The 59974-nt window shown below is 47.9% G+C and overlaps 3 protein-coding genes and 1 long non-coding RNA gene across 10 annotated transcripts in view; 1 reads left to right on the top strand and 3 right to left on the bottom strand.

Moving 5' to 3' along the window:
• Positions 1 to 7235: 7235 nt before the first annotated feature.
• On the bottom strand, positions 7236 to 13690 carry SLC35B1 (solute carrier family 35 member B1). The gene is given in 11 exon segments (XM_030465911.1): positions 7236 to 10339; positions 10709 to 10862; positions 11009 to 11115; positions 11710 to 11836; positions 12107 to 12247; positions 12249 to 12265; positions 12451 to 12476; positions 12873 to 13011; positions 13167 to 13218; positions 13221 to 13271; positions 13469 to 13690. Coding segments are annotated over 11 exon segments (1068 nt in total). The 5' UTR covers positions 13670 to 13690; the 3' UTR covers positions 7236 to 10286.
• Positions 13691 to 14917: 1227 nt separating this feature from the next.
• FAM117A (family with sequence similarity 117 member A) lies at positions 14918 to 30885 on the bottom strand. The gene is given in 11 exon segments (XM_030465739.1): positions 14918 to 16111; positions 16113 to 16151; positions 16153 to 16406; positions 17354 to 17479; positions 17786 to 17969; positions 18445 to 18573; positions 18904 to 18967; positions 18970 to 19016; positions 19492 to 19598; positions 22829 to 23025; positions 28627 to 30885. Coding segments are annotated over 11 exon segments (1278 nt in total). The 5' UTR covers positions 28727 to 30885; the 3' UTR covers positions 14918 to 16080.
• Positions 30886 to 41305: 10420 nt separating this feature from the next.
• On the bottom strand, positions 41306 to 48103 carry LOC115599733. Its single transcript, XR_003988601.1, has 4 exons — positions 47855 to 48103; positions 47220 to 47328; positions 44880 to 45013; positions 41306 to 41493 (listed from the first exon to the last, which is right to left on the bottom strand). It is a non-coding gene; the product is annotated as an uncharacterized LOC115599733 (long non-coding RNA).
• A 79-nt stretch (positions 48104 to 48182) lies between these two features.
• The window catches only part of KAT7 (lysine acetyltransferase 7), a 13314-nt gene continuing 1522 nt past the window's right edge, over positions 48183 to 59974 (top strand). Inside the window, exons 1-15 of one of the 7 annotated variants that reach the window (XM_030465887.1) lie at positions 48183 to 48423; positions 49930 to 50077; positions 51269 to 51445; positions 52326 to 52565; positions 53088 to 53170; positions 53433 to 53522; positions 54216 to 54314; positions 54478 to 54588; positions 55417 to 55608; positions 55755 to 55844; positions 56721 to 56861; positions 58023 to 58116; positions 58302 to 58448; positions 58865 to 58971; positions 59652 to 59974. The exon at positions 59652 to 59974 is cut by the window's right edge and continues 1522 nt beyond it. In XM_030465887.1, coding sequence (XP_030321747.1) covers positions 48409 to 48423; positions 49930 to 50077; positions 51269 to 51445; positions 52326 to 52565; positions 53088 to 53170; positions 53433 to 53522; positions 54216 to 54314; positions 54478 to 54588; positions 55417 to 55608; positions 55755 to 55844; positions 56721 to 56861; positions 58023 to 58116; positions 58302 to 58448; positions 58865 to 58971; positions 59652 to 59753 — 1836 coding nt within the window. In that variant the 5' untranslated portion in view covers positions 48183 to 48408 and the 3' untranslated portion in view covers positions 59754 to 59974. Of the gene's footprint in view, positions 48424 to 48875; positions 49379 to 49929; positions 50078 to 51268; positions 51446 to 52325; positions 52566 to 53087; positions 53171 to 53432; positions 53523 to 54215; positions 54315 to 54477; positions 54589 to 55416; positions 55609 to 55754; positions 55845 to 56720; positions 56862 to 58022; positions 58117 to 58301; positions 58449 to 58864; positions 58972 to 59651 lie in introns of those variants that run through there. The other 6 variants (XM_030465889.1, XM_030465888.1, XM_030465885.1 and 3 more) reach the window with 6 other exon arrangements.

The following is a 59974-nucleotide window of genomic DNA, read 5'->3' as shown; positions in this document are numbered from 1 at the left end:
GGTTTTGAGCAACATGATGCAGTAGATGTCCCTGCACATGCTGAGGGGTTGGAACTGGATTATCTTTGAGGTCCTTTCCAAACCAAGCCATTATATTTGTAAATCAGCCAAGGAGGAAGCATTAGGGAAGGAGAGGAGGGTGTTCATCTGTGCTGTGGCCTGGGTTTGCCTGTCCTCCCCATTTCTTTAAGTATTGGCCTTACTGGGCAACCAGTCTGCTAAGGGACTCGAGCACAGGCCCTATGAGGAGAGGCTGAGAGAGCTGGGGCTGTTCAGCCTGGAGAAGAGGAGGCTCAGGGGAGACCTCATTGCTGTCTACAACTCCCTGAAAGGAGGCTGTAGCGAGGTGGGAACTGGACTCTTTTCACAGACGACCTTCAACAAGACAAGAGGACACAGTCTTAAGTTGTGCCAGGGGAGGTTTAGGTTAGATATTAGAAAGAATTTCTTCACGGAGAGGGTGATCAGGCTATGGAATGGACTGCCCGGTGAGGTGGTAGATTCTCCGTCCCTGGAGACATTTAAAAAAAGACTGGATGTGGCACTCAGTGCCATGGTCTAGCAACTGCTCCGGTGGGTCAAGGGTTGGACTAGATGATCTCTGAGGTCCCTTCCAACCCAGCTAATTCTATGATTCTATGATACTGTGGTGTAGGAAAAATACAATCAGTATTGTATCCCTCATCTCATCGTAGGAGGGGTTGTGGAGCACAACACTGCATAGGTCACCAGTGATTATGAATAACAGTTCCTCACACTGTGTATGATAACAGTTTCTTGCCAGCTTTAAGAATGGGTGGTGAGTTTCTTCCCCAAGTATAACAAATTATAACCTTTTGAGAAAAAGATTATTAAACAAACATGCTTTTTTTTTTCTGCCATTCAGGTGTCTAGATCAAAAGCTCAAGGGAGACCTTACAGAACTTTTTCTATTAGGGGGTTATCAAACAAATGGAGCCAGGCACTTCAGAGTGCTATGTGTTGGGAGGATGAGAAACAAAAGTAAAAATGAGAGGTTTAGACTAGATACAAGCAGGTTTTTTCATCATGACCACAGATGAGTGGTTGGACAGACTGTCCAGAGAGGGTACACAGCCATTAAAGCTTGCAATTAAATTTAAGCAAGCCATGAGCAACCTTGTTAGATCTCATAGGTGACCCTGCAGGTTGGACCAGATGATGGCCTGAAGTCCCTTCCAACCCAGAACATCCTGTGGTCCTGAGATCTCCTCCATGTGTCTTCTAATTTCTAATAGTCTGCAACCAAGTGAGGCAAAATATTCATTGTTATTAGTCCTTAATTACTTAAATGTTTGTAGAGCTTATGCAGAGTTGCCTTTCTTTCTTGATAGTTTCAGTCTTAAGTTCAAAAATGAATTAATAAATTACATGCAAAGCACCCCAATAACCAAATTAGCCAGGGTACATAATAAATACCACAGCTACACTTATTTAAATGAGAGATGCAAAGTCTTTTTACCTCATATCTCAGTCTCTCAGATGAAAAATGCTGCTTCTAGTATTAGGCTGCCACATTTGTCCACCACTGACTCAGAGAACATTGCCTGGCTTATTGCTAACATTTTCTCCAGTGTCCTGGGTTTTCCTGGCATGTAGCTCGTCCAAGTCATGACCAATTCTTGGACTCTGCTTCATTCCTTCATTTCACAAACTGCTGCCCGTGGTGACAAAACAGCAGGTAATGCTGCATTGTAATGAAGAAATGGCTAAAACTGCCTCGTGGGAAGCACAGAATTGGTATTAGCATTTCTATTCTGGCTACACATTTCTCCTGGAAATGTATTTTCACACCCTAGACATTATCCTGGATTTTATTTTCCCAATATAAAGTGGATTTTTACTGAGGTATTCATTTTCTGATGGCTGAAGTGCAAAAGGAAATTACAGCAGCAATGTTAGAGACAACAAGAGATTCCCCCCTCCTCTTCTGCATTAGAGCTCTAAGGCAGCAGAGCCTTGATACAAGGGTTTCTAGACAGAACAAACAGAAATGTCTCCTTTAATTCAGCACTGGCCATGTGTCATTTAGCAGCAGGAAGGATCAACCTCTTTTGCAGTTTATGACGTTCTCCTGATCAAAATTCTCTTGTCCTCAGGAGGAGAAAAATTAAATTTGGTTTCTGTGAAAATGAAGATCGAATTTCACCTCTCCTTCATCTGATAAGTTATTTAGAGTCAATCCTGTCCTCCTCAGTGGTAAACAGAAGTGAAATGCTGTCACTTACTCTTCATAGACCCGACCTTCTGCCTTTAGTACAATTCTGTAAAAAACAACTGGAAAATTCTGAGGTTCAGGTTCTGCCTACAGACACACACACTGATGTGTCTGAGTCTTGACAGAAGTGTGCATGTGAGAATACCAGATTCTCAACTGTGTTCACTTTGGGTATTAGTCTCAGTGTCATCTGAATTATACAAGACAGTTTGGAGGTTTTTTTTTTTTTCTGCAGAACCAAAAAATGCTAATTTATACACAGGTTTGGAGCTGCTGCTTTTGTGTACAAGTTTGATTTTTATGTGAAGCTGATTAAACTGATGTCTGTGAAAGACTTGTGTGCAAGAATTTTAAATAGCTCCCGCTTTTTAATATTCACTTTCTCTTTGGCTTTAATTATTTTGTTCCTACGTTTTCCCTTTCAATTTTCTAAAAACCTAGAAATGTAATTAGAGAGAGGCTGAACTCAAGAAAGCTGCCAGCATTTCTACATCATGATTAAATATATCAGCCATCCCTTTAGTCAGAGACTGAAAAACAGGATTTTCATAATTATCTCCCTGTTATCCAGGAAAGAATCTGCAACACGTAGGGCTACAGAGTTATTGAAAATGCAGCACTAATTAAAATCTCATATAACCTCGTGCTGATTGGGAGAGTATGAAAACACAGTTACTAAATTATTTCCTGTATTTGCTATCTTTGTTACAAAACCAAACAAAACCATTCTAAACAAAACCCATCTCAAATCACTGGGGAGACTTAATGAGGCTTTTAGATATGCAGCAGTCACATAAACATTGCAAGTTGCCTGATTCACCTCTCCTTAGACCAGCAAGGCACCTACAGAACTAATTTCCCCCATGTAACACAAGTAGAAATGCTGTGGTATGTTCACAAACAGTAATGCAAACATTTCTTGGTTTGAGTTTATGGTTACTCTTTGTTTTAAAGGCATAAAAATAATTCTGGTATTATTGGCTTTTATGGTTTCATTGCAAAACAAGTAATCTTGGGGTCATCACCAATTAAAAACCTAGTATCCTTGCAGGCTGACTTCTGCTGAGGTATCTCCATCCTCTTGGAAATGTACAAAAAAAATATGCCCAGTACAAAGCTTAACATTACTATTAATCTTGTCAAAGGACTCTAAGCTTTGGCACTGACAGAGCACACCAGAGGACAGTAAGTGCTGATATGGTTTGTGATGAAAGGAAAAGCTGCTCAGACAGTGGCTTCTTTGAACCATGTAACTCTGAGGATCCTCCAGGGACAGGAACCTGGTGAGCTTTTTATTTTGCAACCCTTTTCCTCAGAATTTAATTTGCACCCAAACAGCAAGTCTGAGCCAGAGAAAGTCCAGTATCCCCACTTTTCCTTCACAATAAATTAAGACATCTCCAGTGTTGCATAGAGTAGGAGGGTAAGTTGAGTATTACTCAATTTTAAAACTTCTAAAAATGTAGGGAAATTAGGCAGCTTATCATATTAAAAACAAGACAAAATTGGGAAAATGTTGGTTTCTGGTTTCAAAGCAGAATCCAGAAAAGTGTAGGAATTAGGTGGGTTTTAGACAACCAGATTCAAAACTAAGACTGAAAACAATTCTTTTCAACAGATGAAAAAAATCACAGTAACCTGAATTGTTCAGGCCCTGCCCTTTCTGATCTGGAAGTTGCCAGTTCCTGGTTCTACACCTGCTCAGAACTGCCTGAGCACTTCAGCAATTAACTCCTACTTTAATTGCATATGGATCCAGTAGCACCTATGTCCCTTAGAGCACAGAAGGATAAGTTTGCTCTAGCACAGTCACCACATCATTAAATTCTGTACAAAAAGCAGTAATAATCAGCATGTCTATGAGAAAGGACCTTCTGGTAGAGGTGGGATCATCTCAATTTCCCCAGACAAACTATTCTCAGGTCTGAGTTTACTGCTATGCATATTTCTTGCCCAAAGTTGCTTTCCTCTCTTCAAAATACTATAAGACAACTTAGTCATTGTTGCCATGATTAAAGATGAGTTTTCTTTGTGAGAAAACAAACATTGTTTTAAAAACTCTTGACCTCCTTTGGAAAAATTCTGACTTGGGAGATTTTAATTGCAGGGAATCTGTTCAGAGTGCTATTTTTACATGTATTGGAAAAGTATCAAAGCTCATTTTTTAAGAGAGGAAATTATACTTTAAAATGCACTATTGTGAGAAAGTGACTCCCTAATGTCTTTGAGTTGGTGCTTTGTTTCTCGTTAGAGGCATCTCCTGCCTTCCCTGATGAGCCTGCTCTTGTTTTCAGTGCTGGTTTGCTCTAAGATGCTTTTGATCCTGTATTCATTAAAACCTGATCCTGCTGCTTCCCACCAGCCCTAATGGTCTGTGAAATTATTTTCCTTTCTCCAAGATGCTGTTAACTCTGCTAGCACCTGCAGAGTAAAGAAGCTCAGAACATTGTCAAAAGTCCTCTGATTTATTCAAACCTGCTTTTCTCCACAAACAAGAATTAATCTTCAATGTTATCACAACAATCTTCCCTCATGGAATAGGAGGAACAGACTGCAACAGTCTGGAGGTTTTTATCACTGTTGTTTTCCCCTTCTACAAGTGCAGAGAGAAAAATGGAAAAACAAGACTTGAAAACTGAGGGTAAGATTCACTCTGTATAACAGAGTGTGAAAGAATGAATGAGCATGAAGGGCTCAAGCAGCTGAAAGGGAATTAAATCCAGTAAGAAAAAAAGGATGGAACAATGAAGCCAAGTGATGAGGTAAAGGAAAAATGTAAACATTCATTTGTAGTCTGACCCATGCAGGGAATAACATCAGTGAAGGAAAAGTCAGGATTTTAAGGTATTCACAAACTAAGAATTTTTCAATTACTCAGGATTCCTAATCAGATGACAGTTTAGTTTTGTTCTGGTTGTTATTGTAAGAAAGGAAGGCTCTCTAAATGAGTGGTTTTGACAGGATGATAAAGGTATTGGCTGTCGATACAGACTTCACTGTACACATTCTAGCAAGTATTGGCAAGTTATGGCTACTCTAAAACTAAAGTGCTGAGAATAAACTAAATCAGAGCATGCTGCACATTTGTCTGGAACACAGACTCAGCTCCTCAAAGCTGATAGGAAGCAGCCTTTGCCTGGAAAGCAGTTTTCATAGTTCTGAGAAGTAATTTTCTGAAGTGTAGTTCAGACTAGCAGGCAAGCATGCTGCCAGGGCACACAAACTCAACTGTCTTGCTTTTACCACCACCACAGAAAGTACAGATCCCAGTGATCCCTACTGTTAAAGTCCCCTCAAGAGGGATGATTTTTATTGATTTGTAATGTTTTAATTTTAGGTGGGAAATAGTCCTTGGGAGGACAGTTTTCTGCTGTCAGTGGGAACAGGGTATTACAGGTGGGGCCAGCATGCTCTCTACTCATGTTCCACTGCAAGATTCCTCAGTGTTGTCTTCCCACTGACTGTTTTAAAGGGGAAATTAAAACACCTGATTAGAAATGTGAGGTGATGGCTCCCCCCCCCTGCAGAGATGCAAATCACTACTATGAGGACCAGTATGGAAAACTTCCCCAAAATTCTGTAGACCTATTAAAATGCTTTGTTCCTAGTTTTCAACTTTTCAAAACAGGGTAATGTCAGATCACCCCCAGCTCTTAACTGAGTTTTGCACAGCAGAAATTCTCATTGTTCTGAAGAATGACTCTTAGGGTTGGTGGTTTTGAGTGGTATCTTCAAGATGGGTAATTCATTGATTTCAAAGCAGTAACAATGACTTCCTTATCCCTTCAACTGTTGGCATTTGAGCACAAGTCTTTGCTATCCTGTGACCAGAAAGTTACCAGTGATACAGTTATAGCCACCTCTACAAAATATATGTACATATGCACCATATCTACCTTATTCTATGTGCTCTCTAAACATCTGGGTTTTTTAAAACATCTGTTGATGGTGTTGCAGAAGGAGCTTGTAAAAACAAGGAAGATGAAAAGGAAAAGCAACACAGCTGCCCAGTTTCCCCTCCTGTGGATGCCATGTCTCAGCTAGCTATGAAATAAAACTTCACCTTTCTTAGCTGATACCTCAACAAGTTCCTCCTGGAGGGCCAAGAGGCACAAACACTGCAGCAACATAATCTGCTGTTTATTCTCAGTACGTGCATGACTTTTCTCATTTCCCTGGAACCACCAAGAATTGACAGGGTTCCTAGGAGACTTCTGGCAGAAATGTTTTCAAAACAGAGATGGCAGTGGCTGCTGCTGCTGCACAGGAAGCCAGCTGGTTGTGTTACATGAGGACAAAATGACATGAGAGTTCTGTGCTGTTGGTAACAAAGGCCATTCTGCAGAAAAGATGGAAATCATCCTAAAGTTTCTAACAACAGCTTCAACGCAGTCTCTGCTGATGGACAAAAAAAGGAATAAGCCAAACAGAAACAGAGGAAAGACCTTGATTTCCACATTGTGTATTTACTCTTCATGTTTAGACTCCAGAAGTACAGTTATATCACTAATTAAAAAGAAACTGGGTTTTGGTTTTCTTGGGTTTTTTGTGAAAATGATTGAAATACGAGTTCCCCCTGCTGGTAACTTGATGAGTCATTAACAGACTCTGGGCTGGGACTCTGGAACCAACAAAATTAGAAGAGAAGATGGAATCTATTCATCACTTCTCAGCCTGACCTTCACATTTTTCACTTGCAGGGCTTTGTCTAAGGCACTTAACACCTACTCAAGTGATTTCCCTTCCTCTTCTACCCAGACACCACTCACATCTGCTCAGGAAGGAGCAAACCACAAGCACTGCCTTCAGGAACTCACAAGTCAGCCCAAACTTGAAACATTACAGAGTGGCTGTTTAAAGCACCTGCCATCTTGGCTGCAAAGGCTGTTTTACACTTCACAAAAACTTCTCATTTTGGAAAGTATGGCATTATCACACCTCTGTTTGATTGCTTCAGCTGGGAAAAGAAAGACAGATCAAGCACACAGGACTAAAAAGAACAAGGTAGTCTCTTTTTATTTAAATTGATTTGCACCCTAATAAACTGGAGAACGTCTAGAAGAAGCAGAGTTAAACCAAGTCACAGCAGAACTGGTGAAGCTCAGGCTGCTGGCAGAAAACCTGAGCACTGTGCTTTAATTCTTCAAACCCTCCAAACTGCTTATAGGTGCACATGCTACCACAGAACACTTTCTTCTTTGAATAAGCAAATTAGAACTTGCCAGCAGTAAAGATTTCTTTGCACAGCCATAGCCTAGATGTTATGCAGGGTCTAGAGAAACCAGAGTTAAGTTCTGTAAGCACTTTGTATGTTACTGATCTTTTAACTGAAGATGGAAAGCCTTTCCTAACACTCCACCAGAAATTCAAGCATTGCCTCTGAAGACACTTAGACTGTGTCTAAGCTGAAAAAAGTGTGAACAAAGCTAAAAAAAAAACAAACAACCCACCTATTAAAATCTAATTATCCCTCTGCAGAAGTGCCTCAAAAAGGAGTTACCATTTCTAATAGGAAAAAAACAACACAGAGGATGAAAACTTCATTGGATCCTAACCCAGTTCCCTTGGAGTTTACCTGTCTATGTACAGAGACAGCTGAACTCAAGCAGGAACACACACCAGAAGCCAGCAAGCAGACTTCTCAAAGCGTGGCAGGCAGTCTGTCACTGGGGAGAGGCATTACAGCAATAATCCTGGCAGCTCAGAGCTGAGGACCTGCTTTGTGGTAGCGTTGTGAAAACTGTCCAAGAAAAAGCACTGCTGATTTGAAAATAGCTTCTTGAATTGCTTTTGTAACCTCCTCTGGGATCCCACAGTACGTGAGGTCTGAAGAGAGGACAGCAAGCTGTCTAAGGAAATCCACAGGATTCAGACTCAGTGTAGGTACAAGAGCTGCCTTTGTTTTAGGGAAATTCTTACTAAGAATCAGAGGTGCAGCAAGAACCAAGCTGGAGCAATACCAGGAATAGGTTTTAGAGCTAAAGTGGGTCAAGGGAGCCTGCAGCAATCAGGAGAGAGAAAAAATCTCCTTTATTTTTCTACTTGGCAGACTAATCTTTGAATCTGTGCTTTGTATACAGACAAGTTGAAGATATTGGTAAAGACAGATCTTGGCTTAGAAAACAGACCCTAGGAGGTTCCCAGCTTTGTTCTTTCTGCTGGTGGCCTGTGGTGTGTGGAAAGGGATGAACCTGGGGGTTTAAGCAGAAGTTCCCTTGAAACTATGGTGGCTTCTTTGCAATGGTTAAGGCAAAAATATAACAATGACATCTTTGTTTCATTTTTAAGACACCTTCTCCTAAAGCTAGACCTAGACTTGGGGGCAGAAGGGAGAGAAGAGCATGGGAAGAGTACTTCATGTACACATGAGGCAATTTGGCTTTGAGGTGCTGTAAACAAAAAGGAGATTGCTGCTCACAGACTGACAATTTCTCATCATACCCTTCCTGAAGAGCTTTAGCCAGTAGAGAATCCTGGTTCATAAGCAATTCTGCTTCTGTGAAATTAAAATAAGAGTGATAGAGGAGCTTAAGTCCTATAAGCACAGAGAAAAGATGGTTTTATGATTAAGACATACAAAGGATAATTCTTATCTCTGCCACAGTGTTCAGGAACAAGTCATGCAGTTTCTCTGCTCCCTTTTAGAAAATGGAACTAACGTTCATTACCTTCCATACTGGGAAGCACTTTAGGGAAGCCAGAACCTCAGGACAGGAGCAGCTGCCAGCACACACTGCTCATCAAGCTGGATCCATGGAGTTCAGTCACAAAAGCTTTCTCTGCATAGTTCTCTACTACTAAGAAGAGGTTTGCTACTCATCACTTGACCTTGGAGACAACGTGCAGTAGTAAAGAGGTGAAGGTGACACAGAAAACCCCCTTGATAGCCTCAGGCTTAATTTTCCAGGAAATTTGTTGTCTGAGCAGAACTCTAGAATAGCAAGACAGATGAAAGAAGAAGAAATTAAAACCAAATATGAGGCCAAAAAAGTTATAAGGAACTCTGGAAGGGTGAGGGAAGCAGGGGATAGAGAGGGAGAGGCTTACAACAGCCGCTCAGGAAAGAGATGGAGATCCCATCTGGAGGGGCAAAAGGCCAAAGCCACAGAACAGATGGAGACCAAGCGACAGCTGGTAGAAACATGCTTTCATGTGTAAAGTTTGCTCTTTGGAGAATTTCCCTCTCCAACTCTGAAGGCATCATTATGATAATAACTCCTCCCCACAAGACACTGGGGAGCTCGCCTGTGCTCAGGAGCGGGTGTTCCAAAGCTCCCCATGATGGTGGTTAATTAAAAAGGGCCCTTTCAACATTTAGAAGCTGTTGTCACACAACCTTGGCATGGTTTTAGCAGCAGAGGGTCCTGTCCCTGCAGCAGCGAGGGAGGGGTGTGAAAAGAATTAATTTGGGCCCCACTGGTTAAACAGGTTTCCTGTAAACTTTCACATATGCCAAAAGTTGCTCCTGGTTTTGAAGGGCTTGGATGAAGGACAACATGCAACTTGGTGCCTACACTGATTATCTTAATGGAAGAGGGTCCAATTGCTGCTCCATCAATTCATTTATGGAAAAATGATACAATCAATCAAAAGAGGGTGTTGTCTTCAACACAGGCCTTTAATCCAGGGATCTTTCCAGGCCATGGCAAAGGAACTACATAATTCTAAGACCAGCCCCCTCCTTGGAGAGGTGTGCTGCTTCTTCCCAAGGACAGTGAAATTAAAAGTTCTGGAAAAATGGCCATTGTCTCTTTTTCTTTAATAAAGATATGAAGGGTTTGGGTTTTTTCCTGTTAAGGCAAGAATTTCTTCCTGCTGCTAGGCTCTAGTAATGCAGCTTTGATTACAGAAAAAAAAAAAAAAAAAGGCTTAATTACAGTTAAAACTAAAGAATTATGCTTTTAAGACAACTGAGAATAAAAAAACTAAAACAAAGAAAAAAACCCACTGCCCTTCTGGTTCCCTGTCCTGACTCCAGTTTGATAACAGATTTGGAGGCACAAGACAATAAATTAAAAGTTCATTACAACTGCAGAGATCAACCACTTCCTCAATGCGATGTCTTCTTCACTACCTTTCCAAATTTGGCATCGAGTCCCAGTCCTGCAAAAAGAGACAAAACAACCCCTGTGCACAGAAACCTTGCTTCAGACTTTGCAAACAAATGTAACACAAGGAACCCTGCAAAAAAATCAGCTTAACAGCATCAACTTATGGTCACTTGAGGCAGTGACTCACCCGGTGTGGCAGAAAAAAAAAATAACAAAAGAGACAGAAAGAGATAAAATACCAAGAGATAGAAGTCATGTTCCTCTTCACCTGCCCTGGGGAGGCTGTGAACTTGCTCTGTCATCAAGAGTCTTCTCATCCAAATAGATCTTTTTTGACCAGCATCTTTTGTCAGCTCTTCCCTGGCTATGCATCATGTCTAATTAAATTCCAAGGGAAAAGGCCTTGGCTTCCCAAACTTACCCAAAAACACCAGGATGGTTCCCACCCACTGCATGGTACTGATGGGATTGGCAAACAGAATGACAGAGGCTAAAATGGTGAAGAACTTGCGGGTGGTGGTGATGATGGAACAGGTCAGAGGCCCGAAGTATACCACAGTCATGAAGATAAAACTCTGTGGGAAGACAAAGAAAGACACCTTCTGTCACTCTGACTGGAAAAAAGTACAACACAGATCACACTTGCAGATAAAGAGTTGAATCCTTCTGACTGGACAAAGCAACCCCCTGGAAGGCTGTGGAGTGAGGGAATTGTGTTTACCTGACCCAGGGCACTCGTCAGGCCAAACAGGAGGATGTTGTAAATGATGCTGGGGTAACGTTCTGTAAAACTCAAGAACTCCCAGAGCTCTCCAGTGAACAGGATCCCTGGCAGAAAGATCAAGAGGAAAAGCCTGAGTTACAAGCCCTGAGCAGCCTGAGTAGCCACTGCTACACTCAGAAGCCAACAGAAGCGACTGCAAGCAAAGAGAAAACTCCTTGAGAACAGGTGAAAAAGTGATCACCTTCCTGGTTAATTAATGGCAGAAGCAACCAGGAAAAACAGATTAACAGTCCCTAGGAGTTAACCAGAAGTGCTGCTCCCTGACTGGAGGGGAAAGCTACACTGATAACTTATTTCTGAAGTAAAGTCCTCAAGTAGAACCCGGGTGGTTTGGGGCTGAAGCAGAGCTGAGCTGCAAGGACTGCTGAGGAGTGAGCAAGCCCCAGGCAGCTCCACTCTGCGTGGAGCACTGTCCTCTGCTGGGCATGGGAAGAGCTACACCACCCAACAAGCTTCTAGAGATAACCAACCAACCAAAAAAAACCAAAAACAACATGGAACAAAAAACCCAAAACGAAGTTATCTGCAACACAAGTATTCTAAGCCCTTTATGGAGCAGGGCATGAGGTCTCTCCCACAGGATGTCCCAGGCCTCTCTCTTGGCATGGTGGCTGTGGGTTTTGCAGGTTGTTCCTTACCAGCCCCCAGGAACAAGGTGGACCAGAGGTTAACATTCAACATCATGTGGTTGGAACCTGTCTGGTAGTGAGCTCTCATGTGGTCCTGAGAGACACCAGTCAGCCCATCCAAGGTCAGAGACAGCAGCTGAGAAGAGACAGAGATTAATCCTTCATTTCCTCTTCTTCTCTTGAGGAAAGATCTTGAGCATTCTCCCCATTCCTTGACACCCCACTCTCCTCTCAAACAGCCATTCCCTTACCTCAAAACAGACTCAAAACCCCACAGCTTCAGGCTGTGCCCTCAAAACCCCAGGCTGCTCCTGCAGCAGCCTTCCCCCAGCAGCTCAGGGTACACCTGAGGTCAAAGGAGGTGGGCTCCTTCCTTCCTTCTCCCCCTGGCTCTTGCAGCACTCACCAGGAGGAGCTCTCCATAGCCAAAGACATGCTCATCACTGGCCAACCCCTTCTTGGGTTTGTAGAGGAACAGGGCCACGCCTGCAACTATCAAGAGGACGCAGAGATACTTGGCTGGAGGATACTTCTTCCGCAGCAAAGTCAACCCCTAAAAGCATGACTGGAAAGAAAACAACATCAGAAACCACTCCCAGAATCCTCACAGGGGGGATTTTAACTTCACCAACATAGGGATAAAAACACCACTTGGCAGAGGGGACAGAAGAGGGGGACACTGTTCTGACAGCTGAGTTCTGGTTGAGGAACCAACAGAAATCCCCAGAAGAAGAAACGTGAAGCACATACCTGGGATGGGCTTACAGGATTGCCAAGGACCTGGAAAAGAAAGATGTGTTTAATTATCCAGGTAATCCCTGCCTGCAACAGCAGAGACCCTGGGCTATACAAGGGTGAACATCTGGGGTCTGACTCCCCTGATGCACCAGAGACTGCAAAAACAAGGAAGACAGAACCCCCTCACCAACTGCTAAACAATCAGCAAAGGTTTCAACATCACCTCAACCCCTCCAACATCAGCACCAGCTCCCAATTAACCCATTCCCATCCTTTCCCTTCTAGGGGAGCTCTTGTAACTCCTCCCCACACCCTCACACTGACTGAGCCACTGCCACAACCTCAAAAAGGTAGAAAAATCAGCCTCAAGATCCCCCTTTCCCTCTGTCCCATTGGCACCAGCAGCAGCTGCCTCGTCAGGGCTGGGTTCAGGGAGTACCTGGGTGGGGTAACTGACGAACTGCAGTGCAGAGTTGCTGGAAAACCATGGCCCCAAGGTAGGAGGGAGGGCAGGAGCATAGAGCCAGCCCCGAGTGCGGTTCAGCTTTGGACCGAGTCGAAGAAAATGGATCACTGGGAGGTGAAGAAAAGGAAAAGAAAAGTTTCAGGAGGGACAACAAACACCCAGGGCCCGAGCGCGTCAGACCGGCCACCAGCAGGGACAACTCCCGCGGCCTCTCCCTCCTCCCAGGGGCAGCAAACGGAGCCCCCGGAGCCCCCCGACTCACGGAGTTTGGCGAAGGCGGCGTTGATCACGCACTGGATGAACACCAGGGTCAGGGGGCGTACTTGAACTTCTCCTGCTTGGCGCCCTCTCCGTACCGGCCCGAGTGCTGGAAAAGGGCGCGGCGTGAGGATAGCGGAGCCCGAACCGCAGCAACACCCCCGGCGGCACCGAGACCCCGCACCCGGGAAAGAGGAACCTTCTGCGGGCCGACCCCACGGAGCTTTCCCTCGAGCATTTCTCCCTCCCCGGGCCCCGCTCCCGCCTCCAGAGACCCCGCCGGGCTCCGCCGCCCCGGTGCTCCACATGCTCTTTCCTGCAGGGATGTCCGCTGTAAGAAGTAGCAAGGCGAAAGACGCCCAGGAAGCAGACGGGCAGGCGGAGGCGCTCGGGCAGCGCGGCGGCGTTGCCGGTGGTTCCCATGGCGGGGCTGTGGCCGCTCAGCGCCGGGGACACGTCCAGCACCGCATCCCGCAGCGCGGCGGCCGGCGGAGCGGGCGGCCTCATACGCCCGGCCTGAGCCCGCCCGCCGGACAGGACCCTCCCGGCCCTGCCGCCCCGGCCGAGTCGCTGCCCGGTCCGCCGTGAGGAGGAGGCGAGAGGGGAGCGCGGGACACCGGGCGGAGCCGTTCGGGAGGGACGCGCTGGGACTTCCCGCAGCCATCCCGGAGCTTTCTCCTCCGCGGCTCGGCCGAGGGCACGGCAACGGAGCGGCCGGCGGGACAGGCAGTATCGGGAACGGCCCCAAAGCGGGGACTTTCGCTGAGAGCGTCTCTTGTGTGACGTAAAGCGATGTGGAGCGCGGGGATTGGCTGCGCGGCCGGGGGCGGAGCTAAGGGGCGGCCCCGGTGGCGTTTCCGCCGTCGCCTCAGCGACTCGGGCCGGGCCGGCGCGTGCGCAGTGCGGGCCCTGAGGGACGGAACCGAACCGGGCGGGACCGAACCGGGCGGGACTGAATCGGGCGGGACGGGGCCGAACCGTGCGCTCTGCGGGTGGCGAAGGCGGCTCAGGCCTCCCCCTCTGCCCCCCGGTTCCCCTGCAGCCGCTGTTTCCTCCCGCGGCCTCACGTCAGCGGCTCCGGTGCTGCCGAACCGGCCCAGCGGGAGCCGGGGACGCGTTCGGGTTGGAGTCCGAGCGTTCCCCCAAGGCCACCCTGCCCCATGTCCCTCATCCCCACATCTCCAGGCTCTGAAACCCTCCAGGGATGATGGGGACTCCAGCCCTGCCCTGGGCAGCCTGGGCCAGGCCCTGACAACCCTTTCCAGGCAGAAATTGTCCCCAAGCTCCAACCTAAACCTCCCCTGGCACAACCTGAGTTGTGCCAAAAGTTCCTCTTGTCCCATCCCTTGTTCCTTGGGAGCAGAGCCCGACCCCCCTGGCTTCAACCTCCTCTCAGGGGGTTGCAGAGAGCCACAAGGTCTCCCCTCAGCCTCCTCTGCTCCAGGATCAGCACCCTCGGGTTTCAAGCCCTTGATTTGCCTTCTCACCACCACTTAAAATTTATTTCTGGATTTAGTTTCAGCTGCTCCTGGGCAGATTTTGTTCTGAGTCCTTCAAACAACCTTAGAACTTCATCTGATGAGCAACCAGTCCCAGGCACTCTGGACCCACTGAGCCCCAGCACCCTCCTGGTGACCCCCAGAGCAGGATGAGACCCCCAGCAGAGCTCCTGCCTTCCCCTGCTGAGCTCTCCAAAGACTCCAGTTGAGACTCAAGATATTAAATCCCAAAGAAGGGCTTTGGATGCCTGAAATATTTATTTTTGTTTCCTTTTTAACTGGCAATCCCAGCATCTGCAGAAAAAAAAAAAAAAAAAAACAACAAAAACAACCAACAGAACCAGCCAGCCCTCTAAACATAAGACAGGAACTCCAGAGCCAACATTCCTCCTTTAAGCTTTGCAATACATACAGAAAATACAAACTTCAAACAGCTGCAAAAATAGTGTCTTTGGAAGAAAATAGAGTTTCTACATCAGATACAAGAAAATTGGCTTCTTCAGTACAACCCAGAGCCTTCAAAACACAACAAAAACCCCAACACTTTTGTTGCCAAGAGGCTTTACAATCCACCTTCCCCTGGAGCTGGAGGGTTCTGGGCCAGTGCTGCTCTCACAGCTCCATGCACCAAATCCACCCTCAGGGTAGGGGGGGTCCTGACCCCCTAAAAACCTCCATCCCCCTCCCCCCCATCCATCCCACCCCAGCCAGGCTGTTGGGGCTCAAGGCTGGGAAGCAGCAAACCCCCCCCTGGAGCAGGGACTTTTGTGCACTGGTTTTTCACCTCCCTCATCCCAAGGCACCTGCAGGACCTTTCCCCAGGCACGGGGGGAGCAGACAAAGAGTTTGTGACTCCAGCACCCCCCCAGCCTCAGTTTCCCGAGTTTTCCAGACCTGTGGGAGCTGCACTTGGACACCTGCACTCTCCCCATGCTCCTTTCAAAGGGCAACTGAGGCACGGGAGGGCTCTGCTGCTCTCCAGCCCTCTCTGTGCCCTGAGGGAGAGGAGCTGAGTGCTGATTCTCATTCCCTGCTCCATCCCACTGCCTCCAGGCCCCTTCTCTCTCCCTCTTCCAGGGTTAGCAACCAGGGGAAGCTCCAACTCAACTCTCCCAACTCCAGCTTCTTAGAGACAGACTGCTCTTCACAGATGCTCTTCACCAGGCAACAATCACACAGGAACAAAAGACATGATCAACACAGGAAAGTGCTTTCCCCAGGGGGCTGGAGAACCTGCCTGTCCAGCAGGGAGGATCCGGGGCACAATGGACTTCACAGTTTCTATCACCCTGGGAGGAAACCCACTGTGGTTCTCAGTGTTGTCCCTTGGCTGTCACACATCCACTTCAAGGCATTGTCTCAGGCAGGCAGAGAGGAGCCAGAGCTGCTGGTGCTGACTGGCTTCACCCCAAAAAGGCTTCACACCACCAGAGAGCTGTGAAAGACAAGTCTCTTCAGCTTGGCCAACGTTCCAGTGTTCATAATCAGTGAGAAGACTTGGACATCTCACTGAAGCTCTCCACAGCAGCATCTTTCCTACCCCGAGGAAAGAAGGGGAAGCTTTGGCTGGAGGATGTAAACGTGTCGTGAGGGCTGGAAGAAGCTGGAAGCCCTGAAGAGGAAACCCCGTTTGGGAAGAGAGGTTTCCACAGGCTGACAGGGCAGATAGGCAGAACCCGTGGGGTTGAAGTGCATTTGTTCTTATCTGGGCAGGAGGCTGAAAAGGTTGAGCAGGGCTGGGGGAGCTGGAGGAGAAGAGACAAGAGTGGACATGATGATGGAAATCATGGAAATCCCAGATCACCATGGGCAGGGACCTCCCACAGCCAGGGGGCTCCAAGCCCATCAACCTTCAGTTTAGGGATGGGGCAGCCACAGCTTCTCCAGGAAACCTCTCACCGTCTCTCACCCTCAGTTCTTCCTCCATATCCCTCTTGCAGTGCAAACCTCCCCCTATCCCATCTCCAGGCCTGTCCCAAGTCCTCCCAGCTTTCCTGGAGCCCCTTCAGGCACTAGAAGGTGCTCAAGGTCTCCCTTTCTTCTATAGAATTAGAGTGGTTTGGTTTTGGAAGGGACCTTAAAGCCCCCAGTGCCACCCCTGCCATGGGCAGGGAACCTCCAGAGCCAGGGGCTCAAGCCCATCCAACTTGGAGACTGCCAGGGATGGGGCAGCCGCTTCTGGGGCAACCTGGGCCACCCAGGGGCTCAGCACCCACACCAAAAAATGTCTTCCTAATGTTGACTTAATCTCCCTCTGTAGGTGAAAGCCATCACCTCTCATCCTATCAACCCCTTGGGAAAAGTCCTCCCAGCTTTCTTGATTAGGAAAAGGCACTCGTAAGGGCTCTGAGCAACAAAACTCCTGGAGCTGTGCACACATCTGAGCTGGATGGCTCTGGAGGTACAGTGCGCACAGAGAGCCTGCTTTGTCACTTATTTACACAGAAACCTCTTATCTCAAGAGGCTCTGCTGGCCAAGGAAAATCCAGCAAGGAATCACTCTGCATGTCTGAGGGGCAGCAGTTCAGCTTTTAGCTCTTTCAGCCACCTTTTTGTTGGGAGTTTTTCCTAGAGGCTGCTCCCTGCTTTAAGGCCAGGGCAGGGGTGACACTGCAGCAACAGGAGCCTCAGCTGCCCCCACCCCACCTCCTCCCCTAGGACATCTGGAATGGGAGTTGACTTCTGCACCAACTCTCAAATTACGAGGCTTCTTCAAAGGCCAGGACTTCTCACAGCCCTCAGGAGTTCCCGTTTGAAACGTAGCTGTGGTTGGGTCGAGAGAAGAAGCAAAGGCCAGGACTGGGAAGGCTGCACTCTTGGCAGAGAAGAAAAAAAAATAGCTCAAAAAATGTCTTAAAATACCCAAGAGATTCTTCAACTCAGCACCAGGATTGTTCTTTTAGACCCTGGGCTGCAGGCCCAAAGCTGGGGTGTTTTAGCTGTGTAGTTCCAGCTCCCATGGTACGGATTGGAACCACCCAGCTGGAGAAAATCACTTCAGAATCCACACAGTGGATTGGTCAGACCTCTCTACAGCAGCAGAGAGCAGCCATTGCACTGAGGTTGCTGTCACACTGTGTCCCCTCTTGTGTTCCCCTGTCACCCTCTGCTCTCAGTGTTTCACCTTTCTCCTTTGGATCTGGCTGCTCTCTGCTGCCCACAGGGGGTGTGGAGAAAGGTGGAGAGGCACAGAGGGAGAAGGAGAAAGAGAGAGGCTGCTGCAGCTGCTGCTGGCCTCCAGAGTCAGGACACATTTCAGAGCTCTCTGGGCAGGTGCTGGGGCTCTGTGGCATCTGGACATCCAGAATCTAGGGAGAAGCAAAGTTTTAGCAGGGCAAGAACCTTCCTGTCCATCAAAGTTTAACAGCAGTTACACTCAGACAGCAGCTGCTGGGGGTGTCCAGACAGGGGCAGAGCTTCCAACCCCTTCCCAGTCCTGTAATGCTCTTCAGTTTTTAAGCATCTGGATCACTCGTCCCACACCTACACAGCATCCAAGGAGCCTCTGGATGGCAATTTAGATGGTGAAGGCACAATTTTAAGTTTTAAGCTGCCAATGAGGTGTCTCTCTCCTGAGATCACTCCTGCTGATCTCTCCAACACAGCCAGTGTTCAGCAGGGAAGCCAGCAGCCATTTGACCATTTAAACAGTTACATGCCTGGAACAAACTATAACTGCACAAGAGAAATCCCCACGGCAAGAACAGACACGGGCTGTGTCTTTATAGGGAAAGGGTTTCAGAACCCAGCAGAATTCAGGGCCATCCCATGACCACCACTTACCCGCAGAAGCTCTCATCTCCCTGTTCTTCACAAAACCTCCTCCAGTTCTTGGTTGAGCCCCTCCAGGCTCCTGTGCAAGCAAGGCTGAGCCTCAAAATGAGAGCTGGGAGAGGAAGCCTGAAGGGGAGTCTGGAACAATTCAGAATTACAGAAATCAAGAGTTGTGTCTGATTTCCCCTTCCATCCCCTTCCACAGCTCTCCAGGGCTCAGCCAACACCTTCCAGGAGGCTGCTGGCACAAGCTGACAGCAGAGCCACAGCAGCTCAGGAACTGCAGAGCAAAGCACAAGGTGGGGGAAAATTAAAAAATTAAAAAAAATTAATTAAAAAAAAAATAATTCCCCTTCTTAGGCATGGGAGCAGAAGTCTGAGAGCAGCTTGGACACCTGCCCACAGAAGCTTGCTCTCCACCTCCCTAGGACACATGTGACAACAGAACAGGGGAAGATGTGAACATACCTGAGTGATCCCAGGACAGCATGGTCCCCTGGAGTGGGGAGCTCTTTCTCCTTTTCTTTGCCATTCTGCCATTCAGTTTTGTTCTCTGGAGCTGTTGTTTCAGTTTTGGCAATCTGGCAAACAAAGTTTCAGCTACAGAACCAGACAAGCCAACACACCTCAACCAAAAAGGATCATGTCTCTCTCTCTCTTCCTCTCTCCTCTTTCAGCTCACAAGGAGGTACCAAAATAGAGAGGGTTTCAATCACAAAGCAGCAGCTCCACACCTCTCAAGGAAGGACAGATGCACTTGCAAGACTCATCAAAACTCCCCTTCCCCTCCTTAGCTGCAACGTGGCAGCGCCTTCCTCTGGGGTTGGGTTATCTTTCTACCCAGAGATGAGGAACCCAGCCCTGCTGGAACACACCCCCACACCAGTGAGCAACCCTGGTCCAGTGGAGCTGCTTTACCACAGCTTTAGAGGAGGTGGCTCTGCAGAGGGTGAGGGATAGAACAAGGGCTGAGGCCTCATCTTCAGCAGTATCCTCGTCCTCCTGCTCACCCTCACAATGCAGCAGGAGTCTCTATGTGTTAGCAACCAACACGACTTACTCAGGTTTACCTCTCTGCGATGATCTGTGCTGCTCCAGGAAGCAGAACGTTTGTGAGCGCCGGGGCCGTCTCCCGCTTCACCTCCTGCCAGGAAAACTGGAGTTGGAGTGATGAGAAGCACAACTCTGAGTGCTGGCAGGAGAGCCCTGGGGGTGAGTGATCAATTCCTGCCCTCTCTTCTCCTCCTGAATAAATACTCAACAGAGTGCACTAGTAAGGACCATTTGGTTGTGTTGCTAAAATCAAGCCATTTGGGAAAGATTTCTGCCTAGTGGGGAAGGTGGATCTCACACCTCACACACCTACATGGCAAGAGCCCTGCCCAGAAGTCAGTGGCTTCATCACCACGAGGTCTTGGGGGGATAAAGCACACCAAGCTGGAGAAGCAACCAAGCCAGCCCCCTCTTGACCTTGGGTTCCAGAACTCGGTGTCCAAAGTGGCGCTGAGAGGAAAAGCCTCACCCTGCTGGAGAACACCCTGCTGCCTCCTGAGGCCTCAGGCTCTTGTATCAGAGCTCAAAAGCAGGGCTTGGCCCCACTGAGTAGCTGCTGCTGCTCCTCTCCAGCTCAGCTCCCTCCATCCACAGGGCTGGGCAGCTCTGATTCCCTGGATGCAGAAAATCCAACCTCAGCACACACCAGGAGGTGTTTTCCAAGCAACAGCTACACTTTGAATATCAATGGAAATCAGAAAGGGCTGGTAATCTGATCAGCAATGGGTGTGAACTTCCTTCCACTGAACTCAGCCCTCTCAGCAGAGCGTCCCAAATCACATCATTTTCAAGCCCACCATCATTTTTTCCCCCATCATCACATTTCAGTGCCTCTCAAAGCCCTCACCCTGGTGTCACTGCTGCTTGCCATTTCTGGGGGAGGCTTGGATGAGATTTCCTCCTCCATCCTCAGCCACAGGCTGCCAGGAGGTGCAAGGCCTGAGAACAGTTCCTCTCTGAGCAGCTTAAGTGACCTCCCAGAGGCTGCTGCAAGAACAGCAGCTGTTTTAAACAACACTGTTGAGTCACAGGGATGACAGAAGCCTCTCCTTCCAACAGTTTTAAACCTATTTAAACCAAAGAAACAAGGTGAATTACCACCAGAGGTACCAGGTTTCCCTTCTGTAAAGGGATACAGATCATTTCTAGGCAGAAATACAACCCCCTCCTGACTTACAGGCTCAAATTAAACCCCTCCTTACACACCCCACTGTCTGCAGTGTTCCTGCTGCTAAAACCATTTACTGTCTCAGGTTCTGATGTGCCATGGAGAACCACAGCACTGTTTGTTCACCTTAGGAGTTCAGCTTGGTCTGAGAAAAGGAATCCCTCAGCCTGAACCACTGCTCCAAGGTTCCACTCAGCTTCAAGCTGTTGGTCACAGCCACCCCCAAGCCAAAGGAGAGCCCAAAACCATGGCAAATCCACAGCCAGGACCAACCTTCCAGCTGCAGCATATGGCACAGCTGATTTCATTTCCTACCTCAAAACATTCTCAACAACTCCCACATCATTATTTGGCCATTATCCCAAGGCACTGTGTCATTTTATCATCTTCCAGTAGATGACACACATAAGGAAGCTCAGAAGAGGCAAAGGTCTAAGAGACAAGGCTGCAGCCCCATCCACGTTACTGCAAGAAGGAAAATTCTGTGGGAGGCTGAACTCCAGCTGCAAACAACACTCCTGCTTTGCAGGATGTGACAGAAACTTCTTTCAAGTCACTGGAAGTCCCCTGAGCCCTGAGAAGTCATTTACTGCAGCCTTAAACTGTGCACCCATAGCACTGAGCAATGCCCAGTGCTCACAGAAAAAAACAGGGCCTAAAAAGGGAAAACAAAACCTGCAATAGGAAGGGCTGAAAGTGAGGAGTGTGTATGGGTCCCACCTCTGGCAGGCAGAAGGAAATTACAGAACTTTTTGTACAACTGTGGCAAAACCATTCCTCAGAAATAGGAGAGGGGAAAAAAAACCTAACCCCAAACCCCATGTTTTGTACAGCAAGAGAAAAGCCACAATCTCCAATCCTGTGAGTGCTGCCCATGTTCTATCTCTCCATAAGCACTCCCAATATCAAATCTGCAGAGCTCTGTGAAGCAGCTGATCAGCAGCTGAATCAGGAGGAGGTGAACGTGTACTGGCAAGCAGAGAAAGCCCCAAGGTTGGGAACTGCTGCCTGCAAACATGGAAGGAGTGGCAAAGTCCAGGAGGTTCTGAGGAGGAACATCCTGCAATGCACAAGGCAGTCTAGAACCTAGGATTGTATTCCCAGCTTTTCCCCAGATGGGGAATTTGAGACAAGAGGTTTGTGTGTGAAACAGAGGAGCTGAGGGCTCATGTCACAGGCATGTTGCAAGGTAAAATTAACATTTGCAAGACACTTGCAGGTAACTGATGAAAGACTCTGGCACACCCAAACCTATCCACTGCTGGGGAGGCATCAGCTCCAGGCTCAGCAGAGCCTCAATCTCCCATCCCGTGAAGAAGGAGGTGTCCCTCTTCTCCAACCTCTTTCCCAAAAGGGCCATGTGCAAGAAGAACTAATCAGCCCCAAAATACTGGGACTAAGTGTTCCCACCATGGCTGATGAAGACAAAGGAAGACACTGCTTCCTGCCTCAGAAATAAAGTCAGACAAATTCTTTCTCTTCCTTCCCAGCACGCCCTCTGCCCTCAGCAGTGCTCCTGGCACTAGAACCCAAACAAAAGCAGGCAAGAAGCCTTCAGAAAAGGACAATGGAAGTTGGAATCCAATTGAGAACTTCCTGCAAACAGAACTGTTTGAATAGCAAAGATCAAACAACAAGTTAACAGGATTAAACATGATAAATAAACCACTCTAAGCTAACGGATGCTCTTATCCTTCTAAATTCTTTCACCTCTGCAGATAGGCAGGAGCTATTTGCTGCTATACAGTAATATTTACAGGTTGCTAAGAGTTCCTCGAGATCTGGAGCTTTTCCATTCTCCAACAGAGTGAGTGAGCCCTTCTGCAGGAGCACCCTTGACTTCTCCCAGCGTGTGGCACTCAGCCCATGAGTCTTATGTAAGGATTGGCCCAGAACTGCACACCAGAAAAAAATCAAAGTAGCACTGAGCCAGTAGGGGAGAGAAAGCCAGAGGCCATCTGCCTCCAAACAAGGCCAAGGAAAGTTTAACTCTGCACCAAAGTGGAATCCATTGAAGTTGAGAAGCAAAAGAAAAACAAAAAGGGAAAAAAACCCCACAACAAATTCCTAGAAAGCTGCAGCTGGAGGGATGGGATTTTAACACCTTCCTATTTACCCCCAAAGCCTCTCCTGTCCCCGAGATTTTTGAGGGCAGGCTGCAGGCCTGGCTACCTGTGTAGCTTTGTCATTCATGCATGAAGTGGCAGCTCCCTCAGTGTCTCGTGGCCACTGTCCCAGCAGGTAGGAGCCCAGGATGGTGTCCAGGGATGAGGTGCGCCAGACACGGGGCTGCCGGGGGCCCGCTCTTCTCTGCAGCAGCAGCAGCAGCAGCAGCAGAGCAGCAGCAGCAGCAGCACAGGGAACACTGGCTGGGAAGGGAGGGAAAAGAGAAAGATCAGCTTTCCACACCTGAATTAATAAGCTCACATCCATCACAAAGATCACCAAGGAACCGACACACACAGCTTAGAAAAGTCCTGTTTACTTTTTGGTAACCAAAGTCCCATTACTGCTTCCCAACTCAGCTGCCCAGCTCTCAGGGCAGCTCCTCCCTGCCAAGGCCATGCAGCTGCCCTGCCCCATCCTGGAGATTTGCAGCTCCAAGGCTGAGACAGAAAAGAATCAGTGAGAAAAACAGCACTGGAGTGGCAGGGGGGCACTGGAGGGCTGATGACTGCCCCTCCACCTCCTCTCACTCCTCTGCAGGGAGCAGTGCTGATGCTTATCACCATGGATTGCTGCTCTGGAAGCAGAGGTTTATTGCAGTCCTCAAGTGGTTGCTTGAAATCATGAATCTGATGTTCCAGTTGAAGTTGAAGAGCTGCTACACAACCCAGTGAAATACTCAGTGTGCCCACTTTGTTTTGTGGTTGAGCATCAGGAAAACCCCAACCACTGTGCTGTCTGTAAGGCCTGGAGAACCCAGGCTCTGACTCAACAGCAAGAAGGAGCCTGCATGCCTCAGTTTCCCCCCAAGGAAGAGCTGTACTGCTTGCTCCAGTTTCAAGAAGGCCAAGAGAAATGTCTGCAAGAGGTTTGGATCTTCCAGAGCAGGACGTGAGCACTGGGTGCACCAGGAGGTGTGAGGTGTGTGCACCCATTCAGCAGAGCCCAGAAAGGAGATGTGGAAACTGCTCAGTGGCATTCCTGCCCAGCTGGCAGGGCCCCAGCTCCAGTCTAGAGCTCTGGGCTGCCCAGCTCCACGAGATGCTGCACTGCTGGCCAGACATGACTTTCCTAATGGTAACCAGAGACTGATTAAACAGAAGAGCTTTTAAAGAAACCTGGTTTAAGTCTGCGTGGCAGCAGTGATGCAGAGCAGCACAATCCAGACAGGGTCCCCCTTGGCTGGCTACAGCAAAGGGAGACAGAGCACACAGCTTTGCTTATCTTCCCCATCCCCCTCCTACATCTCGAGCTCCACACTCACACAGAATTGCTCTGGTTGGAAAAGAGGTAAGTTCAAGGCAGCAGGAAAGTTGGTTGCATTTCAATTTTGAATTAGACATGCAAATTACCCAACACATCAGAACCAGCCCTGGGGCCTCCTGGCAAGATATACACAGCTTCTGCTCCAGGCACTTTGTGTACAGATACTCTCTCCTTCCTCCCCAAAACAAGACACACAGACAGGTAGTGAGTTAACACACACATCCAGCATTCAGACTCTTCAAACACCACATTGTGTTTGGCAAATATTCTGCAGAGGTGTCCTGCACCACTGCAGGCTGAGGCTGTTCCAGGGACACAGCCGGATAATGCAGCTTTGGTTTTTATCAGGCTCAAAGACCACTGGAGCAGAGGAATTCAAAGTGAGAAAAAGGGAGAACAAAAAGGCAGATGGGAAGGCAAGAGCAGCTTAGTCCTAACCTGAGCCACACCTCACAAGGTCCACACTGGATTAAAGGCTCTTGTGTTGGGTCCAGCATTTCCAAGCACACTCCCAGTGAATGTGGAGGCAGCCACCAGGAACACTATTTAGAAACTCCTTAGGATTTGCAACTTCCTCTTTGGTGCCCTCCTTGCCCCCCCAGGCTGTGGCACTTGCAACTCAATACCTAAGAACTCCAGCTGCTCTTTCCTCTCCCTGGGCAGGCTGCTGGCAGCTGAATGCTCCTGCAGCCCCTCTCCCACACTTCACAGCACGTCCCCGCAAGAAGCCCCCCTTTGATGTCACCATTACAGTCAGGGTGACCAGGGTCACCTTCAATAATTCCAAACCTTCAACAGGGGAAACACAGTCAAAATCAGCCTGAAGGAACCTCAAGAACACAGAATCACAGAATCTTCAGGTTGGAAGGGACCTTAAGGCCCATCCAGTGCCAACCCCTGCCATGGCAGGACACCTCCAACCAGGTGCTCCAAGCCCCATCCAAACTCAACACTGCTAGAGATGGGGCAGCCACAAGCTTCTTCCAGGAAACCTCTTCCAGGGCTCAGCACCCTCACGCTGCAGATTTTCTTCCTAATACCCAACTAAATCTACCAAGATTTGAATGACCAAGAGCAGGACAACGTCACCACCTATGGGGACAACTGCATGCACTGGCTGACAAACACCTACAGTGATTCCTGGATGAACTGTCCCATCCAAATACAGCTCTGCTACTGAGCCACTCAGTTTGGTTTAGAGCAGCAGGAGAAGCCCCAGGGCAGCAGGGAGCTGCTGGAAGGAGGGTGCCCAGCCTGGTGTTCCCAGGCAGAGGAGAGGCAGCAGGCAGGGTGGAGTGTCCTGTTTACAGCTCCCTGCCTATTATCACCCTTCTGCACCGAGCCAGCACAGCTGCCACCTGGCCACCAGCTCTGGAGCTTGTCCAAGCCAACTCTAACAGCTGAGAAGTGTCAGGTTGAGGCACTTTTACTTTTTTTCATGTGAGTGAAAGCTGCTGCAGATAACAGAACCGTCGCTGTATCTCAGGAGCCATTTGGCTGCCTCCTGATTGCTGCACAAGGCTTCTGAGCAGCCAGAAGTCAGAGACTGGTGGCATTGAAATGTCTTTAAAAGCAGAAAATCTGCAGTGCTGAAGTTCTGGATTTCCACTGTCCTTAGCTTTCCCATCCACATCAACACTGGGGAGCTTAAGAACTTCCTAAACAGTCCTCAAAGTCAGCACAATCTCTGCATCTAAAAAGAGAAATAAAAACTTTATCCAAACTTTTAAAATCCCCAGGTCCACTTTTCAACGAGGAATATTTAAGAGCTGAATCAATAACACAACTGGCAAAGGAAAAATAAAGTTCCCATTACTACTTTCTTGAGCGTTTTACAATTTTCTTCCTCCCTTCTTCAGATTTCACCCAGGGGAAAGTGATGCTTTAGTATCAGAAGAATGTTTAGAAAAATTAGGGACATGTTGTTCAGACTCTGACATTTTTGGAATATGTCCCTGCAAAGGTCTATCTTAAGTGATGAAGCAGAAAATAACAGTTCCACATTTAAATAAAATCAGCTTCCAAGTTAACCATGGAACAACAGGCAGGGAAGCTTTCCCTGCAGTCTCTCACCTCAAGGTGGACCCAATGGCTTTGGGTACAGTTTCTGGAAGAGTTAAAGTCTGCAGGAGAATTTGTCAGGTTCAGATGGAGCCTAAGCAACTCCAGCAACAGCTTATGCAAATATCTTCCACCCCTGTGTAACAGAAATTACTGCTAATTATTAAAGGCAGAAAGGGACCTGGGAGTCTGGATTGACAAGAAACTGAACATGAGCCAGCAGTGTGCCCAGGTGGCCAAGAAGGCCAATGGCATCCTGGCCTGTATCAGAACAGCGTCACCAGCAGGTCCAGGGAGGTGATTCTGCCCCTGTACTCAGCCCTGGTGAGGCCACACCTCGAGTACTGTGTCCAGTTCTGGGCCCCTCAGTTTAAGAAGGATGTAGAGGGTCCTGGAACAGGTCCAAAGGAGGGCAACCAGGCTGGTGAAGGGACTCGAGCACAGGCCCTATGAGGAGAGGCTGAGAGAGCTGGGGCTGTTCAGCCTGAAGAAGAGGAGGCTCAGGGGAGACCTCATTGCTGTCTACAACTCCCTGAAAGGAGGCTGTAGCGAGGTGGGAACTGGACTCTTTTCACAGACGACCTTCAACAAGACAAGAGGACACAGTCTGAAGTGTGCCAGGGGAGGTTTAGGTTAGATATTAGAAAGAATTTCTTCACGGAGAGGGTGATCAGGCTATGGAATGGACTGCCCGGTGAGGTGGTAGATTCTCCGTCCCTGGAGACATTTAAAAAAAGACTGGATGTGGCACTCAGTGCCATGGTCTAGCAACTGCTCCGGTGGGTCAAGGGTTGGACTAGATGATCTCTGAGGTCCCTTCCAACCCAGCTAATTCTATGATTCTATGAAAGTTCTGCATCAGTTTCCCCCATCTACACCTTTTAATAATCTTTCCATCAAACGATGCTCCTGATTGGGGAGGGGGCTGAGACCAGTAAGATAACAGAAATGCCCAAGCTGATTTTCTCATGGGGCTGGCAAACCACAGCAGGACCCTGTGACACAGAAACATCTTTTAGACAAAACATTCACACCCAAGCAAGCTGCTGGATGTGTATCAGCAGCCCCTGCAGCACCACTTCCTTGATCTTTAACATCTTCCTTGACCATCTCACTTGCAGATCTCTAGATGAAACTTTTTTTTGGTTTTTTTTTTCAGAACAGCTACTGGGACACAGTTGAGGTGGCACAAGCAGAAAGGACAAAATGTTGGCCTCGTGCTGGTTACCACCAGAGTAGGAGCTCCTGTAGCAGAAAGGAAATGGGTTGGTCCTGCTGGTCACCTTCAGGACTAGGCTGCTTCCTGAGCCTGACCCAACAGCTTTTGGTACTGAGTGGATCTTGCCACAGCATCACCCTGAGAGAGCAGGAGGTGAGGCTGGTACACAGCAAGAAATCCACTTCCTGCCTTCCTCCTCTTCTTGTTTTCAAATATAAGTGGACAAGAGACACGTGCAGGACTTCCAGAAAACCTTAAAAACAATGATCCACAAACCACCTCAGGGAACTGCTCTTCATCTCACCTCACCCTGCAAGGTGCTACTTGATCAGAAAGTATCTCCTCTGAGGACCAACAACACTTTAACCAGGCATGTCCAGGGGAAGTGTTGGGGAAATAAAGATGAAAATAAAAGCTTTATAACCCCTTTAAATCTCACTTCAATTATCTCTGCAGTTTCATCATGGTCATTCAAGTTACCTGACAGGCCGTTGCCAAGCAGGACAGAAAATTCTCAGGAGCATGCAAGCTGCAGAAGCAAGTTCACAGTTTATTTTATCTGTTTCCTCACATGGAGCAGGTAAAGGAAACTGCACGTCCTGACTGCTGCACTGAGGAAATGCAAAAGAATCAGGTAATTATTTGAGCAGTCCCAGTCTTTAATGTAGCAAAGACTGAAACGCTTCACAGAGGAGGAATTGGCTTTTCCCAGCACTGTGCTGCTCTCTCTGCCTTCAGAAGAAATGTGAAGATGTCAGAAACTGTGCTTGCACCCATCACAGCCAGCCCAGGCACTTCCTCATGGCCCACACCAAAGCACTGCAATTTCATGCTGCTTCTGCAAAACAAATCTCCCAGAGAGGACCTTAAGATATCACACAATCTAAAAGCAATGCACGAATATGCAAGGAATAAATGCTCTTGCTCTGGGAATCCCAGAAAACCTAAGAGGAGATGAAGAGGCAGTTTTATTTGTTCTTAATTAAATTTAGGATTTTATGCTTTGAGCACTACAGAAATCTGCAAACGTGCTGGGAAACAGAAGTTTTTCACAAGAATTCATGGCATGGTCAAGTCAGGAAGGGCAAGATCAGGAGGTGAAGAGGTGCTGGGATGGAAGTTCACAGAAGCTGGAGAGAAAAAGATTTTTAAGGGCATCTCAAGCTTTAACAAGAAATGGAATAGGAGATCCAGAAATACCTGCCAGAAAATGCTTACTCAAGGTACCAAAAGATGAGCAAGGTTACAAACTCACTACCTGAGGGGTCTCCACAAAAGTCCCACCACAAGAAGAAGCCATGCAGGGAAGCAGAGAGCACCTCCAAGACAAGACAGGCTGCAAGCTGGACTGTCTGCATTTTCTAGGAAAAGACAAAAAATTCACTTTGTCCCAATAAAAGAAAGTTATGTTCAGTGGAAGAAGAATGCAGTGAGACACCCAGTTGTAACTGCTATGGGTGGGTGGAGAAAATGAGCAATTTGAATGCTCAGGGGCTTCTAAAAGGAGAATGAATCTGGAATTTATAGCAGATGAGAAGGTAATGATATCCATCCTCCTGCAAAGGAGTTAACATCTCCACAGCACCAACTCCTGGCACTCAATCTTTTCTCCTCAATCCTCTGCAAAGGAAATATTCTGCACCTCTGGCAACATTTGGAACATGACAATCCCTTTGCCTTTAAAGATTTACAACTGAAGGGAAATTCACACCCAGGCCAGGGAGGGATTTCACAGCTCTTTGCTGGTTTCAGTAAACATTAACACAGAAATGCAAAACCCTCCCAGCAGTGAAATCCATCGCACCTTCCGGCCAGGAGGCAGAAGCTGTGGTTAAACCACTCTGCCCCTCAGGACTCTTGCTCAAACTGGAGAAACACAGCCCCAAGCCACCCAAAAAAGGCCCCCCTGTTCCCAAAGCACAGCTCTCCACAAGAACCTTCCTCTGCTTCAGTGCTTGAGCAACCTAGAGAGAAGCAACTCACCAAGGAGAGGGTGGAGGGGTGTCAGGAAAGCAGAAAAGCCAAAGAGGATCCAACTCCAGCTTGGGAGGGTGGATTCCCATCCAACCCAGCAGGGATTTGCCCCACTGAACCAGCCCTGAGGGCTTCACCCTGGAGCAAAAGGGATGAAATTCCATGCTTTGTGATCACTGCCCTGGATACAGCTGGAGAGGGCTGCCCAAAGGACACAGCATCTGCAGGCAGCACTGAAGGGAATGAATAAGGAACACCAGCAGCTCAAGCTGGATGGGTTTTGGGTTTTCCCCCCTTTTTTTTTGGACAGTGTTGAATTCCCTCCAAGAGGGCTCAGTGAAACTGAACCTGAGCACCCCCCTCCCTCCCGTTGATGGAGGAAAAGAGCTGAACTCTTCACCTTTAACTTAATTCTTGCAAAGTTTGTTTTTCAAATAATAAAACTATCCGGAGAATTTCAGCATCCTCCGAGTTTTGGGTTGAAGTGCACAACTCATAAATCCAGCCTGATGCAAGGCACCACTTTGGTGGGATCTTCAAGTGAGCCCATCCTTTACCCACTGCTACAGCCTGGGAGTGCTTCTGGTCTGGCTTCCAACTCAAGAAATTTAAGTAAGAACCAGGAAAAATAAAACCCACAGATGGGCAGGCAGCCTCTCAAGAACAGTAAGTGGTTTAGAAACAAGCAAAAACTTGTTCAAACATTAAGTCTTGAGGACTTCTTCATTCTGATCCTGGAGAACACAGACTGAGGAGCTACCAGGATCACCCATGTCACCTGTATCAAAGGAGTGACACCCAAGCAATGAAGACAGAGCTGTGGGTTTGGGTTCCTCTCATCTTTTTTTTTTTTTTTTTTGTGAACCCAACTAAAATCAGTTCCTACCAAGCAGCTGGGAGTCAAGATCACTGCAAAAGGCAAAGCTCTCACTCCCAAGATGACAAACCTTTGATTCTCAAGCACTTGGAAATCTTCAGTTACAGATAAAGTAAAGCAAAACCAGAGCCTTGGTATTTCTACAGTTATGGACAAGGTGGAAAAGAAGGAATAAGGTTTCCTGTCTCTTATATTCACACAACCACATCAATCACATCACCTCCCATGCTCAGTCATCTCTCTGCTGGTTCCACTGAAGCCATCTGCCTGGAGGGCCCAACATGCAGCTACTGAAACATCTTTTCAGAAAAGTAAAAAAAAAAAAGACAAATCATCTGCCATACCCTCTGCTGACCTTCCCAGAGCCTTTTCTGACACCAGAGCTCAGGGTTCCAGCCAGCCTGAGGAGTGGGAGCACAGCAGCATTCTGCATTGAGCATGTCAGGAACCATTCCAACTCTAATTCCTGCTCCTAAACACTTCCATGGCACACAGACTGTGAGAAACTGAGGCAGAGGGAAGAGATGCAGCTTGCCCAGAGTCATGCAGCAGGTTTCAGGAGGACAGAAACAATTATCTCCCAATATTTTCAAAGAATGGGCTAACCACACAGCCTTTGATATTTTCCTTATTTCCTGCACAGTAACCCTGCATTAGCAGGTGGTTTGAGTGGAAGCACCACAAGCTTCATTTGTAATGCACAAAGCACCTGTTTAATATAATTTTCAAGTTCAAGGTATTTATATAAATACCTTGAAAATATAAAAACCTGAAAATATGAACTTTCAGGTTTCAAGTTATTTAATGTAAATTTTGCAAGCTCAACACTATTGGTCTTTCTTGGAGATGTTTCTTGCACAGCTGTGGATCCCTCCAGATCAGTACTGTCACCTCACACTACAGGAGCCACAAAGGAAGTACCAAGATCATCTTAGTCAAGGCACTGACACAGCATTTCAACACCCAAACTCTGCATTCAGAGAACTCTTTGGTGCTCAACATTATTTCCCTTGTTGCTTTTTTTTTTTTCCTTTTGCACCCTGCACTCAGAAAGCAAAACTTCCCCACACCTGGCACAGAACTGCCTCCTCTCTGCACAGATGGGTGTCCAGGATCCTTCAGTTCTCCCACAGTGGTGAAAACATTGCTATGGTCCATGCTTAGACAAGCCCCAGCTGAAAGGCTCCTAAATAAAAATCCATCCAGGGTAAACTACCTGAGAGCTTCCCAGTTCCTCTGGAGCACTGAGAGAGGACAGCAGATCAAAGATCAAACCAACTGCACAGCCCCATCCCTTCCCCTGCTCATGGTTTTAAATGTCATCTCCAGCATCTGAAAGCAGGGAAAAGCTTGTTTCACCCACAGAAAGTCAACACAAGTCAAGATTAGTTAGAGTTGTGTCCTTTGTTTCCCCTTTCCCACACCCGTATCCAGAGGCAAACAAACTGGGAGCAGCAAGTTTAGAATCAAGAAATGATCTCTATCAGCTGAGCACTGCAGTTCCACCAAGGGGCTCCAATTACTGCACCAGAAACTCCTCCATTACACAAAGCCACCTGCACTGCTTTGCCTCCAAACCTGAGCCACCTCCTGCATCCAAGCTGTGTTTTCCACAAAGCCCAGATTGACCCCCTGGGACACAGCCAGGATTCTTCCTGGCTCAGGCAGCACCAGGACATCTTCAAGATTTTTTTCCCATCCTTCAACCAGTCTCTACATGACTGGGTTTTTTTTCCCCCTGACAGCTCTCTTACCTGTTCTTAACCCCTCAAATTTTATCAGCTTGCTTACCCCCAGCAAAACCCTAAAGGCAAAGGTAGAATTACCTGACAGTGAATCCCAAACTTTGGAAATGCAGAGCTTGTTGGAGCTGCTGTTTGCACAGAGCAGCAGCACCATTTTCCAGCCTCACCTCAGGGGTTTTGTTTCACTTTGGAAGAGTTTATACCAACTAAAGTTTCTCTTTTGGACAGTTAATACCAACCCTGCTGCTACTTTACTGAGACAGCCCGACTCTGAAATCAGAATTTTACACTTTCCAGCTGGGGATGAGCACGATGAACCTGTGTTTTCCCTTGTTCATCTGCTTAAGCAGCCCTTGAAAAACTACAGGTGTTAAAGAGCATAAAAGAAACCTTAAGAGGAGACACCACAAACATCTGCACCACTATTTTGGTAACGAAAGCTTTTATACCCATCCCTCAGGACACAAAACCCCATCAGATACCAACTGGTGAAGCAACCACAGCCAGGCCTAAAGCATTTCAGATATTCAGTTGAAGAAGAGGGGATGGGGGGGAGGAGACCCTCATACCAAGTACTTGATGCCTGCAGCAAAGGAAAGAGCAGAGAAAGAAATTGTTGATGGCTCTGCTGTGTCACTCCCATGTAGGCAGCAATCCCACTGCACCTTCAAGTGGTAAACAGACATTTTTATTCCTTAAGAAGCCATTTTCATTTTGCTAAACATCCACTCAGTGTTACCTATGATTAGTGCCCCACTCATCTGCCTCTATAATATACACCAGGCATGGGTTTAATTCAGAGACCAAATAAAGATATTTGGCAGTCTGCTTGCTTGGCCTCTCTAGCAGGATCCACACAGCAAAAACAAGTGGACATCTCAAAAACAGGCAAGTTCAGCAGGCAAGCAACAAAATCCCATCCAGATGAGTCAGCTCAGCCAACAGTAACTTCCTGAAAAGCTAAAAGGCACCACATAATTCTGGGGTTGTAGGGGTGGTGGTGGGAAAACTGGTGAATTTTTAAGTTCTGGTGAAGAAAGATGAGCAATCAAACTGTGCTTTCACAGAAGGCAGAAATGGATGAAATGTAAGGCACAGCTCTGGTCAAAGCCTCTCATTAAACCCTCAAATCAACCCCACAGGTAAGGACTTGCACCTCTGCACCCTACTGCTCTTCCTGAGTACTGTTTGGGAGGCATCTTTTCTCCTCCCAAAAACTCCAGTCCAGAGGAGCAGCTGGGAGGTAACTCCCAGTGCAGCTCTTTATCCCAACTTACACATTAAGGAGCAGGAGTCTGCTCATCTAAGTAGCATGACAGGACTTTGCTTTCCCACCACATTCCATCATCTTCCTCTCTGCATGAGCCCATTTAGACACCTCAGACTGCTCACAAAATCACACATGCAGCAGTGGGTCTGAAAATTAAAATGTGAGCTGCAATTTAAATAGTCCTACTTATTTTTTTTTTTCCTGTATGATACTAGAAAAGACACAGAGACTTCTTGATGCATTGCTTGAGAAATCAAGTTCCAGACCTGCAGTGGTGGATGAGATCTGGGGTTACAGCCAGGCAGCAGACTCAGGAGTGCAAAGCCAAGTCTCAGGGAGGCTGAAGTCTGGATGTGAGCTTGGAGCCTCTCCCACCAGCACCTGCTTCTGCGTGGGGGCTTTGGAGACAACAACAGAGGCCACAAACAGCACAAGCACTGCCCTGAACTCACTGAAACTTCAAAGTCTCCTCCACCAAAGCTCACAGGAACTTTGCCAGCACTGCAGCACCTGCAGAGCTCCCACTGTCCCCTCCCAGCCACCCCCCCACCAAAGGGGGCAACAGGGATGGGTCTGCCCTGCACCTGAAGGGATCAAACACACATCACCTGCTTCACCACCACGAGCCACATCACAGATAGGGAATTAAACGAAGACATTGACCCCAAGACACATCGGATTCATCACTACAAGCCCTGACCTTGAAACCCTGGATTTCCAACCCACAAGTCCTTTTAAAGTATCCTGAGACCTCCTTCCTGGCATCCCCCAGCTCTCCCTTTTAACAGAAGCCCTTTGAGAGACTCAGCAGCTGCTCCTCATCTCAATGGGATCCTCTATTATCAGAGCAGCTGCAGGATCAGCCCCTGGATCACCCTTGTACCTCTTCTTCTAAAACCCCAAGCCAGAAGCAGCAGAGCTCCCCTGCAGCCATCCACCACACAGCTCCAGAGCAATTCCCAGAGTCCAAGGAGGAAACAGGAGATAAAGCAACAAATTTCCATGCTGAGTGCCCAAAAGGTAGGAGCAAAAGTGTTAGGTTGTGACTCCCCAGGATACCAGCTCTGGGCTCAGCCCTGCTGGTTTATTGCTACAGCTCCCACACAGCCAGAGAGCAGCAAATTGAAGCTTACAAAGAGCAACGAAGCAGAGAGGGATGGAAATTTAAACACTTCCAAGGCTGCAGATGAAATGACTCCGATCAAGAGGAAAAAATTCAAGCTCCTAAAGCCTGAAACTGTGAGGCACAGAGCCAGGAAGAAATGAAGAGCAGCAATTCTGGGTTGTGTCAGTGGAGTTCCAGCTGTTCTGCCCTCAAAAGCTGCATGGCACTCACCATGCTCCCAGGAGCAGGTACAGAACTCAACCCTCCAGCTCCCAAGCAGCCTGGCTTCTCTTTTCTAGGAAATTTGCTTCCTTTTCATAATCTTTTTATATATTTTTTTTCTTTCCTTTTTTCATCTGAAACTCCTGAGTAATTGAGAACAACCACCTCGATGGCAGCATACTGCTGAGAGGGAGAGAACAGCACTCAGAACAATTTATTTTATTAACTTGTTTCAAGGGTAAATTGGGTAAAAGAGCTTTTTAATAGCTTTGCTGATCAATACCAACCCTGCCAGTGGCAGGAACGACTGTAAGGCTCAAACAGTGATGCAGGATGGTTCAGGAAGGACCATTAATTCTCTGTGTAGGATGGGCTGCAGCAACTCCTCTGAAAGATGAAGTAGCTGATGCATTAAAAAGAGAGCAGGGCTCTGAGCAGATGCCACCAGGATCAGATGGACCAAAGCCTGACAAAGATTTCTGTTCCCTAAGTTTGCTTAATCTTATACTGAATTCAAAACGTGTCTTGTTGCTATTTTAATACTTCTTGAGATAATGGAACAGCCAAGCAAAAACCCGACATCCAAAAGCAGTGTCAGGAACAGCCAAAAGTAATATGGACATCAAGAAAAGCCAAAGACACCAAAAAGTTGTATTTAAACAAACATTCCTGAGGCGGTCAGATAAATCTCGGTCATGTAATTAAGGACAAATTGCCATTAGCACAAATCAAATGATTGCTTCTTTATCAAGCCAGATCAGCTGTACAGAACACAGAGCTCGGGGCTGGTCGGTCGGTTTTTGTTTTTTTGTGAAACCACCTGGGAATAGGCAACTCCTCCTTGGGGCAGCCCGCAGGCAGCGATAGCTCCCGCCTGTGACCCCTCTGAGCATCCCCCCCGGGCCGGGGTCCCCGCTCACACCTCTCCGGGAGGCGGTTACAGCCCCCGGGCAGCGCTGGAAGGGGCGCGGTTCGGTTTTCCTCCGCTCGTGGCCTTTGCTGTCGTGTCTCCCCCCGCACCTCCACCCCGGTTTTGTCTTCCATTCTCTCTCTCTCTCTCTCTCTCCTCGCCCCGGTTCTCACATTTCCCTTTCACTTCCACCCACACGACATCAATGAGGAGCAGACTCCTCAGCGCAGCTCTCGCCATCCCCGGAACCCCCCACCCGCTTTAGGGGCCGGGCTCGGGGCGAGCGCGTTACGGAGCGAGCAACTACCACTAGGGTAAGGAGCGGAGCAGGCATTACCACCGGGCTGGAACCCCCACCCCTGGCCCCGGCCACAGCCCCCGGAGCCCCGCCGGCTGCAGGGGACACGCGGGCTCCCCGGAGGATCATACCGGGAGGCTCCCGCCTCGCTCCCACCGTTACCTGCCCGGCCCCCGTCTCCGCGGCGCTGCTGGAGCTGGAAGGGGACGGTGGCTCGGAGCGGCTGCAGCCCCCCAGCCCCTCCGCGGCCCCCGGTGCCGCCCGCCCCCGCCATGCCCGGCCCCGCACTGAGCCCCCGCCGCCCCCAGCGCCCCCTTATCACTGCTCTGGGGGCGGGGCTAGCGGGAGAAGTCCGGAGCTCATTGGGTGACGACACGAGACAGGTCCGCCCCCCCTCCCTAACGGGAGCCAATGAAAGCTCTCTCCGAGCTCCTCCCCCGCACGCGCTGCAACGGTAGCCAATCTGAAACGCGGTCACCGCAGAAGGGCGTCACCCGCCGCGCCAGAGCCAATCAAAGAGAGGGAAGGGATGTTCGAGCCACGCCCACTTCGCAACAGCGGCAGAGCCAATGGCAAGAGGACGCACAGCACTAAGCCCGCCCTACCGCGAGTTGGCCAATCACAATGCTTCCCTAACGCCCCGCCCCTTACCTCCGCAAGCAAATGAGAGGCCCGGGAGGGGTCACGTGGTCAGGGCCGGTTTCTCTTTCACCTTGGGAGGGAGGAGGGGGGGGACGGGACGGGACGGGACGGACCCGGGGGGGGCACCCACACCCCCACTCCTCCTCCGGTGCCGGGGACCCGGGACCCGTCCCGCTGCCCTCGCCGTCCGCTCGCCCTTCCCGCCGCATCCCCAGGGCAGCGGGAAGAAGGCCCGGACACCCCGAGGCTTTACAACTCCCAGGGAGGCGCCCAGAGGGTCCCTCCCCCCCCCCTCTCCCATCCCCTTGGGTGAGGGCAAAGGTAAAAGCAAAAAAGGCGGCGAATCGGTAAAAATAGCTCAGAGTGCAGAGCGGGCTCCAGCACGGAGCTTGCAGGGCCCCCGATCCACCCGCTCCACCTGTGGGAAAGAAGCCGAGGCCTGTGCCACCTTTTAGGTTGGTTTTTTGTTTTTTTTTTTGCCCCCTTTTCCAGAGCTCTGCCCCCAGCACAGGGCTCATCATCCCACTCGGTGTTTGCCTTTAAATCAGGAAAAGCTCCTGTAGAAACTCATACTGCAGGGCTGACTGCTGAGCAAGTTTTGTGTAAACTCTTCAGCCATCAGAAACTCAAAATCTCTCAGCCCAACCCCCTCCCGGCCTGAACTAAAGAGTTTTAAAAAAATCCACACCTGGAAAAAAGAGGAACAGAAATCAGAGCGTGGAGGGGTTCTGGTGCTGCTCCCAGAGCATGCAGAGGCACTGGGGGGAGCAGAGATGGCTCCATGATGTCAGCAGAGGCCTGGGCAGGATCAGGCCACATCACCTCACTGCTCACTGCTCTGTTTTGCTCTGAGATTTGATTCACAGAATCCTAGAATGGGCTGGGTTGGAAGGGACCTCAGAGATCATCAAGTCCAACCCTTGATCCACTCCCACTGCAGTTCCCAGCCCATGGCACTCAGTGCCACATCCAGGCTCTTTGGAAAGATCTCCAGACACGGAGAATCCACTACTTCCCTGGGCAGCCCATTCCAATGCCTGATCACCCTCTCCAGAAAGAAATTCTTTCTCATCTCCAACCTAAACCTCCCCTGGCACAACTTGAGACCCTGCCCTCTTGTCTTGCTGAGAGTTGCCTGGGAAAAGAGCCCAACCCCCCCCTGGCTCCAACCTCCTTTCAGGGAGTTGCAGAGAGTGATGAGGTCTCCCCTGAGCCTCCTCTTCTCCAGCCTCAACACCCCCAGCTCCCTCAGCCTCACCTCACAGGATCTGTGCTCCAGTCTCTTCCCCAGCCCAGCTGCCCTAGGCTGCCTGCAGGGTCTGACCCTCAGAACAGTGGGAGCAGACTGAGGACCCTTCTCCAGTTCCCTCTCCCACCACCACGTGCCCCTGGCTCTGGAGAGCTTTGCTGAGCACACGTTTCCAGAGCTGCTGCTGATCCCACTGGCCACCAGTGTCACCAGTTCCATCAGCTGCTCGTCAAACGGGGGTAAAGACCTGAGAACCTTGCCAGGAGCCTGAGGGAACATCCCCTCGGGAATGACAAAGTCAAAGCTCTGGATAGGCCACAAGAAAATGGAATGCTCGGGACTTGGGGTGCCAAAGATTTGGGGAAGGCAAAGCTGAAGCCCTAATTTACAGTATTTAACCCACAGTTTTCCCCAGTGCTAAGCAGTTGGGAATCTGTCCCCAGAGCCCTTTGCAGGTTCAGGCTCCTCCAAGGTGCCTGCTCACCCCTTGTTCCTGCAGCCTCACCCCTGGCAGGTGCAGAGGGAAAAGTCCTTCCACCTGCCCAGGGCTCTTGGCAGCCCATCACTCACCATCCTCTGGCCTTCTGTTCCTCAAGTACCATTTCTGATTTAAATGTTTGCCATTTAAACCTTGTGTTTATAACCTGCTGTTTGATTTCTTGAAAAGACACCATGCCATGCAGGCTTTTCCCCCTTGTTCTCGTCCCTTAAAACACACTTTTAGCCTCAATACTCCTCAAATAAAGATTGCTGTGGTTCACCCTTTCCACTCACCACATCTCCACCAAACCCTCAAGCACCCTCTACCTGCTGCAGGTCTTGATGCAGCTGATGAACCCAAGTTAAGGGGGGTTTAGGGAAAGGATCTTTCCAAGTGAAAAGGGTGGAGCTGATCTCTCTAACCCAGGAGCCTGGGAAGCTGTGGCACCACCAGATAAGAAGAAGTGGGGGAAGAGGGAGGGGGGGAAAGCATGAGGTGGCAAAGCAGCCCGGGCTCCCTGCCAACCCCTCTGGAGAGGAGAGGCCGAGAGAGCAGCAGTTGTGTCTCTCAGCAGCTATCACAGCAGAGCAGTGCTCCCCATCTTCTTCCTCTGTCACTCTGCTCCCCAGGCTGGCAGTTTCTATTTGCATGTAATCAGGCAGCAGATGGGAAACTAAAGAGATGTCATTTTCTAGAAAAGCCCCACGGGGGGGTGAGAGAAGAGGTGGTGTGGATTGCAGTGCTGCAGTTAACCCAAGGCAAAGAGGGAACGTGGCTGCTGATAGAGGCAGAGATGAGACAGAAACCACAGCCTGGGTTATTAGAGCTTGGTAAACAAACAAAATGTCACCCATCAAATTAATCATTGCTATCTCTTCTGGCAAGGAGTGCTGTGAGATCTCTGATAAGGTGGAAAACCCAGTCACAAGAGGAGGCAGCACAGTGATCTCTGCTCGGGACTATCCTAAGGGTAAGGGAACATTCCAGAACAGCAGCAGTGTTAGGGGCCATTTCTGAGAGATAACAGCACTCACCAGGAGACAAATTTTCCCCTGTTCACTTCATCTTACAACCTAAAATTAAGTTTTAAAACTAAACAGGGATCCTCAAGTGTCTGCTCTGCCAACAGTTCTTCCTAGCCCAGCTCCCACTGCAGAAACAAGGTAAAACCATAAATCCCCTGGGATCAGCTTAAGATCAGGTAGTCTTCTCATTAAACAGGGAAGATTAGCTGATCTTTGAAACCTTGCTCTTACTCTGTACACACACATTTCTTCATGTCAAACACTCTTCCTGAAAATATTTCCTTCCCAAGGTCCATAGTAGCTATTAGTAATGAAACAGGAAATTAAATGTAAGAAAAAGAAATGTAGAGGGAACTATGAAAGTACAGGTGTTCAGAAGAGCATGAAACTGCAATCAAAAAGTTGCAAATGCCAAATAGAGGAGTTTTGACAATGATTTTTTTCACTGGTTGCTCACTTTTTTCTAGGAACCCTTCACAGCAAGTTCTTCCAACCTAGAAATTCAAATTCACCTTTCAGTTTCTCTGCCCCGTTGTATTTTTAAGGCACTGTGATTTGCACCCAATACCCACAGCTGGAACAAACTAAAAATACCCACTCCCCTGCATGCCACTTTGTTTTAGCATAAAGGAGGTCACACAGCTGTGCCTCTGATTGTTCTCACCATATCTCCTGCTATAAATACAGGGAGGAATACTGAAAAAAAAAAATTAAGTGGTTCAGCAAAACTACACCAAGAGCTGCTCTGTCTCAAGTCCAAGTTTTGCTTTCATCAAATGCTTCCCTCAGGGTTTAAAAGCCCACATTTTGCTTTATTATGTAGGAAGAAGCAAAAAAAGCCCCAGCTGCTCCCTATCAAATGGGCTACAGCCATTCTAGCTCAGCTGAGTTGCCTATTATCAGCCAAACTTCATTTGCAAGAACAGGCCTTGCTGTATCTTTCCCCAACAAAGACACACACCACAGAGCAAGCCTTGGAAAACTCAAGTTCCAACATTCCTGCAGGCTACACTCTGGCCTACACAATGCAGTCATCTCCCTGTAATTAGGATTCCTAATGATGTGCTGCATAGTAGCAGCAGTAACACAATCTTTTACAACTGCTGAAGGGCTGTGGGTCAAGGATCTGACTTCTCATGCTCTGCCTGCTCATTTCCATCACTTGTGGTGCAGTGGTTCCTGGAGCTGCCTTTCCTGGCAGGGGAAGAGAGCTGATCTCCCCCTGCCCCTCCTCTTCTTCCCCCCCCCCCCCATTACTCTCAGTTTTCAGAGCCTGAGAAAGTCATTTCATCACAATTAACAAATGGCACAAAGCTTCAGAATTATCAAATGCATCTCATGGCTTTGGCTGTGTGTTCCAGAAAGTCAGCGTGTGACACCACAGCACTGTCCTCAGGATTCACAGCCATGCAGGAGAGTTTGTGGCAGGGGCCTGACTGTCCCTTTCCCTTCCCCCTCAAACCCCTTTGGGTACCCACAGCCCAGAACCACCACCCACCAGTGCTTTAGTGCTGTCCCTTGAGGAGGTGACAGACAAATAGGAAACATAAAGAGTTCCCACTGCAGTTCTGTCATTCTGTCCTAAACGAGATTGTATTTTCTGGCTGTTTGCTCCACGTAGGAGGGAGACAGAGCTTAGATTTAAAGTCCTGATCAGCTGAGCATGAACGTGGAAGATCAAAGGGTCATTCAGCATACAAGCAAAGCTTTCCCTCATTGTCCTTGAACAAAATTCCTCTCACTCTAAACTGTGGAGTAAAATGCCTGCCTGTCTGCCTCCCACTCGATCCCCAAGAGAGATGGCTGCATTTCACTGCTGGACAGTTTCTGCACTCAAATGTTTTGAGATGAAAAGCTCTAAAGAGCAGCAAGATAAATAAAACTGCAGTTTATTAAAAGAGACTAACAGATTATTCACCAGACCAGCCAAGCTATTTCACAGTCTGGTCATGCTTGCAGTGAAAACAGTGTGAGTTTTGGGAACAGAGCACAAGCCCTGCTAAGAGTAAGGAGACATTATGAAATAGATGATTTTCACTAAGTCATGGAAAGACAGGAGTCCTAACAGTCTGAATCATCAATGTGTCAGAAAAAAAGAGTGCACTTAAAAGTAATCACTGATGTCCAGCACTGCCAATGTTGTAATAGAGCATGGAAATGAATACAAGGAGAGCAAGACAGTCAAACATCAACAAATCAGTGCAGAACAAGCAAAAGGACTCAGAAAAGGTGTTTCATACCTGCTGCTGCAACATCCTCCACTGCTGCTTGGGTTGCTTCAAGCCACTACAAGAGCTCATCCTACTGCTGTGACCCTGCAGCTTCTCCTGTGGGAAAACAGACACAGCAAGGATCAAGTTTATTGTCTTCTCTGGGATCTTTTCATCCTACTTGCAGGAGTCTGGGTCCATGATTTTCCACTTTTCTATGCCCATCAGTGCTGATGGTGTTCAGGACAAACCCCTGCTTTGTGGCAGGCTGTGCATCTAAGCAAGAGCTGCCTCTGACAGGTGAGAAGTGACACACAAGGTCAGCAGGATGCAGTGCATCCAGGGGACACCAGGACTTAGGATCCATTCTGGACCCTAAGAGATGATCTTGCTTCTCCTCCCATGCCCAAGCATGTGGGCTCAGGAGTCAGCCAAGAGCAGAGACTTTGTAAGGTTTCCCAGAATAATACAGGCTGCAGTAGATATCAAACATTCACCACTAAGGAATGAGAACTTGCTGAGGAGAAAGTGTGCTGAGGGAAGCTTTGTGCTTTTAGGAAAGGCAGATCCATGGTTTCTCAGCTTGCACACAAGAGTGGCAGAAGTCAGAGCTCTAGTTCACCCATCAGCCCCTGCATGGCAAAGCCTGGCAGCTCAGTCCCACTGCACTGCCCTCCTCTTGTCTGAAGCTAAAATGTTAGAAATATGACATAGGAAAAAAAAAATACTTAAAGGACTGCATTTGGCACAAGAATAGAAGTATCTCCTAGATACAAGGCAGTCTCAAGACAAGCTCCCCAAGAAGTGCTGCTGAACTTTTCCAGAACATGGAACTTGTGAATTTGGAAACACAGGTAAATAAAACTGTGGTAACCACTGGCATAATGTAATTAGGAAAAAATGCAGACACTGAAGAAAATCACCTACTTGGCTCACCTCAGAGCTCAGCAAGCCAAGAGTTCATATGGGAAGAAACTTGTTTCTTTTTTTTTTTCTTTTTTGCCATGAATAATTACAAAACCAGGAGTTTCAAAGGAAACCAGCAGTTCCAGCTGGCACAGAAACCTCATCCTAGGAACAGCCATTTTGCAGCAGCACACTTTTAATGGGACAAAAGTCCCCAGAAGCCCCCAGAAAGCAGAAGCATTGCTCACCCCAAGCTCCACTTACCCAATTTCCCAAGAAAGACAATATTTTTTCCTAATTAGAGGTAAAAGGGAGAGTGATCATACTGCATAATACAAACTAGTGTAAAAGCTACTTCTCCCATCTTGTGCTAGGCTTCCTCCAGATACATCCTCCCATTCTCCATCCTTTCTGTGCTGGCAATTTGCATTACATTTGGTGTCTCTTTGGCTCCTTCAGCATTAAGGCACAGAGCTAATCAGTCTCCTAGGAAACTAAGGGAAAGATAAACCTGCCTAAACAGAGAAGCAGCTAAATGGATGCATATTTGACATCAGAGTAAATCAAACCCACGTGAGAGTTGCTCAAAGTATCAAACTGGTATTAGTTTGTTGTCCTCTAAATTGTTTTGCCAAGCTCTGGTTCTTTCTTCTACCATGTCTTACTCCAATCCTTTCTTACTCTTTCCTCACCTTTAGCTGAGCCTTCCAAGTACACTCTACCCTTTAGTTTGGGGTGACACTTGGTTTCTGTTACCTCCTTCCTGTTGTCCCTCTGCATCTTAACAGTAGGGACAACTTAAAATCATCCCTCCACCTCCACAACTGCAGAAAACTACCTGGGGTACAGCATATGCTGATTAGGACCACTCTTTAATTAGAGGAGCAAGGAAAGACAACTTCTGTCAGTCCTCTGCTCCCATATAACCTGTTCTTAACTGCCCCAAAGTTCTTATTACAAATCAAGATATTGTCAGCTGGAAACTGAGCTGTGAAGCCCGTGGCTGGCTGCCCACAGTACCACAGTCTGGTTTCTGAAAAAGAACTGCCCAGAGGATGAGCTCAGAAGTGCCAAACAGGATCAAGTTTTGCCTTTATTTCCCACATCAGTGTCACTTGTGGTGATAAATGTTTCTTACACCTGTGAAAGTTGATGTCATTGGGCTGAACAACATGAGCAGAGTTTTCCTTTAAGGAAGCATGCAGCAGACTCCATTGATCAGGAAGCAAGGCATTAACATCAGTGCCAGGCAGTTGGAGAGCACCACTCAGTCTGGAAGGAATGTATTAAAGGAGCAGATCACTAATCCTAAAGCAGACAAGAGAATTAAAAATAACCCATTTCAGCAGGAACAGGACAAGGATGGCATAAAAATATCTGGCCTATCAATAAGGTTTAGTCCTGCCAGGGCAAAAAGTACTTTTATTGCAACTATTTAATAATTAGATTATATGATAAGACCCAGGGGAGGGAGGGAACCAGGAAGTGTGGCTATAATCAGCTGTAACCAAGTGAAAAACTTCTGCTTTCATCAAAACTTAGACTGGATGATTTTTTTTTTTTTTTTTTACAATAAAAACAGAAAAGAGAGAGAGAGATGTAGGCCAAACTGGAGTGACCTTGCTCCTGATGCCAGAAAACACAGACTCCACTCAGATGTCTGCATGCCAGAGCCCTGGGGAAAGAGTGAATGCATGGATTCTGTTCAAGTTTACTGAAACTCCCCTCTCCTGCTCCTTGTGTTCTGCAAGACCTTCAGCTCAATGCAGCCCATGGCCACAATTCTCCATACAGGGGTTTCTGTTACTATTTATACTACAGGTCAGTGTCCATTCAAATCTAAACCAGCTCCAGGCTTTAAAGAAAATAAACACCCACTCCCCCCAGCTGTTTGCAGAACTGTCTGCAAATACATCCTCTCAAAACTGCAGTCCTACTGATGTGCAGTAGCTGGTGAGTAGTTTTTTTGATGTAAAAGTAAAATTAAAAAAAAACAAACTATGCCAATCTGCAACTAAATCCCACAGACTAGCTCAGCTTCAGCACTACAAGTGTCTGAATGAAAGGAATTCTTAGCTGTTGGGTTTGCTTCTGAAATGTCCCAAAGCCCCCTGGGCTTCTTCAGAAGTCAAGACTCAAACCCACACTGGGCCAAACTTGTTGCTAGCTCAGGTTACACCTCCAGTTTTCTACATTTCATCCTGTGCCTTGCACCTCCTCTCATTTCTCTACACAGATCTGCATTTAACATCACTACTTACACAGCACTTTGTCAAGAACTAAGTTGGAGCCTCTCAGTGACAATGAGAATTCAGGTCCCAAGCCCTGCTCAGAGCCAGGCACAACCCTGAAGGTTGCTCAGGCCCTGGCTAAAAAAATAGAGCCAGCAAAGAGCAGCAAGGCCTCAGTTATTTGGCAAAAAAGTGTCTGTGTGAGACACTGACCCATCCCCACATCAAATGGGATCAGGAATTCTTCCAGCTTCACATGGTTGGGTCAGGATGTTCTCTTGTCACCCAGATCTACTGTACCTAAAAACTAAGTATTTACAAATATTAAGCTGGAGCCCAAAGCAGAGGGAAGCCAACTCTACTCACCTTCTGAAGATGTCAAAGTAAACTAAGCAACTGTCCTGGATCTTCATATCCATGGAACTGTGCTATCTGTAGCACTTTCTCATTGTCCCAGTCCTTCTGTAACTCTAGCCCCCAGAGATGCACTGAGATGACACCTAAAAGCAAGTGAGATGTATTCAAGTACAGCATTTCAGCTCTTTTTAGAGTGTATTTTCATTATCCAGCATTTCTCTCACTTGACTGAAACTACCCTTAAGTAGGTGAAGCAGCCCTGCAGGAAGGCACCCAGTAACAGAGGCTTTTCAGTCAGTGCTTTAACATCCATCAAGCACTTTGCAAGTGGAAAACCTGGAGTATTTCAGAAGCTTTTCTACTGCTTCATAACCCTGACATAAACCTACTTTATATTCTAATATCACTGATGGGTATTTAGGATGCTGCAGGCAGCTCACTCAATGCCACATCTCCAGAGCAAGTGGAAACCAGAGGATCAGTTTTAAACCATATTTCAGTCTCCTGATGCTTGTTCCTGTTTATGAAGATCAGTTTGGGTGAAAATGACATTTTCACTGTATTTTCCAAGATTCATCAGGAGCTACTTTATTGCATGTTAAATCACAGAAAGTTAACCTATCAAGGAGCAGGAAATTCCTCATTTTCTACATGGAAAAATCTGACAGGGCTAAGAGGCTGCAAGTCTGCCTCAAGAACATTATTACCAGGACTCAACTCCAGTGGAGATCCTTGTGAGCAGAAGCTTCAGCAGGTCTGCACCCTGAGGAACTGACTCCCCCTCTTCCCAAGCAATTCCTGATTTCCATGGTTTGCTAAGGGTGAAGCAGGAGTTTCCCTCACTGACATCTGGTGGTGATGCCCACACAGAGGCACCTGCAGCCTCTTGTTTTAACCCAAAACAGACCCCCACATTTCAGCTCCAGTGAATGCCAGGCCTGGAGCTTCTCCAGTACTGATTGCTGCCATGTGGCCAAGGGCTTTACACAACCTTCAGACACAAATTAATTGAAAAAAACAAAATTAATTTATTTCTGCCATAAGATTCCAAAGTTTGGGCTGATTTTGAGCAGTTAAAACCTCGTAGTGTGTTCTACTGGTAGATACAGACAGAAATGTTCTTGTAAGCTCTGCTGCTCATGACATGATCTGACTGTTGCTCTTCTGAGAGCACAAGGCACCTTAGCAGATCCAAAGCCACCTTCCCTTCCCATGCCCCCCACCTTCCCACACATACTGGATTCTCCAGATTTATGTCACTCTGGTGTTGTAACTGCACAGAGGACTCCAGGTTTGCATTAGCCTTTGAATTAACCAGCATAGGGAACTGGATTCCTGGCTCCTACTCAAGCACTGCCACCTCCAGGAGAGTTATTAAGCACCACTCACTGCTCTTTGCTTTGTTTTTCCCAGTAGCATCCTGCTGGGGGTGATAATTCCTGTTAATATGCATCAGAATATACAACTTCTTTCTGACATAAGCTTCAGGAACACCTAGGAGCTCTAACTAACATTTTATTCCTTTAACTGATCCAATTAAGCACTGCAGCTCTCCCATAAAGGAAAGGTTTGGAAAGAGGAATCCTTCAGCTGCCATCAACAGGCAAGGAGTGCAGTGGGATGTGGTCATGTGCAAATTTCCACATGATTGTCATATTCTTTAGTCCTTTTCATTCAAGCAAATCTGCACCTGAATTTGGATATTTGCAAGGTGCAAACAGGTTGTGTTAAAAGTCTTTAATTGCTCTTTTTCCACCACAGGACCATTCCATTTAATGCAAGAAGAGATCAAAGACGAAGTTGCAGCCCATGAGCTCTCTGAATCTTTTTTATTGCTCCTGACTGCCCCACGTTTCCATGAGTGCCCTTCACCCATGTGCAACATTGCAACACACTCACTCTTGTGAGGCCTGAGCTTTGTCTCAGGGAAAATAAGCTCCAGAGTGTTCACACTACTACCTCCTCCTTTTTCTCTCCATGAAAGGACAGAGCACTATTTCTCTTTGTTCCTCATGCCCTCTGAGGCAATGCTTTAGTTCATACCAAGTTCATCTGGGATTAAGCATTTCAAATCAGTCTAAGGACTTCAGAGCATGACATTCCTTACAGCAGCACTAGATTTTGACCAAACTCCTCCTCCTCTTTTTGTCTTCTTGTAACACAGGAAGAATTCATGCACTCCTACAGCAGAGTTCTCTTCTGCAGCCACCTTTCACCAGGTTTGCAGACTACCAGGACTTCCTACAGAGTTGTGCACCCCCTCTGAGTTTCCCTACCCTTCCTGGGTACCATTTCAGACCAACTGGATGCTTATTTGCAACCAAGAACGAGCACTCCCACTTCACATACCACACATCCTGCTTCCCATTTCTCTCTGCTTGGGCAAAAAGCAGAGGTAAATCATCTTGACTTCTTCAGAGGGTTTGCTTTTCAACATTTCACTGCAGATTGGATACACCTAAGAGCAATAACAATTTGTAAAGAAACAGGCTCAGTGGCATGCCTAAGGATGACTTGTGCACCCGGGGATTATAGGATTTGAGCCCGGGAATTTCATAATCTCTGAAGATAACCGTAGCTGGAAAGAAATCATGTGTTTTGTCTAAATACCCTTCTTTTTTCCCCCCCAAGTCTTCACATAAAGCAATACAATATCGCTCATAGACAGCGTTATCACATTAGCCACCCCCGGAGAACCACAAGGTGCCTCGCCAGCTCACGTTGGCCTGAGAGAGAACTCCAGGCAAAGCTTCACTAAAAGATAATCCCTCCCCCGGATGGTATTTTGAGAGCGGAAAGATTAATTAACGACAAAAGCCTTCTCCGAATAAGAGCTCGAAGCAGCACAGGCCCGCCCAGGCCCCTTAGGCCTCTGACAAAGGCCCGCCCCAGGCCGGCCCAACGTGGAGCCAGGAGCCGGGCAAGGCCGCGGCACCCCCCTCAGCAGGAGGGGAACCTCCGCCTGGAAAGCAACGGGGACTCACCGCCTTCCTCCACCCAATCACTCCGTGAACTCCAAGAGACGTCTCTGCCCGGCCTTAAAATGGCCCCAGCGGGAGGGTCGGGGCTGCCCACACCTAACATGGCTCCCTGGGGACACGGCCCGGGCAGGCCGCTGACTTCACGCCCGCACTCAAAATGGCGGCCGCCGTCCCTCCCCCCCCCCCGCCGAGCCCCTCAGCCCGAATCCAAGATGGCCGCGGGCGGCTTCACTCCCAGCGGCGCCGCCGGGATTCCCGCCCGGATCAAAGATGGCGGCGCCCGCTGGCGTGAGGCTGCCTGGCTGTCACGTGACGGGTGGTGGTTGGGGGGGGTGTGGGCCGTGTCCCGGCGGAAGCGTGAGGGACCGAGCAGGGAACAGGGGGTGGCGGCGGCGGCGGCGGGAGCGGGGCTGGCGCCGCCGGAGCAGACGTGCCGCAGGACGGGAGACACGGCTGTCACCACGGAGCCCGCTAACGCTAACACGGCGGCGAACGCCGCTTCGCGGGCTGGGGGCGCCGGGGACCAGCCGACCTCGCTGCCCCCGCCCCCGCCGAGGATGCCGCGCAGGAAGGTGAGCGCGACCGGGGAACTGGGGAAGCGCCCGGCGGGGGAACCGGCGAGCTCGGGACCGTGGCTTTTTTCCCTTTTCTCCCCCTCTCCGCTCCCTCTCACGGGCACAAAACCGGGGGGAAAATAGCGGCCTTCAGCCCCCGGCGCCCGCCCCCCTCGCTTTCTGATTGGCTGCCGCACGGGCACTCTGGGCGCTGATTGGCCGCCTTGCCCGTCACTCGTCGCCCCCAACGGTTACCGTTTCCCCTCCCCCGCGCCTGCAGCGCGGCCCGCCTCTTGTCTTTTCCGATTGGGCGGGCAGTTGGGGAGCGGCTCACGCATTGGCCGGACTGCCTTGTCGGGCTGGCCGCTGATTGGCTTCAGCGCCTGCCCATCTACGCCCCCAACGGTCACCTCCCCGCGCGTGCCTTGTTTCTCCCCGTTTCCCTTCCCCCATCCCACTCCGCCCCCCCCCCTCCCCGGCGCTGATGTTGCTGTGGCAGCGAGACTCGCTCTGATAGGCTGTCGGCTGCTGCCAATCACGCCCGCTGGCTCCGCCTCCTTGCTTCCCAAGCTGCCCATTGGTCGCCTCTCCCTTTCGTCCCCGCCCACTCTCCTGTGATTGGTCGGCACCGGCGGGGCTCCGCTGGACGCAAAACAAAGCGGCGCGGGGGCCGCGTTCTCTGCGCTGTTCCCGCCCTTCTCCTCAGGCGGCTGCCGGCACCTGCCTCACCCCCGGCACCGTCCCCTCAGAGCTGGCGGCTGCTCGGGGCCACTCCCGCCGGTTCCTACCGCCCTGACCCAGACCTCTCGACGTCCCCCACGCCTTGGTTGTCCAGTGAGAGCTGCCGGACAGGGGAGGGAGGGATCTGCGGAGGCCTGGTGGCTGTCCGCCAACTCCTGGGGCTCGCTCTCCTCTGAGAGCCGCCCAGTCACACCGCATGGTGCGGGAGGCCGCTCTGGTGGGTCGAGGCGAGGTGAATACAACCGTGTTTTCAACCTCTTTTTGGCCCAGCCTCTTCGCTGAGTGCCGTCCGTTCCTCTGCCTTGGTTCCAGCGGGGAGCCCTGAATTGCTGAGTGCTGAGGAGTCGGTTCTGGCGGGTCTGGAGCCCATCTGTTTGCTCCACCACCTGCTCCCCCGGTGCCTTGTGCTCTGCCTGTGCCTCTGCTGCTCTGAACAGGCAGCTGGGGTGGGTGTTTTGTTGGCAAGGTGAACCGAATCAGCTGAAAGCAGATCCTGCCCAGCCTTGAACCTTTGTTTACCTTTTCAAATCAAATCGGGTGCTGCTTGGACCTTAATGAATCGGTCTGCAGAAACTATTTTTGTTGAAGGCACCGGCATTACGTATTTATTACACTAAAATGCTTTCTCTGGAGCAATACACTTGACATTCATTATTTTGTATGTGTCGTTGTGTCAGCTTGAAATTATCCAGCATCAAATAGTCTCTCTTCTTCCAAAGAGTATAAATACAACATGCAAGTTCAAGCAGCCCTGTGCTGATGTCTGGCTCTGTGGTGTTGCAGAGAAATGCAGGCAGCAGCTCAGATGGAACAGAAGATTCTGATTTCTCCACTGATCCTGAGCACACAGACAGCTCTGAGAGCGATGGCACATCACGGCGCTCAGCCCGGGTGACCCGTTCCTCAGCCAGACTCAGTCAGAGCTCCCAAGGTAAATCCTTTGTTTTCTTAAGGAAAAGAAAAGCAGCCCCTTTAGCAATGAGAGGCTCAATGTGCTCCACATTCCTGACTGTTAGATCTTAAAGATGCAGAGATTATAAATCCTATATTAGTTTTTTCCCCTCGGTGATTAATGGATCACAGCAAAAAGCAGTCGTTGTAAGTTTAAATTGCACAAATGTGGTAATGGACTCTAAAGGTTACACTGGTGGGGGAAGTCAGAGCTCAACCCTCCTCTGAAGATCTGCCTGCTTCTTAGAGGGAATCAAACCCTGTGATTCTGCTGCTTGGCTTCATTTTTCTGAGCACTCCAAATATTTGCTTGTGGAGCCAACCTAGAGAGTGTTTAGAGGTGAAAGTTCTTTTTGTTTTCTTTGTTTGTTTGGGTTTTTGTGTACTGCAGGGGAAGATGGTATTTTCATGACCACCCTGCCCCAGCTCTGCAATTAATGTAATCAACATATTGCCAGTTATTTTGTATACTTCTGCTCTGGCATCACACACAGAATGTGTCCACCTCCTCCTTTTTAGTGTTAGTGGAGTAATTTTTTGGCTGCTAATTAATAAGCTGCCATCTGGCATCAAGGGAGGGTAAGAGCAGTAGATAATAACATCTTTCCATTGCTCCATGTGTGCTCTTTGATTAAAAAAATCTATTTTGCCACAAATGTTATTGCGGGTAAGAAATAGACATGTGTGATTATCTGGTCATTAGGTCTTAAAAGCAAAAAGGATAGGTGGTCTGGATGTGTATGGCATGCCTGTGATACTCCTAATTATGAAAGCACTATTTTTAATGGCAACTAATTGTTTTCTAGTCTTTATGAGCATTAAAGGATCACCAAACCACACAGAGGGCTTCAAATGCAGCTCCACACCAGCAGGAGCTTTGCTGTTCCCAAGGGTTACCTAAACTAACAGTTCTTTAGCTTTCCAAATATGGTTTGTAATTACTAGTTAATTAAGTCCAGAGAAATCTGATCTAATCCCAGATTCCTCAGTGTTGGGAAAAGTGTCCAGAGCTTTAAGCTGGGCAGAACAGAGCACACCTTGTGCTGAGAGGCAGCTCTGGGACAGGGCTCTGCTGTAGCCCAGCTATCAGATGTTGATATTTCAGTCCTGAGGCGAGTTTTGGACTGCAGTGCTTATCGTGGGTGTAATTATGGTGTTTCTCTGGACTTAGATTCCAGCCCAGTCCGTAATCCCCCATCCTTTGGAGCAGAAGAACCTGTGTATTCCACAAGGAGAGTGACCCGCAGCCAGCAGCAGCCTGCTCCTGTGACTCCAAAGAAATACCCGCTGCGCCAGACTCGCTCCTCTGGCTCAGAGACTGAGCAAGTGGTTGACTTTTCTGACAGAGGTAGGTAGGGTGCAGTGAGGTGTTCTGAAGGTTTGCCAAGTTGGAAAGAATCATAGAATCATAGAATCCTTGGGGTTGGAAGGGACCTCGAGAGATCATCTAGTCCAACCCCCCCTGCCAGAGCAGGGCCACCTAGAGCACTTCGCATAGGAACGTGTCCAGGTGGGTTTTGAATGTCTCCAGTGAAGGAGACTCCACGACCCCCCTGGGCAGCCTGTTCCAGGGCTCTGTCACCCTTACAGGAAAAAAATGTTTCTGGATATTCAACTTGAACCTCCTGTGCTCCAATTTACACCCATTACCCCTTGTCCTATCACTGGTCACCACTGAGAAGAGCCTAACTCCATCTCCCTGACACTCACCCCTTACATATTTGAAAACATTGATGAGGTCACCCCTCAGTCTCCTTTTCTCCAAACTAAAGAGACCCAGCTCCCTCAGCCTTTCCTCATAAGGGAGATGTTCCACTCCCTTAATCATCTTAGTAGCTCTGCGCTGGACTCTTTCAAGCACTTCCCTGTCCTTCTTGAACTGAGGGGCCCAGAACTGGACACAATACTCCAGGTGCGGCCTCACCAATGCAGAATAGAGGGGGAGGAGAACCTCTCTTGACCTACTAACCACACCCTTTCTAATGCACCCCAGGATGCCATTGGCCTTCTTGGCCACAAGGGCACATTGCTGGCTCATGGTCATCTTCTTGTCAACCAGGACCCCCAGGTCTCTTTCACCTACACTGCTCTCCAGCAGGTCTCTGAGGGCACAACGGGATATCCTGAGGACAGAGGGTTTGAGACACACAGCTGTCTGGAGTTGCTTTACGTATTTTTTTGAAAGCTTTCTTGCAGGCAGGATTTGTAACATCTTGATCCTTATTCAGACACTAAAAATGCAGCGGATCACGATGAGTCTCCACCTCGTACCCCCACCGGGAATGCCCCCTCCTCAGAGTCTGATATTGATATCTCCAGTCCAAATGTGTCCCATGATGAGAGCATTGCCAAGGACATGTCCATGAAGGATTCTGGAAGTGACCTGTCTCACCGCCCTAAGCGCCGCCGCTTCCATGAAAGCTACAATTTCAACATGAAATGTCCCACTCCTGGTTGTAACTCTTTAGGTAATTTCAACTCCAGGATTAATCTGTTGGGGTTTTGCCTCCCTGCTGTGATCAAGTCCCCCTCAGAGGAGTTAGTCAGCCTAACAGTATGCAGAAATATTACTGAGAAGTGGGTATAGAGGAGAGACAAGAAACGTATCTGCAAGTGTATTCTTCCTGGAGGTGTTTTCTTGGCTAGGAATGTTTGGGGGATGATAGGATAAGGAGAAAGTTAGCAGTATGAGCACAGTGTGGGAGGAAGGTCTGGCAGGCAGATCTCTGCCAGAAGCAGGTTTTCAGAATCATATTAATTTAGCCCTCAAACATACCTGGCTGCTTGCATGGAGTGCAGCTTTTGAGTTAGTATGAACAAGATTTTCCTTCTTTGTTCTTAAAGCTTGTGCCATGAACCACAAAGTGGTAACAAACTGAGCATGCTCCTTGAAAAGCTCATATTGAAGTATCTCCCCATCTGGGGTAATTTTTAAACCTCTTGAATGATATGTTAAGAGGTTTTGGGGTTTTTTTCTGAATTTTTTGCAGGACACCTGACTGGAAAACACGAGCGACACTTCTCCATATCAGGATGCCCACTCTATCACAATCTCTCAGCAGATGAGTGCAAGGTAAATGAGTTTCCTGGTTTATCTTCCTTGAGTTTTCTGGTTTATCTTCCTTAAGTTTTCTTGAAACAAAACACCAAGACCTCTTATTTGTAAAGAGAAAACAAAGTGAGCACGTGCCAGGTGAGATCTTCAACTGTGAGACAGCAGCATTTGTGTGTTGGCTCCCCTGGAGTTACAGTGGAGAGAGGAATCCACCTGGATGAGAAAAAGGATGAAACTGAAGGCTTTGCTGCAGCCCTGACAGATGAGTTCTGCCTTCCAGGTGCGAGCACAGAGCCGGGACAAGCAGATTGAGGAGAGGATGCTGGCCCACAGGCAGGATGACAACAACCGCCACGCCACCAGGCACCAGGTGGGCACCTGCACCCCGTGCTCTGCCTGCTCAGTTAACAAGTGGGAAAAACCTCAGCTTGTGCTTCCCAACAATGATGATTTTCACTTGATCTCACATCTCTGATAAACTGTTGTGCTGGGTCCTGTCGCTCTGGTCAGTTTGTTTCAGCTTCCTTGTATCCCTTAAAGGAAAGGCTGGAGGAGGCTGTGAGAGCAGAGAGGTGCCACTGGCCAGTAATAATACAAAAGAGGCTGGGGCTGTTCTCAGGATGATCTTTTCTGGGTGCTTTGATGGTGTAGGACAGGAGAATCCCTACAAAACTGTAAACTACAATTTGTCTGACTGAACAGAAAAGAATGAAACAAGGGGAATGACATTTTTTAGTACACGAGTCTTGGACTTGAGTCAGGAGGACTTAATGAGTCAGCTCAGAGCTTTTCCCCATGATTAAGCAGCACAGAAGGAGTGCACCCTCTCTTGTGGGACTGAGATGCATTGGCAAGCTGCATTTAGTTGTAGGAAGCAACATTTCCTGTTTTCCATACCTGTGTTGGACCTGCAGTGCCCTGTTATTAAAACAGGATTTGGTTCAGAGGCAGCAAACATCAGAAGATGAAAGCCAGGCCAGAAGTCCTTTGGGATGGGAAGGGGAAGAAAAAGGTTTGAAGTAGATGAAGCCTGGTGAAGGTTTCCCTCTCTGGTTTCTTTCAGGCCCCAACAGAGAGACAGCTGCGGTACAAAGAGAAAGTAGCTGAGCTCAGGAAGAAAAGGAACTCAGGACTAAGCAAAGAGCAAAAAGAAAAATACATGGTAAAAGCAGTAATTTTATTTTTTTCATGTCAGGCCTGGAGTGCAGCCTCCCAGAGTTTGGCTTTTCCAGTCATCCTGCAACATTCTCAGCTAAAAAAGCTGCAAGATCCAACAGCTCAGTAGCATCATAGCAGCAAAACCTCCTCTTATTTTCTTGTTCTAGGAGCACAGACAAACTTATGGCAATACCAGGGAACCTCTACTTGAAAACCTGACCAGTGAGTATGACCTCGAGCTTTTCCGAAGAGCACAAGCACGGGCTTCTGAGGACCTGGTGAGACTTCTGACTCATAATAAATCTCACAGCAAATGGCTTTGGTAGAAATGTGAACACATTCTGGGTTTTGTTGTACACGTGGAGGTAGAATCAGAGTTTGTGAGAGCAGCTACAGCCCAACCAAGTGAGCATAGTTACACTAGGGGTGATGCTTAAGTGCTGAAAGTACAGCCAGAGCTCCACATTTGCAGTCATGAATGCTGCAGTGCCTGCAAGAGGAATAATTACTAACAGTCCCATTTAATACAAGTTTGTCTTCAATGAAAGAAAAGGCAGCCTCACCTGCTGGAAGAAATGCCATAGGTGTGATGACAACAAAAGACAAAACCCATCTTGAGAGTAGCCAGTGCCTGTGGGATGGAGCTGAGGCTTTTGTAGGCACTTTCCAAAGCCACCTTCCATCTCCAGAGATGAACCAAAAGGCACCTGGATGCTCACAGTGACAATTTCAGCTGGGATATCTCAGGCAGACCATTAGGCTGTGTTCCTCTCCCCACAGATTAGAAAGACTTGATGTGGCCAGGAGTTTACATTGTTTTTGTGACAAAAAGAGTGTGATCCTGGTGTTAGCATGCTGCCAAGTGCTGATCCCCAGGTCATTTCCTAATGGAAGGAGCAGTCAGTAAATGTGCTGCTGGTGGACAGGGCTCAGACTGAGACTGATTGAGGAAGGATCTGTGGGAGGAGGGATTGTTGCTCATCATCACACTGCAAGATGAATTTAAAAGACTTGAAGTACATTATTTCCTCGGGGGAAATAAATAGAGACCTCTTCCTCTGTACTTTTTAATTTTAAATAATCATTTATTTTTTTTCCTTTCACAGGAAAAGTTGCGGCTCCAGGGCCAGATCACAGAAGGCAGCAACATGATCAAAACAATTGCTTTTGGCCGTTACGAGCTGGATACTTGGTATCATTCTCCTTACCCAGAGGAGTATGCTCGGCTGGGCCGTCTCTACATGTGTGAGTTTTGTCTCAAGTACATGAAGAGCCAAACAATCCTACGCAGACACATGGTAAGGAGGAGGGCAGAGCTGATTCCTAAGTTTTTACATCTGATACCATCATGCCAACGTACTAAAACTGTTATTCTCCTCATACATACAGCTTTTTTTCCTGCCTTTTAAAACACTCTCACCCTAACTTTGTTTTCCTGGCACAGGCAAAATGTGTTTGGAAACATCCACCTGGTGATGAAATCTACCGTAAAGGTTCCATCTCAGTGTTTGAAGTGGATGGGAAAAAGAACAAGGTAACCAACTGCTGTCATTCAACCTTGAGTGCAGAGTCTGGCTTTCAGACATGCTGGGCACTGTTAGCATGCAGAGAAACAGAATGGAAATGACCCCTTTTCCTTTTCATTGCTACTAGAGACTGATCGGTCCTTTGTTGCAGTTTCATCTGGATTTTTGCTGTGGTTATTCCTCAGCCCTGTTGTGCTCCAGCAGTTCCATCTGTTGTCTCATAGCAAGTTGAAACATTTGTGTCAAGAGCCCATATTGAAAGTTAGTGGGGAAGTTTCTGTGCTCAGCCTCAGCAGGTTGCTGCTCCCCATCTCCCATTCACAGAGGAATCAGTCAGGTTTGGGTTAGAGTGGGAACCAGCCCTGTGTTAGGAGGGTGACCTCCTCAGCCCTGAGCTCAAGAACCTGTAACTGCACTTTCAGTGTGAGGTAGCAGCACCATATTTGTCCCCTGTCTCTGCTTCTGCCTGGCCTTGAAGGTTTCAGAGGAAGGAATAAAGAAACAAATTCAAAAGCTAAATTTTGCACTTCTGGGAGCTGGGAGGAGTCTTTTCTTGGTAAGCAGAGAACCTTGAAGCAGGGGATTAACAGGACAGTGCAAGCCAGCAGAGATCCAACCCTCTCCCTTCACTGAGGATGTGATATTTGGGGAATTAAGAGATTGATATCACAAACCTCAATTCCCACCCTTTAAAAGTGAAGCTTATCAAGTGTCATCACAAATGGAATTGTTTCCTGGCCCAACTGCTCTGTTTGGAAGACTGTATGTCACTTCTCAGATAATTCAGAGCTTTCTTGTAATTCCCCACGTTTGTCTGGTTTTGTCCACTCTTGGGATGTTCCCATGTAATAAACAGATGTGTTCTGCTCTCCTTTTGCTTCTAGATCTACTGTCAAAATCTGTGTCTGCTGGCAAAACTTTTCTTGGACCATAAAACACTGTATTATGATGTTGAACCCTTCCTCTTCTATGTCATGACAGAAGCTGACAACACTGGCTGTCACCTGATAGGGTATTTCTCCAAGGTCAGTTGAAAATCCATACATACTCATTGCTGCCTCACAAGAATGAGATTCAGGACACGAATTATCAGCACTCAGTTTCCCCTCTGATTTTTTGCAGTCTCAGGATCTGTTGCTTTTAGGAATATGGAAAGTTTCAAACAATCTGCACGAGTTCTGTGTTTGCTGCAGGGGTTGCAGGTGCTTTGCTGCAGCATCTTCCCTTGCACGAGCAAAAAAACAAGTCAGCTCAAATGAACTCTTGTTACTAGGAAACAGGGGGGTGTCTGAAATGCAGCTGAAAGTCAAGTTCAAGCAAATGTAAAGAGAAATACATTAAAATAAGTATTAGTCACCATGTTTTGGGTTTTTTAATAATGTACTTGAAGGAATACAAATTCTTAGGTAGAGAAGCTGAGTCGTGACTCAATTAATTCAAACAGGTCCCACAGTAAGTTGGTGGCCAAGCTTAGAGTAAGGACCCAGTTTCCTCAGCTGTTTGCTCAGACATTTTGCCTTCCTTAAAAAAGAGGCAATCTGTTTGCTTAACCTCTGCTGCACATTAGTGAAAGACATTTCCTGGTTGTTCCTGCTCCCAGACAGAATAAGTGATTACCCTTCCAGACATGGTGATACCACACCATGCAGATTACACATTTCAGTCAGAGAAATTCTATAGGGAGGAGAGGACTCTCCCAAATAAAGTGCAGGGAGTTATATTCCTTAAGTCACCTGAATTAAAACTGAACAAATACCTAAAGAAAAATGAAATAAAGCTCTAAAGAAAAATCCAGCATGGATCTGAGGATAAATGTGTGTGAGTCACCTCTGAACACTTCAGTTGTGACCTCGCTTTCTTGTTGCATGTAAACCTGGTGGCTGACAGAGGTGGCAGAGTGTTACTGGCTCATTCTCAAGAGCAACTCTATGGCCAGCCATCCTAGGTTTAAAATTGTGCTCCTAAATCCAGTTTAGTGGCTAATAAAGTAAGACACTAAGCCAGGTTGGTAGCTGAAGAAGGATGATTGTGTTACTTGTTGTTAGGCAGGTTTTTCTACTGTGGCTCCTTTCACCTTGTATTGTATCAGTTGCACAGGCTTGTTCAGTCTCTTGGGATTATGATAGAGCCATTGTTTGTACAGATCAAGACCTGTTTATCAGTCCTCTCTCTCTTCTTGTTTTCAGGAGAAGAATTCTTTTCTCAACTACAATGTTTCTTGTATCCTGACAATGCCTCAATACATGAGGCAAGGTTATGGCAAAATGCTCATTGACTTCAGTAAGTATAGAGAGGGAGATTGTGGAAACATCCTGTCCAAAGTGACAATTCCACCAAGAAACCTACCATAGCTGTGGTGGTGGGTGAGCAGTTTTCACTAGAGCTGATTTCTGCAGCTGCTAAAGAGGGTAAGAGTCAGGAGAGAGCAGTTTCAGAAGGATAAATGAGTTTTCTTTCCTTTACAGGCTATTTGCTTTCTAAAGTAGAAGAAAAAGTTGGCTCTCCAGAACGTCCTCTGTCTGATTTAGGTCTCATCAGCTATCGTAGTTACTGGAAGGAAGTTCTTCTTCGTTACCTGCATAATTTCCAAGGAAAAGAGATCTCTATAAAAGGTATATTTTCAAGTAAACTTGTAGTGAGTTGGTTCAGGAACATACCCAGGCATCTCATTCACTCATTTCCCTCAAATATGAGACAGGTCACACTTGACTCATTCATCCAGGTGTTAGTGGAATATTCCTGTGGTTGGGCATGGCTCCTTTCCAGTCCTGCCACCATTAGAGATAAGCCCAGCTTGCAGCATTTGGAAAGTATGTAATGGCTTCTTTTAAAAAAATAAATTAAAAAAACCCAAGTTTTTAAAAAAAAAAAACCACCAAAGAACTATACCCATTTCTAGGTACCAATATTAATTTTAAAAAGGAAAATGGCTCCACTGAGAAGCTTTTAAATGCTTTGGAAACAACAATTATAGGCTACTGCAGAGGAATTGGTTTCTGTTCTAATGTAAAGTGATGCTGGTTTGCAGAAATCAGCCAGGAGACTGCAGTCAACCCTGTCGACATTGTCAGCACCTTGCAGGCACTTCAGATGCTCAAGTACTGGAAGGGAAAACACCTGGTCCTAAAAAGACAGGTAAGATTTCTAAGGGCTATTTCTACATTTTTGTTTCTGTAGATTTAGCTGTTAGTTTCATATGAACTCACCAAAAATCAGTATTTCCTTTGTGGCAAGCTGCTTTTTCCAGCCTTTTGGTGCTAGTGGGGGAGCACTGTAATTTCAAATACAGTAACTAATAAAATATGATGTGGGCATCCTACCTGATCCTGCAATAGTGTAGGAGGAGATTGTATTGACTGTCCCTTTCTGATGTGTGGAATAATGTTGCTCACTGGAAGTGGCTTTTTAGGGGAGCAGTGGATCAACATTCCCATCATGCTCCTCCTCATGCCTGCCCTTTACTGGGCAAATGGATGACATTGAATTGAGCTGAATTAATGGGATCCTGAATGAGTGTTGCTTGTGCTTTCCTTAGACATAACTGGTTTATAAATCCCCAAATGTGACACCTTCTCTCCTTTGTTCTCCCCTCCCTGAGACTTCTCTTTGTTGCTAGGAGTGGCCTTATCAGTGTGATTGGGAAAGCTTTGAGAAAGCAAAGGAAATGTTGTTTATCTTGGTTTTGTCATGCTGAGCACTTAGCAGGCTCATCACCTTCAGATTTGAGGATTTAGCTGTGTGGTGTTGCACCGTGGATAATTCTCCATCTTGGGATGATTTCTTTTAACCTGCTCTTTCCATGCTCTGTTCCTTAGGATCTGATTGATGAATGGATAGCCAAAGAGGCAAAAAGATCCAACAGCAATAAGATAATGGATCCCAGCTGTTTGAAATGGACCCCTCCTAAGGGAACTTAACTGTCTGTCACTCCTGAAGCCAGTGAACCCCAGCAGTAGGAAGTACCCTAGGGATCTCTGTCGTATCTGTTGCTGTTGTGATTGGCTGGTACAGTACCCCCAAAAGATCAGTTCCCCTTGGTACTGTTCTGGCCCAGATCTTTGTGCACACCACAGACGCTGGTTCTGAGGAACTTTATGTTTCGGCCTCAATGAGGTTGCAAGGATTGGATCTGTATAGG

The sequence above is a fragment of the Calypte anna genome, chromosome 27 (genome assembly GCF_003957555.1).
Source record: "Calypte anna isolate BGI_N300 chromosome 27, bCalAnn1_v1.p, whole genome shotgun sequence".
Lineage (NCBI taxonomy): Eukaryota > Metazoa > Chordata > Aves > Apodiformes > Trochilidae > Calypte > Calypte anna.
This window is presented reverse-complemented; position numbering and strand designations above follow the sequence as displayed.